The following is a 72,089-nucleotide window of genomic DNA, read 5'->3' as shown; positions in this document are numbered from 1 at the left end:
CCTTTTTTACTTGCTGTTCCTTTTGGAAGACAACTCTGTCACTCCTCAGACCAACACAAGATTCCTACTTGTCCTTTAAGATGCTGACCTAGGTTCAGTTAGTTCAACATCTTCTTCATCCTCTGTGCCTGTGAAATGTTCTGCACAGGGCTCCTTCCATCCATGCTTAGTATGTGAAAATTCATTTTTTTCTATGTAGCCCAGCCTAACCTTGACCCTGTGATCTTGTGTCTCAACATTCTGAGTGCTGGATGCCGGGCAGGTGCCACCAAGCCCAGGTATAATTTGTTTCCTCATGGCAGTCTATCTTCTCCATTTGATTCATCACACGGAGGATATAAACAGTAGCGTACATGATTGTATCACTCCAGTATCTGTCACATGCCAGTGACTTATAAATATGAGAAGAGAAAGGGGTACATACTGTTTAATCAGCCTGTCTTCTCTTTAGAAGCAACAGTATCAGTACCCACCCTTATCTTCCAAGAGTCTTTATGTTTTTGTGAAATTTCCTAGGTGCCCTGGAAAGACAGGAAGGGTTAAGACTCAATCCCCAAATAGTCATGTAAGCAGACTGACTTTCAGACAAGCAAGACACTGCTCAGTGACGAGAAATACACCACCAGGTGTGATTAAATGCTGTGCGCAACCCATTCCCATCATTCTTCTAGAAATGCATCAAATGACCTAGGTTGAAGGAGTTTTTGTTTTTACAATAATTTTTTTACCTTGGCATAATATTTATTCTTCATGAGTCCCCTGAGTAAAATATAGGCTGATGATAACAAGGGAAATCTATGAGTGTCTTATGGCAATTCATTTGCTATTCATAATGGTGCCCTAAAAGATAGACAGGATGAAATCGCAACAATAATTGCCATCTTCTCCCCCTCCCTGACAATAACCCGGCATCTTTATCCTTACTTTGCATACTTCTGTGTTTGACCCATATGTGCTGTGTCTTTATGAGCCAAACATAACAACTGTAATATTCATCGGCCTTATTCTATGTCTCTTTTGTCTCTCGCCCTGCTTCATCTCCCCTGCAAGATCTCCAACAACAATACAGCAATGTGTCGCCACAGCTAAGGACATGCCAAGCGACATTCACAGCTAAATCTGCTTTACTTACAGCCACAGCTTTTGTTCGTCTTTATGAAATGGCTGTGAGGGCCCCCAGTGATTGAGACCCCACTGGCTCTTAATCATGTTGTTTTGTGTCATTCATCCTGTTGTGCATGGACATGTAAGGGACATCTGCTCAAAGCTAACTGTAATATCTTCTTTCGAACCTCTGTGGGAATCCTGCCGCTTCTGCTGGTGGACAAGTGTCAGATTTCCCCCAAATGCCACTTCCTAGGAAGTCTCCCCTTAGGATGACTGGCATTCTGACTGAGTACATTTCATACTGGAATGTTGACGTTTTGTGACTCAAGATGGTGCTCTTTGGTCTTGAAACAGGAGGATTGCTTACCTGGATGCTCACTTCCATTCCCATTCCTCCCTGTCCCCCCCCCTTCCCCAACAGCAGTTTCAAAGGGGAAGCACTAATCATACTAAGCATTTGCTTCTCAATTCTCAAATGTCCTCACTTAATCCCATTCAGTACCAGCAGTACTGTTCTGTCCACAGACAAATGGCCCTTACTACTTATAAATCATCTTTCTTTGATGTAAACATTGTAGGATAGAATGCATTTCACAAAGGACTTTATTTGGACTTAGATGAAAAATTGTGTTGATGTCCAGGCGATCATTAGGCCCTGGTAAATGAGAGAAATGAGAGGAAGTAGTGTATTCCTTTTTTCTTTGGTTCTTGCACAGGGTCTTGAGATTGGACTGGGTATGGCAATAGCTGCTAGCTCTCCCCGAGTAGCACTTTTACCTTTCTCTTGCAAAGATGCCGAACTTCTTAGGTTGCAGTGGACAACCTAAGAAAAGGAAAAACAACTATATTTCCCTTCATCTCATGTGGGGTAAGGCAACAATATGTGTACATTCTGGCCAATGAAAAGGAAGTTGAAATGATGAATGTAGTACAGACTAGCCATTAAAAAGGAGTGTGGCTTTCCCTCTTCCTTCCGGTTAGTGTGAGTTACACACTACAAGGAAAGGCTGCAGTAAGGTAGATGGTCTCTGGGTCCTAGTACCCAGAGACCATCAGGTAGCACAGCACATGAGCCTCCTCCACTAGACACTTCCTAGCTCACCATCAACCTTGCACTGTGGCCCTCCTGATACTATCCTGCTATTAAAGGAAAAATGATGTCTCAATTCCTTCCTCACAGTTTTCTTTTTGAGAACTGAAATTAGTTATCATCATTTTGCAGCTGAGGAAAATCAGATACAGTGCTTCCTGGCAGTTGGTTTTGCCATTTTGAACGGTGTCAAAAATAATCAAAGGGCTGGGCACCAGTAATTTGTGCCTGTAATCCTAGTTACTCAGGAAGCTAAGATTTGAGGATCATGGTTTGAAGCCAGGCTGGGCAGGAAGTTCATGAGACTCTTACCTCTAATTAATCAGGATGTGGTAGAATGGGTAGCCTTGAGCACAAAAGCTCAGGGACAATCCAGGCTCTGAGTTCAAGCTCCAATACTGGCAGGAAAAAAAGAATAATTAAATGATCAAGACCCAGGATCTCAGAAATGAAATGGCTTTTCTTGTAGTCATATGTTCTCAAGACTCTTTATTTGGAAGGAGATTAATAACACTCATGACTGGCTATTTCCTCACTGACCACTCCTGAGGTCCCCCGGGTTCCTCCCAATACCCAGAGCCCTCTAGCTTCCTCTGGCAGGTGATCCAAGCCACTATCCTGACCTCCAGCACTGCCATGAGTCACTGCTGTCAGCCAGGGCAGTGCCCCATGCCAGTCACCACCATGCTTGATAAACAGCAACAGCATTGTTCTGTTCTGTGTTGGATGTGCACTGTCCCACTCAGAACTGAGCAGAAAGTCCTTATGCCAGGTTCCCAAACCAGATACTCTCAGAGAGATACCTTTCCAGAAACAAGGTGTCCATGAGTCACTGGCTTGTGACCACTTCCTTCCATGTCTGCATGGTCAAATAGGCAGAAAGTTGAACTCCTTCATGGGCTGAGAGGCTCTGTGGGTAGGAGGTCACACCTGAAGTTTTGATCTCTACCAGTGGAGCCTCCAGTAGCACCTTTTCCCTCCATTACACTGACTAGCGACTTTTGATGTTCCTGAGGATGAGAAAAGTCAGGCAGAATATAGAGCCTTGCATAGAGTTGCTGTTCAAGAAGTTGGGTAGACTAATTGTGGCTGAAATATTAATTATATATATATGTTTGTCTCTTAAAGCATTTGTAATATATTTTAAAGCAAAAAGTTTTAAGTCTTGCAAAATCATAACTTTCAGAATGGGAAATATATAATAAAATGCATAATAACACCCTCTCCCCACCCCTCCCTAAAAAAAAATCATGAAAGCCAGGTGCTGGTGGCTCAAGCCTGTAATCCTAACTACTCAGGAGGCTGAGATCTGAAGGATTGTGGTTTGAAGACAGTCTAGGCAGGAAAGTCCATGAGACTCATCTCCAATTAATCACAGAAAAATCTGGAAGTAGAGCTGTGGCTCAAGTGGTAGTGGGCTAGCCTTGACCAAAAAGAGCTCAAGGATAGTGCCTAGGCCAGAGTTCAAGCCCCAGGACTGGGGTTAAAAAAGGATATGCTTATTTTTTAAGCATTGGTTTTTTTAATTAAAAAATTTATTATGAAGTAGTTGCACAAAGAGGTTACAATTCCATAATTCAGGTTATGAGTACAATATAACTTGATCAATATCACCCCTTCCATTGTTCTCTCCCAACCTCCCCCTCCCATTCCTCCCCTCAAGGAAGGAATATATTTTTAGAAATTATATGTGACTTGAAACATCTTGACAATTTCAGTGCCCAGTCAATACTTAATGAGTAATTAATAAACAAATGCCGCAAATCTTGACCACTTTAAGTGAGGCCGAGTGGCACAAATTACATCATTTCATACTCCCATCTTCTGTATGGATTTGGAACAAAGAAGTATTGAAAAATGGAAAGACACTGAGAAAGTGCTCTAACTTAGGAAGAGTGAGTTTGGTTGTTTTCATAGGGATGGATTTAGCAAATCTCTATAAAGGTACATGGAAAATTGTATCTAAAATGTGATCCAGCTTCTCTGGTGGAGGTGGTGATACTGATAGAAAGTGTCGATTACACCCCCAAAAAGTAAACCAATAGCAAAGTTTCAACTGTAGTGATACACACTTAATGTGAATTATATCATGAAAATGATATCTGAGAAATAGTCACTAAACTTCATGCCAGCTCCTTTGTCTTTTATTCTATAATTAAACAGGGCTTCTTTTCTTGGATTGGAGCTTACAGGAACTCCATCTTTTGACTAATTCACCTTCAGATAAAGGCTATGTCTTGATGTATTACCCCAATGGGCTGAACCATGCTTGTAATCCATCATCACAGTCAGATGTTGCTGGGTTCCCAGGACAGAGAAACTGAGCCAGCTGTTGTTCTGACATATGAAGCAATGCATCTTCCAGGCCTGGGCTTCTGATGATCCATTAATTCAAGATGACACTGTCCAGAATAGAGATAGCCCTGGGCATGAGGAGTGTGATGAGGCCCTGACAGACGCCTCCTCAGAACTAGAAAATAAAGGCTTTCCTAACCTTGAGTGGTGTGAAATAGAAGTAGGGGAGGGATGGACTCAGAGCCTCACGCTAGTGAGGAAGGTATTCTACTGTGGAGCTATACCTCCCGCTGGATAGATTGGTTTTCTAGACCTGGTTCAGTAGGTTTAATATGGGGGTAAAGAAGCATGCACATATTTCACAGTTATTGATCAAACTCAAGACATCAATTTCTTAGTAATGCATTTCTGAAAAATCAAAGCCTTCCCCAACGGCATTTTATGTATCTTACTTAATCTTTATTGTGGATGATTAGAATTGTTTTTACACAAATCTTTCAAATTATTAAATGATGGAGACCCCTAGTCCAATGTTGGAGTCCCCCAGTCAGACATGTATAAGTAGAAACTGTTTAAGTATTGATGGCTGAGAGTTTGCTGGAATCATGACCTTCCAGTTTGTTGTTTGTTCCTCAAGTGCAACACTTGCCTTAGTATCTGTACTGTCTGGTGCACAAGAATAAAAGAGAAATTACCTGAAACACTGGTACAAATACTTAGAAAAGCGTAACTGCCCCTTATTTTGGTCCCCCACCCAGCTAAATTACCAGTACACACCTTTCTGAAAGGAAGATTGACCCAAGACATGGAAGGGCTTAAAAATGACTTATAAAATGCTCAATAGGAAATGTACTCATGACCTTACTCATGTAACTGCACCCCCTCTGTACAGTATCTTTCTAAAAAATGACTTATAAAAACTGTTGATCAGCTAGTTTTACACTGCATCTACCAAGATCCAAGTATTATAAGTAATTCCTCGGTTTCATCAGCATCTTAAAAGTCAGGGGCTGGGAAGGTGGCTCAGTGGTAGAGCGCTTGCCCTGCATGCTCAAGGCCCTGACTTTTTGCTTATAAGCAAAAAGAAAAAAGCCGGAAGTGGCGCTGTGGCTCAAGTGGTAGAACGCTAGCCTTGAGCTGAAGAGCTGAGGGACAGCGCCCAGGCCCAGAGTTCAGGCCCCACGACCGGAACTAAAAAAAAAAAAAAAGCTACAAGTCAGCTGGGCGCTGGTAGCTCACACCTGTAATCCTAGCTACTCAAGAGGCTGAGATCTGAGGCTCGCAGTTCAAAGCCAGCCTGGGCAGGAAAGCTCATGAGACTCTTATCTCCAATAAACCACCAGAAAACCGGAAGTGGCACTGTGACTCGAGTGGTAGAATACTCACCTTGAGCTAAAGAGATGAGGGACAGTGCCCAGGCCCACGATGACAAAAAAAAAAACAAAAAAAAGATCCAAGTCTAGTTAAATTATGTTTCTGGTTGTGAGTTCAAGAGCATTAAATGTACCCCTAGACATACCCTTCTTTAATAGAAGAAGTTCATATCTGAGATAAAGCAAAGAGATGACTTCCTAAAATAAGGAAGGCAATATAACAATAGAATCTTTTTAGATATACAACAAATCCTACCAATGTTAACAACAGAAGTTTTGTTTTTCACAAAGAAGAAAACTAGGAAAACTTGGACTCAGGAATCATTCATTCTTTGTTATAGTCTATATATGGCAAAAATTAATCATGATGAACATTTCCATGAACAAAATACTTCCAAATAACATTATTGGCATCTCTAAGTAATTATAATGTCCACTAAGCTATGTTGAATGGGGTTCCCTGTCCTATGCTTGAATCTGGGTCTGGTGACCTTTGTTCATGCGGGCATGGAGATCTCACTGTTCATTGTCAGCAGCAATGAGCTTCAGCTTAGGTTAGTGCTGGTATGTAAGCAGGGACGGTGACTAGATCATCATAGTTTTGAGACTTTCCTAGTTTTAATACTACAGCCCTTGTCCTAGAATTTCTCATTCTGGAGCAAACTGGAACAGTTAGTCACCTTAGCAGCAGGAAGTCACACTTGGGGGCAGTGTAACTAAGCCAAAAACCAGGCCATTCTCTTGAATCCTGGATTCCTCCTGTACAAATAAAAGTATAATTGCAGAAAGATGACTTGAAACTAGGTTAAGAAATGGGTTTATATGTAGGCAGGGCTCTTCGCAGAGAGTTTTCGTGTGAACTCTAAGAGGAAGGAGGAAAGTATTCAGTACTTACTGAACAGCTATTTATCTTATGCATCACATTTATAAAAATTTTCTTGTCCCAAGGTCAATCCTAACACTATTTCCTGCAGAGTTGATTACACTCAGAGGCCATGTCACTTTCCTGGGGTCATGAAGGTCATGAGGATTGAGCACATTAGGGATTTGAACTCAAATCTAGGCATAGCCTTAGAAGTGGGTTCTTAGACAGTGAGTAAGAGGAAAAACAATTGCCCCAAATGTCTTCCCTACTCCTGTCATTCTCTCCTTCATTCCAGTCAGTTCCGGGTATAGAACTTTAGTTCTCACTGGGAAAGGCTCAACATGTTTGAAGTTTGGCTTTTTCTCAAGGCCTTGAGATGTGAAGCCAGAGTGCCATGGGGTCCACCTTCTGTGGATGTGGTGTTGATAACTATTTTGTATGTAAAAGGGCACTGAATAGGACCTCAGATTGAGCTTCTCATTATAGTTCATTATAGTTCTGGCCAGCCTGTTTTCTCAACCATGACCTGAAGGGGTCTGGCCAAGCAATGGCTGTGAGCCTTCCCTCCCAGCCAAAGGCTCTGAGAACAATGGGTTAGACTTTAGATTTCTCAGGGGAGAAGAGTATTCTAAACCCCTAGTCATAGGGGGTACACAGTGGTCATCAGCCTCCTTATTAACTCTGGAGGCAGCAGGGTGACTGTGGAATGAATGTGGGGTTTGGAGGTAATTTTGAGTAAATCTTCTGACCTTTTAAATCATATATTCTCTTGTAAAATTGCAATGAAACAACCAACCTATGGTTTGGTAGGGAGTGGTATTGGAGGAGAATATGTGTGGCCCAAATGATGACTGCACAAAATCCTGTAGTAGCTATGAGTTACCCCTCAGAGTTCTTTGGGTATTTCTAGCAGGGCCCTGGCTGTAGCCTCACTGTGCACAGCATTTGGGTTCTGAGGGTCCCCCACCCTAGCCTCTCTGTCTGGGCCCACATGGATGTCTAGGGCCAATGGCTACCACTGCTTCTTTCACACGGAACAAGAAAAGAGGAATAACTTTCTCTTTGACCACTTCACACCAGCTCTTTTATATTCCCTAGAAAGCTGTGCCTTTGTCTAGAGTAAATTTGCCAAAGACTACTGAAAACAATTAAAATGAAGTTCCAGCCCAGAATCACTGAAATGTACCTCAAATCTACCCTGGGGTCTCTTAACAGGCTCCTCGCCGCCTCTTATGATCTCATGCCCCTTGCCCCTCCCCCCAACACACACAGGAAAACTCTAGGCATTTGTCTACCTTCTGTCAAGACCACCATGACCTCTGACCTTGTAGACAGGAAGCACTATGCCCTGCCTTAGCTGCCTGACATTTCTGAGGGGCTCTACTCTCCACAGGAGTAGCTTCTAGTTGTGAGAATGAGGCATCCCTTTTCTTAAAAGGAAATTGCTTCTAGAAGCACAGGGATGAGGCTAGCTTTGGGCTGACCTCTGTTTTTCCCAAATCCAGGTTCGCTGATCCTCAAGAACTTTCTTTAAATCATTAGATGAAATTTTATCCAGTCACCTCGCTACAATGCATAAGCCATGTCTGGAGGCCCAGAGGCCTGCGTACGGAGAACACATTTCTCTTTTTACTTAGCACATTTCTCTCCTAGTGTATAGCAGGGCTAGGTACGGCCCGTGGGGAACGTTAGAGGTCACCAAAGGTGTGCCCTCAAAGGTAATAGTGAGAATCCAGCCCTGCCTCCCACCTTTACTTTCTAGCTACATGAGGTGAGTATTTTCTTCTGCCGACTATGCCCCACCACAGGCCCAAACAAAGAGATCCATGAGCCACTGGCTGAAATCACTGAATCAGTGACTAAAATAAGCTTCTCCTTTTAACGTTTATTTTCTCAGGAATTCTGTTACAGTAGGAGAAAGCTGACTAACACATGGTTGAAGTGGCTAGTTATCAGCACATAGGAAATAATCCATAAATGTCACTGAGAATAAGTAGTATTGAGAATCAGTCTTGACCCATCCTGCCTCTTTCCAAGTTCAGATAAGTTGAACTTGAAGTTGAATGTTACATGTCTGTATTTCTGGGTTTTTTTTTTTCTTGAACAGTCAAATTTTCTCCCTGAGCAGTGGCTTTTCCAACACGTACCAATCAAAAGGCTTTATAGTCTTCATGGTTACTTTGAAATTTTCCTAGAAAAATCTTTGTTTTTCCAGCTGAAGAAATTTTGACATGCAAAGAGTAACATTAATATGCAAATTAGCATACTGTAAAATTCATTTTGGTGCCTCAGAGGCAGTATTTTTATAAATACAGAAACATAATTATGCATCCTCCAGAGGACTAAAAATAATTATACAAATTTACAACAAAGCCCAAGGCTGTGTTTCCTTTTAACTGACTGTTTTTAATATCATTTAAATCTTGTTAGAACTTAATTACCAAATCTCTCTTGTAATAATTCAGGTGGAAGATTTAAAGTCTAAACTTGCCATTCAGAAAACAGAACCTCATCAGAGAAACAAAGACATAGAGGAACTGATTGCCCAAACAGGACAACACAAGAGGCTCTGGGAAGATAGAGCCATATTGAGGACTGAGACAAAGAATCTCACTAGCAGAAAACATTAATATATAAGCTATGTTAATTTTAACCTACTTATTTCTTAGTTTTCTCTACTTTCCTTATCTTTTTCAAATTTAGGCAAGTATAATTTTGGGTAACATTTTTCATAATGGTTTAATTGCCATTTCTAAAGTCTAACCAGAATGTGTGTGCATGTTTCACATCCAGGATTGGTTTATCATGAGCAATGGTTTATACTCTGTTTTAAAGCTGATTGTTTATTACTGTTTTGAGAAAATGGGTCTCTTATTATGAAATCAAAGGCACTAAAACTCAGCACTTGAAGTTCAAACACACTTTCATTCCCACAAGTAATAATAGTTTCCAGGAATTATGGCTCCCTGGAAAATTAATTAGCCACCTTATTCTATAAAGGATAATAATTTGTTTATGTGTGATACCTCTGACATAGGTTGCTATCCATTATAAAAGAATCTGATCAATTAATTTTCCAAGGAATGGTAGCAATTCTGTATAGGATATGTCTACGCACCATTGTCACCATTCATTCTAGTTGCTACAAAGTGTCAGTCAATTTACAGAAAAAAATTTAATCAAAATGATTGTGTGATAGCATTTAAACAAATCAGCCAGTTGATTGAGTTTCTCATTTAGAACCATTTATTTTCTTTGGGATTTATATTGGAATAAAGATATACTTACATGGACTTATGGAATGGTTATTTTTTCCTGTTTCAATGGCTTTGATCTTATGAAGAAGTACCGAACACTAGAAATCTTTATATATAATCTACTCAATGTATGTGTGGGTATAAATGGCTTTGCTCTTGGGTTCAAGGACTCTTTTTAACACCTGCTTTGAATAGATCAAGGGAAAACATCACTTTGACAAATAGTTGGAATAAAGATTCCAATGGAATGGGCAGATTTTTCTATTCTGACTTACCTTCTTTCCCCAAAGTGTGATCTTTTGAAATGTATCTCAATTGTTCAATTTTCTCCTTTTAAAATAAAAATGTGACGCTACCTCAATTCAAGCCATATTTAAGCCATTTATGATTTGGGGAAATTCCAATCGAAGTGCTTAAATCTTCAAGTATGCTCTTGACTGCCATTTGTATCAAGTCCCAGTCCAACTGGGATTTAAACTAAGTAGATGGACTACATAGATTGCATATCTGAAAGAGGGTCTCTCCAGCAATAAGCTGATGCAGAAAGATTATGTCAGTCTTGGAAGAATATCTAAGGTTAAAAGAGAATTGTTCACATTTTAAGAAATTCAAGATCATAGGGTACCTCTCATCTCTTTTGGTTAATGATGACAGAATATTATTCAAAAATGTTGGCCAGGGACTGGTGGCTCATGCCTGTAATCATACCTACTCAGGAGTCTAAAATCTAAGGATGGTTCAAAGACAGCCTGAGCAAGAAAGTCTGTGAGCCTGAACTACAATTAGCCACCAAAAAGCCAGAAGTGGAGCTATGACTCAAGTGGTAGAACTGCACCATCCTTAAACAAAAGAGCCAGGCAAGAGTTCAAGACCTTGAGTTCAAGTCCCAGTATCAACACAAAGCAAGCAAGGAAGGAAGGAAAAGAAAGAGAAGGAAAGAAAAAAAGAAAAAGAGAAAAGAAGGAAGGAAGGAAGGTAGGAAGGAAGGAAAAGGAAAGGAAAGGGAAAAAAAAGAAAAGAAAGAGCTAAAACTGAATATATTGCTTTGGCTGATAGAAAACCCTGTGGTGTCTTTCTGGAGATATTATATACAGACCTCATATCTGTGATGATTTACTATTGGCCATCATGGGAAATGATCCCTGCTATCTGCCCATTGTACGTGCCTGCTGCACTTGCCAGGGAATGTTTAGCAACAAGGGCTGTTTGTTCTTCTCAGCCATTTGAACTTTCTCCTTTTGTGTTTACCTTCACATCCAAACTAGAACAACTCTGCTTGGAGTTAATTCCCCTATTTCATTATGACCACAGTGGGGATGGGGAAAGGATCTGAGTCCAAATCAGCAGACGGGAGACAATGAGAATAGGCAGCAATCCAAGAGCTTTGGCATGATTTACAAGAGGAAACCAGCTCTGATTAATGCTATCAAAATGCTTGTCTTTCCTCCGATTGATATTCCAGACCCTTGTTACAATTATCCATGCTGGTGACAACTGTTATCAGGGTCTCTTTATGGTTTGCTCTTAGGGAAGAAGGCTGCCTGGACTTCCCCAGAATATTTGCACACCTGCCTCAATTTAACCTAAAACCCATTATTTTGCAAGCAAAACATATAAACCCAACATAGCGTTCGTTATCTCCCATATTCTTCTATTTAAAATGTTCCAGTTGATGGAAAGAATGGCTTTGTCCCTGGTCCACCCCAGGAAGAATGCAAAAGAGACAGTATGCAAGGTCAGATGCACTTTTAGAAGGTTCTTTGGGCTCTGAAATGGAGCATACTCAAGGCATCACCTAGGAGATGACATTCCAGCAGGCTAAAAACAGGCAGTATACAGTTTGTTCATTTTCTGCTCTTCATCACAAATGTCTGAAAATGACCTTGCCCAGAAGAGCCCGCCCTGGATGCCACAAATGTAGATAACAACACTCAGGACAGAGCCCATGTGCTAGGTTCTTATACACAGGAAAGTATGAATAGATTCTACTCATGCTCAGCGTATCCATTATTCTGGTTAAAAAACAATTACCAGCCTAATATCTACACAGCGTCTCATTTAAACTTCACTCAATAACTTTCCTGCCTCTGATATCTACCGATTGGAAAGTTTGGTTTTTCTGTCTCCCGGGGACAGCATCTGAAATGATAGGAGCCAGGAAAACAAAGCATATTTCACAAATGATCTTCCTAGGAACTTTTCACTGTATCACACGGGTTTAGTAAGGACTTAATGAATTAGGGGGTTGTATTTAAGAATTGTGTTTTTTTAAGTCACATATTATTTAGATAAATCTATATACATTTCAAAACACTCATTTTCCCTGATGGATATTTTTGTTAAAAATGAGCAGGGAAAAGGGACCACATCTTTATTGTCTTCTCTGCTGTATAGCCAGGACTTAGAATTGTGTCCTACATTCAACAGATACTTGCTACTTAGTTATAAAGTAGTAGAAACAATCCTTGGCATAGTAATTGTCCTATAATGGGTTGTCCGCCAGCTGATCTCTATGGGCAGCTGAATCTTAGAGAAGACAAGTCCAGATATCCATCTGAGCCAATGTCAAGCATATTTCCTTCCTAACTTCCCTTTTTTGGGGGAGAGAGAGGGGGAGAGGCAAGGGATGTTGTGGTGAGGCTTGAACTCAGAGTCTGGCCTCTGTCCTTTAGCTGTTTCACTCAAGTCTAGCACTCAACCATTTAAGCCACAGCTCCACTTCCAGCCTTTTCCTGTTTAATTGAAGATAAGAGTGTCACAGACTTTCCTGCCAGGGTTGGTTTCAAACCATGATCCTCAGATCTTAGCCTCCTGAGTAGCTAGGATTGCAGGCATGAGGCCCCAGCACCTGGCCCTAACATCTTAAAATGACACTTTGGTTTTGTGGTTTTTTTTTTTTTGGGGGGGGGGTCCGGTCGTGGAACCTGAACTCTGGGCCTGGGCATTGTCCTTCAGCTCTTCAGCTCAAGGCTAGCATTCTACCACTTGAGCCACAGCGCCAATTCCGGCTTTTTTCTTTTTGCTTATGTGGTGCAGAGGAATGGAACCCAGGGCCTCAGGCATGCAGGGCAAGCGCTCTACCATTGAGCCACCTTCCCAGCCCGACACTTTTTTTAAGTGAGAAAAAAGGGTAGGACCCAAAAGATCATGATCACATTTGGTTTCTCTCTGAATGTCTATGACTTAACAGTTATCTACAATCATCCAGACATTTCACCTCTAAATTTTCAGCATCCATCTTTTGAGCACAAGGGTATTATCCTTCCTCATCATTTGATAGTTTGTTACCTGAAGAAACAAATATTAATGTTACTGCAACTTGAATTCAGGGCCTCATGCTTGCTGGGCAAGTGCTCTACCACTTGAACCACTCCTCCTGCCCTCACTGAAATTTTTAGAGGAAAGAAAATAAGGAATGGGCTGTTAGGGAATGACTGGTATAATTGCATGAGAATTCTGAGTCATGATGAATACAGCAAGGCTCAGTGGTGGGTTCTGATTATGGCTCCCAGTTCTTCCTTCCCCAGGAACAGTGGCAGCCTTGAACATCTGAGAAATGACCTTGCCTGGTCCTGTCCTTAGGCCTCTAGCCTTTCTACCAGTCAGGCTCTTTGTATCTTGTACTATTTCTGAGCTTTAAAGCTGCCTTGCTAGGACTTAAAGGAGATTCTCAGTCTGATTGTGATGGCTATAAGTTCAGGTAAAGACGAGCTATTTACTACTTGGACTTAAAACATAGGATTTGCTCTACCACTCTGCCATATAAAGCTTCCCATCATTGCTGTCCTGTGAAGGACTTCTCCTATTGCCGTGGGTGTGATTTTCTTGTTCTCCCTGTGGGTGTTCTACATGTTGTCTGGAAGAGGAATTCCTGGACTGAGACCTCAGCTGGAATAGATGCTTTAGAAGTGTAAGTAGCAACATGGTTACTTTCATGAAAGAAGTCCCTCTGTGCTCAAACCCCACATCCATCTTCTCATTAGGACAGCCAGGAACCTGGTAGCTCCCCGTGGTATATGAGCTCCGTCTTATCGATCCACATTCCTAAAACAGCTTGGATGTGACAGTAACAAACATTGTCCTATTTCACTCAGCTGATTTTGTCTCAAATAGAGCTAAGACTTGTATTGTGCCTTCAACAGTGAATAAACTAAAAACCAATTCATCGAAGACCTATGCCCAAGATGGCTTTCTCCTAGGAAAGGAACTGTCAAATGTGTGTTTCATTTGCCTGAATATCTCTTTGTGCCTTGTTTGGGAACTCAGCTTGAATGCAAATCTGGAAATGAGTTGTAGTTGTAGTGTGAGGAAGGAACAAAACTCCATTCCACAAACGTTCATTGAATACCTACAATGTACTAGGCAATGCTCTATCTAAGCACTGAAGATACAAAGAAAAAGGAAAGCCTCTCCCCTAACCCCAAATCCACAGTTAGTGAGAAAGACATTAATTTCTTAAATTGATTCATTCCACCCTCATTGAGTCATTTATTCCATTTGAAGATGCAAGAAAATAGTCATTACAATAAGATTGCAATGGCTTTCTTTGCCTTTGGCCAAGTAATTACATGCATAATCCCACTTGATCCTCAAAAAAAAACAACAACTCTATTGTAGAGCTAACAATACTATGTTATATGTACTAGTTATAAAAAGTAGGTATCTTGCTCAAGATAGCCCTGTGAGCGTTCAAGTTCAGAGACTTCAGACAGGAGAATCTGAACAGCTGCACTAGACTGTTTTATACTCTCTGGCATGATTAAAAAGAGGCAATTTTGCCTGACATAATTCCCATGAATCTGAGGTCTAGAAGCCCTTATTCATACCAATGTCTCTATTTGAAGTTCTCTATGATACAATAAAATCTTCGGGTTTCACTTCTTTGTCAAATGAAGGTTGAGCAGTTAGTTATTTGACCAGATTATACTATGCTTTGTGTATGGCCATGTGTATCTTTTTTTTTTTTTAACAAGAATCGTAATGTTTCCTGTGCTCTTAAAAAAAGAGAAAAGAATAAATGAATGAAACTAGAACATTATTTGTGTGGAGCCTTTAGATCCATGTATTCTAGACTTAAGGCAGACTAGACTTTTCTTTGGACAGGTTTATGGTAATAATCTCACTGCCTTTTCACTCTACACCCTTCTAACTTTCATATTTCCCAGCTGCTCAGAGAGAACACACAATGACTGGAGGAAGACCTCCATGTAAGATACTCATGCCAATGCCAGAAGTTATACTTATTTTTCTGCAGATGTAGTAATAGGATATTAGAGGTGGGAAGGACCTCAGGGGGGAAAATAAGGTATAGAAAGATGTAATAATCTGGTTAAGGTCACATGGAGAATGAAGAAGAGAGTCCGAATAAGGTCTGCCTCCCAGCCACCAGGCAAGGGGCTTTCAGTACATTCCATATTAAATGACCAAGGAGTGTGCCTGGGCCCTTCCTCAGGTACACAGTCCTAAAGCCAGAGGGGAAATGGAAATGAAGGTAGCTATGAAGAAATGACAAAGATGCAACTCTTCCCATGGTTTCCCTTATTTGCAACAACTAGTATATGTCTGAGACAAGCAGAAACAGTCAGATAAGTTGATGTTAGGCAAAATGAACCCCAAGATAAGGACTCAAATGGTTTTTCTTTCTTGTTATTGTTTCTAACATATTTATAAGACGATTTCTTTGTTGCTTTGTATGTCCCTCCCCCACGGTATGACCCCTGTTTTCACTGTATTTGATGTTGGTATAATTTAGTGAGGGGAAGGGAAAAAAACAAATCGTTTAAATAGGGATACAGGTGGACCCATTGCAATAATGAGATGTACAAGATGTTACGTCAAAAAACGAACTTTACAACTTTGGGGGGGGATGGGAGGGCAGGGATGTTAAGGGGCAACAAAAGAGGAGGCAACAATGCTTGATAAGAAATGTACTCATTACCTTGCTCATGTAATTGTAATCACTCTATACAGTATTTTCACAATAAAAAAAACTTATTAATAAAAAAAGAAGCAACTCTTGGCTCTCCTAACTGCTTCTTGTCAGATCAGCCTTTAACTTTCTCTGTTTACCATCTCTTCCCCAGGGAAAGGCACAAGTCTGGGGCAGCTCTGCTCTGCTGGCCAACATTACCATGAAAACCAAGAGTAGAAGTGGCCATTTGTTGAACTTAAAAAGGCTCACATCCTTCTTTTCCCAGGTCTCCATGAATATACCCTTTACATGAGCCAAAGTTTACTGTGTGTTTGTGACCACTTATCAGAATACTGAGTTGTAATGAAGAACAATTCATTAGTCTTTGGCCTAGTTGCAAGTAAATAATTTATCAGTCTTTGGCCTAGCTTCCCTGGGCTCTGATCACTATAGTATTATCATAGTTAGCACCGTTGGTCTCAGGCTGCTTTTCAAACATCTGTCTTCCTGCTGCCCTGACATTGCCAGCCTCAGGGTAGACCAGCTGACTGGAGACAGTATCCCAGGATGCTCTGGACCAATCCTGCCAAGACTCACAGCAGCCATCTCCCTCTCCTTCTCTACCAACCACCTGGGTTGTACTTCCTGAGATAGTTCCATGCAGCTTCTTACCCTTACTCAAATATCATCTTCCTAGCCAGGAGTTCTTTCTGGGCCACTGCAGTGATCTCCCTCAGCACATCCTAGTTTAGCTTCTCTCTACAGTATTTATTATCCTCCAACACATGATGTCTTTTACTTCCTGTTTGTCTCCTGTCATTTCCCCGCAAGTTTCTGTGTCCTGAATGTCTATTTCATTCATTATGCCCAACTGAACAGTGCCTGACATGCAGTAGGATGTCAGGACTTGAAAACTCAAGTCTGATCACAGCACTCTGACCATCTCCGGCACCCTCTAGGACATAGCCAATCCATCGCACCAGCCAACCCAGTCCTCCACTGCTCTCCACAGCCTCAAGTCCCCCCGGCTCTCACCACCCACCCTAAATTCAACAACCCACCGAATGCTCAATGATCTTAACCACCAGCATCATCTTCTTCACTGTAATCTTCCCTACCCTCTTGGTGAAGCTAACTTTTAGCATGGTGAAGAACAGATATTTAAATTTTCAGCATAGTGCATAATTTTTGTCTAGGTACACCTTCTTCCCTGGATGTGAAGTTGGGATTGAACTTCTGTCAATCAATCCACTATGAGTGTAGAGATAATGAAACATAATGGGGGAGAGGATGAGGAAATAGCTAATCCTTGCACAGCAACTGTCTCTGGCCTATGGATTGCATCTCTTCAACCAGGGCATAATCTGTGTCTGAAGAGGTGTTTCCTGGTATGAGTTTACCATATTAATTCATGTATTATTATATTTATTTAATATATTATTGATTAATATGCTAATTAATATATGAATTAATTTTAAGGTATTAATATAAGGCATTGAATGTCCTATTAAATGTTTGAAATGGTCCTATTACTCTTATCATGAGGGTCATTTTCCAGTCAATGTCTAGGTGTCCATAGGAAACCTGACTAAGGATTCGAATTCAAATTCCTTATTAATTCCTCTAGCTCACTCTTGTAATCCTAGCTACCCAGGAGGCTGAGATCTGAGGGTCACAGTTTGAAGCCAGTCCACGCAGAGGCATCCATAAGACTCTTATTTCCTGGGCTGAGAAAGTGGCTCAGTGGTAAGAGTGCTTGTCTTGCATGCGTGAGGCCCTGGGTTCGATTCCTCAGCACCACATAAGCAGAAAAAAAAAAGCCAGAAGTGGTGCTATGGCTCCAGTGGTAGTGTGCTAGCCTTGAGCTGAAGAGCTGAGGGACAGCGCCCAGGCCCAGAGTTCAGGCCCCATGACCGGACCCAAAAAAAAAAAAAGACTCTTATTTCCAATTAACCCCCCAAAAGCCAGATGTGGAACTAAGGCTCAAGTGGTACAGTGCCAGCCTTGTGCAAGAAAAACTGAAGGATGGTACCAGGCTCTGAATTCAAACCCCAGTACACTCCTCCCCACCACCACAAAGCTATTTACCAGCTGAAAAAAAGATCTTTTAGGACTCAACCACTGACTATGATTTGAGCGGAGAATTTTAAGTCCTGGGCCATTTCTTAAGTTCTGCATCAGATAACATTTGCAAGGCAGAATTCCAGCCTGAACATTACCAAGGCAGTCAGTCTGTTTCCAGATTCCTTTCTTTCCTGAAGCAAGTCCTTCCAGGAGGGAAGCTAATTAGAGGGAGAGAGTTCCCTTCCTCCTCCCACAGGAGGGAGCTAATTGTTATGCGATTGCATTCCATGGATTATTAATATCTTACCTTTTATTAGCAATGGAATCATTACTGGCTTGGAGATAAGCAGAAATCCTGAGTCCTCTCAGGTACCCATCCTGATGGTCTGTTGTCTGCAACCGATTAGAGAAGTGTATACTTTCCCAGTCAGGGTTCAGAGCACAAGCAGAAACCCTGTTGGGCAGGGAATTTTTTAAAAAGGAACAATGTAATTAGATGTTCCCACAATTATTGAAGTGGAGGAAAGCACTTGAAAGTATCCACAGAACAATACACAGGAACAAATACACAGGGGAACCACTCCCTTAAGGCCACCATTAACCTTTACTTCAAGGACCCCCAGGCTCCAGGAAGCTTTAACAAGTTCAGAACACTGGAGACTACACACAGGGAAATTGTTGCAGAGTGACCACACACAAATTTTTTGTGATCTTATGGCCATGAGTGGTGGATAGATGGTGGCCATGTCCAGCATGGAGACTTGGAGTAAACCAACCCATAATACATCTTTTATTTCTATTTATTTATTTTTTGCTGGTACTGGAACTTGAACTCAGGGCCTGGGCTCACTCTGTTCCTGAGCACTTTTGTACAAGGCTGGCATTCTACCACATGAGCTGCAGCTTCACTTCCAGTTTTTTGGTGGTGAATTTGAGATGAGAGTTCCACATACTTTGCTGCATAGGCTATCTTTGAACTACAATCCTCAGAGTTCAGCCTGGTGAGTAGCTAGGATTACAGATGTGAGCCACTGACATCAGCTACATTTTTTAAGTAGCTCATAATTTTTCTTTTTTTGGGGGGGGGGTCCAATTGTGGGGCCTGAACTCTGGGCCTGGGCGCTGTCCCTCAGCTCTTCAGCTCAAGGCTAGCGCTCTACCACTTGAGCCACAGTGCCACTTCCGGCTTTTTTTTTCTGCTTATGTGGTGCTGAGGAATCGAACCCAGGGCCTCATGCATGCAAGGCAAGCACTCTACCACTGAGCCACCTTCCCAGCCCAGCTCATAATTTTTCTATCTCAGTGTTTCTCTTCCTCCTATCTTTTCAATATACTGTGATTTCTATCCTACATTTTCTTCTGTTTCCTGATTTATGAAGTCTGTTTACCCAAATTAATTCCTTCTTCTGCTTTCCAAAGCTTGATTTTTCTAATCCATTTATGTATATATTTGCTTTTGTTCTTATTTTAGCATATGTATATATATATATATATATATATATACAGAGCTATGTATTTGTCTATGAAGTTACTCTAAGCTCTGCGTCCAAATCTAATATTATTTGTTATGATATGTATTAGGAAAATGGAGGAGCATGGAAAAGGAATAGGCCGGACTCGATCATCAACAAGCAAGGACTGTTTATTGAGGAACAGAGAGGGACATAGACCTTCCCAAGGGTTTGGAGGTTGTACCCGCAAGTTGGGACAGGAGCTGGGTTTTTATAGGAGGTCCAAGGAAGGAGGCAGAGGTTAATGAAAAAGCCACTAGGTCAAGGAAGGTGGGGGCATTTCAGTTGGGCCCACAATGGGATGTTTACAGCTGGGCTTAGGTGGATTGCCCTGCCTGACTTCAAATGAGTTCAACCATACCTGGGACTTTGCCTGGAGTCTGTAGGGGCCTGGAACAATAGGGTGGGGGGTCAATCCTTCAAGATGGAACCTATCTGATGTCTTTAAAAACAAACAGTATGGTGCTAAGAATACTTAACTGGGAGCTACTCTCCTAACAAATGCTCTTGTGCAATGTAGTGATGTTTACACTAGACATGTTGTGATGCAGTAGAGTCCTAGAACTTAGTATCTTGCATGATACTAAGCAACTCCCCATTTCTCCCTCTGCTCCCCATTTTCCTTCAAAACTCAACTAGCTGCTTCCTATACCCCTCTACCTAAGCAGCTGAATGATGCTGAAGAAAAATCACACAATGATCCTATCAGGACTCATTTCAAATTTATGACCAAAACTCTTCAGTGAGCACTCAACACTATCTGACAACTAAACTTCCCTAGTAAATTCATTAGCTTACTCCCAAGATGATGATTAGGTACTTTCTCCTCAATCCTCAAACCTCCAACATACCCTCCCACCCAACTCTCAGCAGCAGTCCTTGTCATATATTTCATAAAGAAATATAGATGCAATCTGGCGAAAGCCATTTCAGCTCTCCACATGCCATTCCACAAGCTTTTCTCTATGCCTGTCTTTGCCCACAAAGTGTCCATCCTGCTTATGTCTGTCCTATCCTGCTGGCCTCAACAGCCTCATTCTCCAAACAAGATCCTCTCTCCTGAACCATCTACTTTTCCCTAAACAAAATCCCCATGTGATGAGTGCTCCAGAAATCTTTCCTATGGCTACAGTTTCTCCTTTAGTGATTTCAAAAGCCTCATCTTCAAATATGATCCATATATTAATGATGCACAAACTTACTTTTTATGTGTGTAGGTGCTGGGGCTTGAACTCAGGGCCTGGCACTGCCATTTGTCTTTTTTTGCTCAAGGCTGATACTCTCTCACTTGAGCCACACTTCTGGCTCTTTGCTAGTTACTTGAAGAACTTTTCTCTGAGTTCTAACCTTTATATTCTAAGTATACCTTGTATTACAGTTGCTTACATGCTTATGGAACATCTTCAGCTAAGATGGGTAAAACTCAACTATTGATTCCCCTATGAAAAAGGAATACCTAATAAACTTGCCATTCACAAAAACTAGATTACAGTTGCTCAGCTCAAAAAGGGAATCTCACTTTGGAGTTCTTTCTCACAGTCTCACATTTAGTCCCACAACAGGTCCTGCCCACATGACCACTGCAATTTATCTCATTCATGTCCACTAAAAACCAGCACTGTCTCAGCCATGAGAAGAACAATGAAGAATAAATTGCCTATGTAGTATGTTTCATAGTCATAAGCACTGAGGAGACAAATGCAGCAAGTGGGTTTGGAGTGTCAAATTGAAGGAAGTGACATTTTAAGCAAGGTGGCCATAGAAGTCTCAGGCTTGAACAACCAGGAAGGGAAGGGGTAACCACTCTAGTAATAATGTGGTATCCTAGGAAGAGTTCATATGTAACCATCAGACAAATAAAATTAGGGCTTCCATTGCTGATGATTATTTTACTATGCCTCTGTTTGCTCATAGAAAATAGGGGATTAATACTTTATAAGATGTTGCAAAAGGGGCTGGGAAGGTGGCTCAGTGGTAGAGCGCTTGCCTTGCATGCATGAGGCCCTGGGTTCGATTCCTCAGAACCACATAAGCAAAAAGAAAAAAGCCGAAGTGGCACTGTGGCTCAAGTGGTAGAGCTCTAGCCTTGAGCTGAAGAGCTGAGGGACAGCGCCCAGGCCTAGAGTTCAGGCCCCACGACCGGACCTCCCCCAAGAAAAAGATGTTGCAAAAATTAAAAACAATAGTTTATATAAATAGCTAGCATGTGGGCTACCATATGATAGATGTTCAACTAGTGTCAGTTTTCTTCCTGTCCTTACTTAGCGCAGTTAATGCCCAAATTGTTCCTCTCCCTTCCTTCCTTCCTTCCTTCCTTCCTTCCTTCCTTCCTTCCTTCCTTCCTTCCTTCCTTCCTTCCTTCCTTCCTCCCTCCCTTCCTTCCTCCCTTCCTTCTTTTCATTTTTAAGATAGTATTTTGTGTTTTTACCTGGTACCAGCCTAAAACATATATTCCTACTTATTCCTCCCATGTAGTTAGAACCTCAGGCACCTGCCACCATACTTAACTGTTGAACTGAGGCTAACTTTTTGCTAGGGGTGGCCTCAAACTAGATCTTTCTAGTCTCCACCTCCTGAGTAGCTAGGATTGCAGATGTGAGCTATTGTACTTGACCCTCATCAGATCTCTTGTTAGAGGACTTTCATTGCTCTATTAGTAGATTCACATTTCTCCATATGCTCATAATTCATTGTTTTAAGAAGTAGCTGCGGGTATGATTATAAGCAGGGGAAAGCACTGAATGGAGGAGTAGAATGGGATATCCTAACAAGGAGCCTGTATGTGTCCCTTATAAGCATAGTAGCCAGAGAAGAATCAAAGAAGAAAGGAAACCTCTAATCCTTTTGCAAGTTTTTATCCTGAACAAGCAGTGGAGCAGAGAAAAACCCAGCCAGCCATGAGTGTAAATTCATCTACTCAGGAAGGAGAAAGGATAAGTGGGTGAGCAATGTGTTCCTGCCTCTCCCCCGGTGGAGACGAGTTCTGAGTGCTGAGCACAGTCCTGCTTGCACCGCACTGAGTCACCACTCACAGCTCTGGGAAGAGCTTAGGAAGTTCAACTAATCCCTCCCCCTCCCTTCTCTGAAGGGGAGGAGCAGGTGGCTGTCAGTATGCCTTGTATTTAATATTGATCAAGAAGTAGCATGCACACTTCTAAAGTCATTTTTACACCTGCCCAAAAAACCAATGGAGCTATCTGGATAACATGGCATTTTTGTGCACAAAACAACCCGTACTTGTGTGAGATGAGTGATACCATTCAATTCCACAAGGAAGCAGTAGGTGTTGTGTCCTGCACTATTCTCCTTTGAGGGCCCTCTGCTGATGTCCTCTGCCTCCATACAGGCAACCCCATAGCTCCTTGCCTGGAAGGAGCCTCTTCTGACCACTGAAGCTCCAACACTCTCTGCCCTTTCCCCACACTCTCCCCTGACTTCTGCTTTATGACATTCACCACTCTGAAATGAACTTGTAAAGGCATTTATTCACTAGTTCATTGCCTAGCTCTCCTACTAAGTTCTAAGTGGCCACACCAAAGTATCCATCCTCTCTGTTTTTATCATCAACTACAGCAGGCAAAAAGTATCCCCACTCAATAGAATTTGATTATAACAAACATTATCAATATATTGACTATCTTATAGTACTATCGAGTCCTTTTATTTTATCCTCAAAATAACCTAGTAACTCAGCGCTACTATAATTCCAATTTTACAGTTGAGAAAACTGAGTCTCGAAGGAGTTAAGTCACTTGCTCCAAGTCATTGTGCTGTAAAGGATACAAGAGATAGAATCCACACCATCCCACCTATATGGAAGTTGTCTCAGAAAATAATTGCCTTCTTCCTGGCCCAACTTTGGACAATTCACAAGTTCCCACATAGCAGTTACTACCTGTGTGTGTAGGCTTGTGTGTTTACAGGCCTACAGCTTAAGCCTGTAGCTCACATGCTGGTACATCTATCTCCTTACTAGTCCTTTTGCTCCTTGAACACTAGAACCTTGTCCTCTGGATCCATATACCTAGCTGAGCACTGCTTTGTACCTGGCACTGTCAGAAGCTCAGTGATGATGAGGAGATGATGGATGGATGATGATATCTTTCAAAAGACTTTTGAGCTACAACTGTTAAACCATCAGGTAGTTCTAATAGCCAACTCTTAAGTCTCAGGACAACAGTGATTTAAATATGACCTTGGGATTAATTGAAAATACTACACAGCACATATATTTTTAACAGGAATGAATCTGGATCACGAACATACTTTATCCCCATTGTTGTCATATATGCATAATTGCTCTCTTCTAAGAATACTTAATCACAGTAGGTACAGCCTTAAATAATATTACTTGTTATATTAGGAATCCAACATCCATCAAAATAGTGCAGTACTGTCTCATTTATGTGGTAACAGTCTACTGCTACAGACATAAAAGCAGATTATCAATGAAAGTATCTATCTGACCTTACCCCAGTATAGTTTATACTTGAGATTTAATAAATAACATTTCATTGGCCATACATACTACTGTGAATCCAAGCTGAAACATTAGATCTAATGCTGAGTGTTAGTGGTTCATGCCTGTAATTCTAGCTACTCAGGAGGATGAGGATTTCAAAGCCAACCCAGAAAAAAAAAATCTGTGAGAGTCTCCAATTAACTATCAAAAAGCTGGAAGTGGAAGTGTAGCTCAGTGGTAGAGCACCAACCTTGAATAAAAAGGCCAAGCAAGAGTGAAAGTGAAACCATGAGTTGAAGCCCCTAGTACTGGCAGAAAAAAAGAAAAGAAAAGAAAAAGAAGAAAAGAAAAGGAGCCAGGTGCCGGTGGCTCACACCTGTAATCTTAGCTACTCAGGAGGCTGAGATCTGAGGACCTCAGTTCAAAGCCAGCCCGGGCAGGAGAGTCCGGGAGACTCTTATTTCCAATTAACTACCAGAAAACTGGAAGTGGCACTGTAGCTCAAGAGGTAGAGGGCTAACTTTGAGCTGAAGAGCTGAGGGACAGTGCTCAGGCCCAGAGTTCAAGCCCCATGACCGACCAAAAAAAAAAGGAAAGAAAAGAAAGGAAAGGACAGGACAGGAAAGGGAGAGAGAGAGAAAGAAAGAAAGAAGGAGAGAGAGAGAGACAGAGAGAGAGGAAGAAAGGGAGGAAGGAAGGAAGGAAAAGTAAAGAAAGGAAGATTAGATCTAATGTGGTATCTTGAGCAACATATTATTTGGATGTTTTTATTTCATAAATGAGATTGAATCTTTTATTCACAATGTAATAAGAAAACAATTCTTTCTAGGACACTAAACAACATGAACAGTACCCTAAATATAGGATTTAAAGTAGACTCTCATGTTTTCTATACTCACTTGGATGTGATGTAGGCAACATAAAAATTTGCTCTTGGGTGTGGTATAGTTTATATGATTAAATGCTCTATTCATGCTCATATGTCAATCTATTAGTGCGCTGTTAATTCAAATGTTGCTATGATGTATTTTATCCCCGTTAGCACATTCATCACAGGTGGATGTGAAACTTAGACAAAAGTGTGTGTTCTCATTAATGATGAGCAGCCTATTCATCTTCCTAGAACGTAATTAATGTTAGTTACAATCTTTAATTTTTCACCGTTTGTCACCATGCATATTTAGCATTTCTCTTGTGCTCTATCAACTGGCTCTCTCTTATCACAACAACTAATTCCAAAAGGCATATTTTCACCAAATCTCATATTCTTTTTTTAAAATATTTTCTCCACATATGTTTTTAATATGTGACAGTTCCCATACTGAATTGTATACATTGGATGCACAATCACAAAAACCTTATGGGGAATGTTGGGCCTAATTTCTTTTAAATAAATATGTGTGTGTGTGTGTGTGTGTGTGTGTGTGTGTGTGTATGATTCATGTCATTTATTTATTCATTTAAATTAAAAGTCTAAAAACAGATTTTTTTTCTTTTGACAGTAATGGAGCTTGAACTTAGGGCCTGGGTACTATACTTAGATTCTTCACTCAAAGATGGTGCTCTACCATTTGAGCAACACCTCTACTTCTGGCTCTTTTTTGCTGGTTAATTGGAGATAATCTCATGGACACCCCTGCCCTGACTGGCTTTGAACTATATTCCTCAGATCTCAGCCTCCTGAGAAGCTAGGGTTATAGGTATGAGCCACCAGTGCCTGGCTTCTAACACTTTTATTCTGGAAACATTACATAAGCCGTCCTATTTGCACCCCAGAAATGGAAAAGTAAGAAATATGCCCATTTCTCTTTTAAGTAGGAAAAGAGGGCGCTACCTATTGTCTGTGCTCCCTTTCTGAGTTTAGGTCAAGGAGACTGTCAGCACGGATTGCCCTGCTGCCACAGCAGGCCTCTGCATCTATCTCCCTCAAATACAATGTGAACGAATATGCCAGCTCATTTCTGCCAGCCTGGGTACCGGTCCTGAGGTGCCATGCCCCCTGCTCTGGATGGATGGCAGCTCTCTGAAAGGAGGCAGTGGCCCTTCCTCCCATTCCCTGCCATGGCGCTGTACATCATCCACAGGGCCATGGTCCGCTGATGTCCTCTCCAGCAGATTTAGGAGAATCAGTCTCTGCGTGGAGCTTTAAAGCAGTGTTGGGCTACACACCAAACCTTTCTTCCCCCATCCCAGAAGAGGCCTCCCTGTTGGAACAGGGCTCGAAGCTTTGTACAATCAAAAGCCTTTGATTAAATTGAACCCAGTCCTTCTACTTGCCATGGTATTGTGTGACCTGGGGAAAGCAGCAGGGCCACAAAACAGCCCAATCTGTCACCAGGTGGGCTGACAACGCAGCGCTAAACACACGGTTGATTTCAAGCTACGTTACATCTCCACGTTGCAAAGCGAGTGATCAAGCCAGCCAGAAAAGCATGCCCGGAGGGGAAGATTTCTCACAGACAGAGGCACTCTGCCTCTGAGAGGGCTATTGGCCTTCCCACTGAGAGTTTTTAAGCCACTTGGGGACAGTGACCATTTGAACAGAAAATTGTTCCTGTTTCTAAATGATTTTTTTTTAATGGAAAGAAAGAAAGAAAGGCTTCAGGAACGATGTCACTTTCCAGTCATCTAATCCATAGCGTACGCACAGGGCCACAGGAAAAGAGACTGTCAGAATTAACTCAGGTAATTTCTTCTTCACCCTTCTGCCGCTGCTGCTTCATCTTCACACCTTATTTAAGTCTGCCTGTGGCACACATTGTCTCTCCCCCCACCTCTAGTCTTCCAGAAAACCCAGCAAAGCACCACCTACTTAACACACCACTTTGGAACAAGAATGGGATGTGTGGATAACCATTCGGTCCACTCCCAATCAGAGCCCTTTAAAGAACCATCCAACATCATCTAGTAAAAAGCAGTTGTATACAGTATAGCCAAAAAGCACATAAGGATACAGTGACAGTCCTGCTGCCTAACACCAAAGCCAGCCTTGAATTGAGCTGAATTGAGCCAACCCTCCACATTCCCAGGTGACACTTGCTGGAGACCAAACTCGAGGACCCCCCAGGCCTCTCTCCCACCAAAGGGCACATCAAAGATTCCTTCCAACTGAACACATTCCCCCTCCACACCACCACCATTACATGTACCCTAAGAAGCCAAGTCCTCATCCCTTACATTTCTGTTCTGATGCTGTTGTTATTTATGAAGTGATTTTTTTTCATTTTATATAATTTCCATGTGATAGGGCTGGAAAGTCCAACATCTGTAGAGGAGGGCCTCAGTTTAGGATATGAGGAAAATTGATGCCTTTGTGAGTTTGCAATCTACAGGGCAGGTCAGTAGCTTGGAAATTCAAACAGGATCTCTGTGTTCCAGTCCTGAAGCAAATTGCTGCCTCTCTTGGAAACCCATTTTTGCTCTTAAAGCCTTTGGTTGATTGGATGAGGTCCAGAGATACTATTTACAGTAATCTCCCTTACTTAAAGCTAATTGATTCTAAAGGTTAATCACATCTACAAAATGCCTTCACAACAATATCTAGATTAGTGTTTGACAAAAAAAAAAAAGGAAGGAAGAAAGCCAGCTAGGCACTAGTGGTTCACATCTGTTAATTGTAGCTACTCAGGAGGCTGAGTCCTGAGGATCATAATTCAAAGCCAGCGTAGGCCAAAAAAAGTCCATAAGTCTCTCATCTTAAACAGCAAATGCTGGAAGTAAAGTTGTGGATCAAGTGGTAGTGCACTACCCTTAAGCAAAAAAGCCTAGCAAGAGTGTGAGGCCCTGAGTACAAGTCCTAGTACCAGGACACACACGTTGCAAAAACAAAACCCAAACCCAAACCACCTGGGCATCATATAAATCCAAGCTCACACATACCATTCACCACCACAGGCCTTTTCAAGGTGACAGATAGAAATGACATTTTCTTAAATCTCTCAAACATTGGAGATCCTTAAAAACAGTCCAACTATGGATCCACAATAGAAATTAAACAACAGGAAAACTTGTCTGTGGGTGCCAAATCTAGAGATGTGAATGTCTTTGCAGCACCCAAGCTGATGAAAAAAAAAATCCAGTAATTACAGACATTTGGAGGACCTCAGAAACAACCCTGGCACATCTAAAAGTTCTCATGTGATGAGTCTCTACTGGGAAAAACGTGATCAAAAGAGCCACGGGGATCACGTAGCTTAGTAAAAGGGAATGGACATGAACACAGGAATCTGGAAATTCTGCCTAGAGATTGATTGAAAAGGAAATGAAAATATCTCATCCTGAATCATGGCAGAAAAAATGCTTCCACCATCTAAGATGTTTTCCTGAGCTATGTTACCACTGAATTCTGCAATGGGCTTTCTGGATGCAGAAGGATGCAGACAGGCATACAAGGACAGCAGAGTGATGATGTTTGGAGAAGGTAGGACCAGGTCTTGGATGTGTTTGAAGTCAGGTAGCTTCAGAGATCTTTCATATGGTCTGGACTTGTAAAAACCACTATATTGAATGAGAAACCTAAGCAACTCCATTTTACTTAAGACCCCATCTCAGTTCTGCGACTTAACTCGTGGCCCGCTTTAGCCCCAATGCCAGGATTTTATGACAGAAAGCCATGCACAAACAATTTTTGGAGCTATAGATGGCGTCTGCTTAAGGCAGGTGTTTGCCCCCGAGTGACTTTGCCCCTGAGTGACCTAGGGCTAAGAGTTTCAGTTAAAACTATATAATGTTCTGACCAACCGGTTCTTCAGAGCCCAGGGCGAAACATGCCATGCATACTGTTGGTCCAGGTGTGACTCATAACCGTTTGTGGTCAAGCTATGGACCAAGGATATTTTTCTGTAAAGGTCAATCAATCATATTTGCCCAGCTTAGCTTGCTTTAAATGTTAACCAATCATGTAATTTCTTACGTAAAAGTTCCTTAAAGTTGTTTGTTTAATACTATAAAAACTGTGCTGATTCTATGCTCGGGGCCTCTTAGCATCACCAGTTACCGAGTGCACGGAGGACCAAGTTTGAGCTTGCAATAAACGACTCTTTGCTGTTTGCATTGATCGTGGTCTCTGGTGGTCTGTGAGGGGGCATCTGAAAACGGGGTACTTCATTGAGCAGAACTGGTCATTCCTGTAACCCTCAGTTATTGAGAATAATGAATGACACTGTCCTAATGATTCTCTTCCCTGGTAAACATTTATTTTAGCAGGAATCTTAAGATTATTCTTTTTCTTTTCTTTTTCTTTTTTTTGTCCATCATGGGGCCTGAACTCTGGGCCTGGGCACTGTCCCTCAGCTCTTCAACTCAAGGCTAGCACTCTACCACTTGAACCACAGCACCACTTCTGGCTTTTTTTGCTTATGTGGTGCTGAGGAATCAAACCCAGGGCCTCGTGCATGCAAGACAAGCACTCTACCACTGAGCCACCTTCCCAGCCCCAGGATCATTTCTTACATGATCTCACCTGCACATTGACACATGTCTCAATGAGTCTTCCATGTGGCAAATCTCTCACAGCATTCTCTCTGTCTCTCTGTCTCTGTCTCTGTCTCTCTCTGTCTCTCTCTCTTTCTCTGTCTCTCTCTGTCTCTCTCTCTTTCTCTCTCCTCTCCTTATTTCCCAGCATACTTTAAGGTCACTTTAGGCAATGTTGGAGATTGTCTCCACAGTGGTCAGTGCAGGTGAATGGCACCAGGGCAAAATTCTGTTTATGTTTCTTCCTCCCTGTGATGCATTTTCCTGTAAACCATTAGTAAACTGTTCAGTCTACATGGATCTCCAATGAACTTTCCCACAGCAGATTTTACAGGAAACATCTGAATCACTGCTGTCAGTAGGTTTTTGTGTAATAAGAAAAAACAATACTTGTATTTTTGCTTCAAAATTCAGCAACTTCTTGCTTTCCTTTTCAAGTGGTAAGGAAGGAAATCTTCATTGGTTTGAACACCACAGTTTCTTACACAGTACTTACGTCGTATGCTTGGGCAGAACACATTGTGGCTGGAGCATATGGCAGCGAGCTTCTTCACCTCTTTGTAGATCAGATGTCTCTCTTCTGTTCTAAAAGCCTTTATATGTAGGTGTCTACAATATCACAGGCCTGCCTCATCCCTAACTCCAATCCATGTTCCATCCCACTTTTTTCTGAACACAGCTGAGATTTGACTTTGGGTAGAGTTAGGAGGGCAGGACTAAGGGATTGGAGCAGCTGTTGTTAAGGAGACAGTGAGGAGAGGGAGCTAGGATTCCAATCAAAGGGCATAACTGTGTAGGAAGACATCATTTAACTTTATACCTCTCTGAGGGATAGGTAAGTGTCATAGACTCTTCAAAGGCATGAGATTTGCACCCTGAAGCTTCTAGAACCACCTCTGTGGCAAACAGTGCCTCACTCTCCATCCCCAAGACTACACTCTCTACCCTTACCCATGTGAGTCTGGTCTTTGCAACAAATGGAAAGGCCTATACTTGGTGAGTTCAAGTTTCATCATTTCTTCAACCTACTCATGTGAGAGTTCCTAGCTTTTTCAAAAGTAAGTTGACATTTGAGTGTTGGTATATATGAAGGCTATAACATTAAGAAGGAAAGCAGGGCATCTTTGTTGACATGGGCTGGGTCTAAGGGCACCTATTGTGGTGAAAATGAATTTCTAACATATTCCCACATAGTTGACTGCTCTCTGTCACCAACCATGAGCTGATTCATTGAGATTATTCCATGAATTTTTTTTCCATTTCATTTGTTAATAAATCTTTTTCCATTTTTATGGAAATCAAGTTCATTTAAGGGGAATATTTTATAACTTTCTAATGTGGGAAGTATTTTTACTGAAATAGTTGCAACAACTAAATTGAGAAGCTAAACCTTTAATCTTAAGAGATACTTTCCTTGGAGTTCCTGAATGCTTTGTGGTTATAAAAGACTCTGTGTGTGTGTGTGTGTGCGCGCGCGCACAAGCGTGTGAAGCCATAAAATATAAATGACACAGAGAATTCAAGAGGATGGAAATTTGTTTCAATAACATTAGTTCTGTAGGTATTATTTATTCCAAATCAGTTCAATAGTAGGAATTTATTTTTGAAGTTTAAAATTTATTTTATCTTATTTTATTTTTGGTTGATTGTGGGGCTTGAACTCTGGGCTTGGGTGCTGTCCCTGCGCTCTTCAGCTCAAGGCAAGCACTCTACCACTTGAGCTTCAGCACCACTTCCAGTTTTCTGGTGGTTTATTGGAGACAAGTGTTTCATGGACTTTCATGCCCCGGCTGGCTTTGAACCACGATCCTCAGATCTCAGCCTCCTGAGTAGCTAGGATTACAGGTGTGAACCACCGGCACCCAAGTGAAGTTTAAATTTTTATACAGTTATCACCTACCTTCTAAGGAAAGAAATGACTGTCTGAAATAACTTTGGTAGGGAAATGTTGAATGCATTTTTTAAAATTCTACAGAAGTGTTGAGTTTTTCTTAGCAAAACAATGGTAAGAAAAGGTTGATTCTGTAGTATGAGGTGCTTCTAGAGAAGAATTTGCTGGAGTTTTTGTGGCATCATACCTCTCTCACAGTACCAAATTTGCTCACCATGAATGTGGTATTCTGTTTTGTACTTCTTAATCACTTTTGTCTCCCCTAGTATTAGAGCTTGAACTCATGCCCTCATCCTCTCATTTGGCTTTTTCTGCTCAAAGCTGGTGCTCTACCACTTGAGCCATACTTCCATTTCTGACATTTTTCTAGTTAATTGAAGATAAGAATTTCACAGATTTGTCTGCCTGAGCTGGCTTTGAACTGCAATCCTCCGATTTCAGCCTTGGTTTCTCGATCATTTTAAAATCCAACTCATGAGGTGACACTGGTGTATGACTGAGACCTGACATACCTGTCTTTGTCTTATTTTGTTATTTTTACCCATCTATTTTTCCCCCTGCATTCTTGATGGGCAGTAGGAAATCACTTCATTCATGCATTTGTACTCATTTTGTATTTACCCAAGGTAAGCAGGAAGGAAAAAGAAACAATACCTTACCATCAGCAAGAATCATTGCACATGGAGAGCCTGCAGTGATTGAAATAATGGGACACGCAGGAAGCTGAAACAGGTTGAAAACAAGCCTTGGTCCAAGCTGAGCAGGAAATGGCTTCCAAAATGCATTAGTTAACCTGGCTTGGAGAAATGCTGTACATAATAATGAGAAATGTTAATGGTGATTATTTTCAGCCAAGCCCTCTAAAAGAGGAAGTTTTCATTGGTAAGGCATTTCATTTAAACATTGAAATGTGGTGTAATGTGAAGTATGAAATAAGTTTTGAAAGGAAGCTTGTGATTAAGAAGAAATGCAGTGGGCATTTAATAAGTGGAGGAACCGCAGATAATTAACTGGCATGCATAAAGATTCATGCTTTATACCAAAATTTTAATTTTGCACATAAATGTGCCTGATGTAGGCAGCATTTAATCACCTAGCTGACAGGAGTAACTACTTTCATTTAACCTTGACTGAAGATCATGAATTCTAACAGGTTTAATTGGATACATCATTTAACAGAATGAACAGAGCAAATTTTTCTCAATTCATAGGTTGTGATTGACATGCACCAGCAATAAGGCGTTGCACAATTACAGCTGCTCTGCATTCCTGCCCTGGGCAGGAATTGCCATAGTGATGTGACACTACTGGATCACTGTGGCACAGGAACTGCACTGAATCTCCCCTTGTTTTGAAAAGGGCACTGCTTAAAAAAAAAAAAAAGGAAAAAGAAAGATGGAAAGAAGGAGAAAGAAAGAAAGAAAGAAAGAAAAAAAGAAAGAAAGAAAGGCTGAGACTGGATGGTGTTAGACATTTAATTTTTCTCATATCAATCACACTCATATGTACATCCTTTAAGGGAAAAGGTATATCTTGATATCAGTCCCGTGGAGAATGGGAAAATAAGGACACTATTTCTTTTATTCTTTCTTTCTTTCTCTCTTTCTTTCTATCTATCTATCTATCTTTAGTTATACAAAGGAGTTGCTATTTGGCAAAGCAGTTAATGATATATAATATCATATATATATATAATATAATAAGAATATATCTTCATCAATGCCATCACTTTAAACATTCTTACCCATCCCTCCCCTACTCAACCCCTTCCCTCACTTTTCTTGTATTTTATAGGATATACACTGGGTTCTTGACTGTATTCTCTCCTCTTCTCCTCTTCATTTATCTACCCTTTTCCCCTCGGCCCCACCCCAACCCTTTTGAGGTCTATTTTTTTTTTTTTTTGTCAGTCATGAGGCTTGAACTCTGGGTCTGGGCGCTTTCCCTCAGCTCTTCAGCTCAAGGCTAGTGTTCTACCTCTTTTTTTTTTTTTTTTGGTCTGGTCGTGGGGCCTGAACTCTGGGCCTGGACACTGTCCTTCAAGGCTAGCGCTCTACCACTTGAGCCACAGTGCCACTTCCAGCTTTATTTTTCTTTTTGCTTATGTGGTGCTGAGGAATCAAACTCAGGGCCTCATGCATGCAAGGCAAGCACTCTACCACCGAGCCACATTCCCAACCCCCTAGTGCTCTACCTCTTGAGCCATGGTGCCACTTCCAATTTTCTAGTGGTTAATTGGAGATAAGAGTCTCACAGATTTTCTTGCCCTGGCTGGCTTTGAACTGCGATCCTCAGATCTTGGCCTCCTGAATAGCTAGGATTATAGGCGTGAGCCACTGGTGCCTGGTGAGGTCATTATATTTTATATATCTGTTTGGTACATTTCTTCTCAGAGTGTCAGAAAAAATTATAGACAAGCAAAACAGACTCCGAAAAGAGAACCCTTCAAAACCCATGGAGCCTCCAGTCCTTCTAGAGGAAATGCCTTGTGGTATGAGCTCTTGGGGTGCCACCTCTCCAGGAAGAACTGGGGCCTTTATTGTAGAGTAGGAGACTGTTTCCAGAGTCTCTGAAACACTGGGGATATAGTACCTAGGTTGGAATAAGAACAGAAGACTGGATTGGAAATCTTTGTCTTTCTCCCTCCTTTGCTTCATTGATAAAAACCTGAATGAGCCAGACATGGTGGTTCACACTTATAATCCCAGTTCTTCAGAGGTGGTGGTAGAAAGATCATAATCTGATACTGACCTCAGGCACAAAGCCTAAAATAGCCTAAAATAGCCAGTGGCTCAGACCTATAATCCTAGTTACTCAGGAGGCTGAGATGTAAGAATTGAGATTCAAAGCCAGCATGGGCAAAAAGTCTGTAAGACTCCTATCTTCAATTAACTATCCAAAAAAGCCAGAAATGGAGCTGTGGTTCAAGTGGTAGAATACCACTGGCCTTGAGTAAAACACTTCAGAGAAAGTGCCCCACAGTTCAAGCCTAGACTGGCCATAAAAACAAAAACAAAAAAACAAGAGCCAGACGTGTAGCTGAAAAGTGGTAGAGCACCAACTTAGTAACCACAGAACCCTGAGTTGAAACCCTGGGTCTACCAAATGAATAAATAAATGTTTGGGGGTTTTTTGTTTTAAAAAAAGGAATTCCAGGGTTGGTAGGTATAGAAGAAGCAAATTTCCCTAATGAAGTTATGAACTTTCTCCTCATAAAATGATAAATTGATCAGTGTTTTGAAAGATTTTTCTCTACAAATCAAACAGCACTGGTTTCCTTTCAGATTGTTTCTCCATGAGCCTTTCATCACCCTTGCTCAGCAAGGTGACCTTGTTCATTACCAGTTCATTAACCTGATGCTCAAGGTCCCTCCAGTCCTGCGGGCCCAGGATAGGGGTGGGGGTATGGGGTGATGGCCCCTCCTCCCACACTGCTGTTTGCAAAGATTCGATGTCCTTACACTTGTCACTGCCCACTTACATCACCGCCAATACCACCCAAATTAAGGGCTCCTTGAGGACAGACTATAGCCTTCCTTCCCACATCCCCAGTTCTTGGGCTGGTGCCTATTGGCTAACCCTATTCCTCCACCATTATTCAACTCTAGGAGTTAAGAACAGAGATGCTCTGCTTTCCTCTGCCTCCTCTTGTCTTGGTTGTTCACCTAGCAAAAGTCTAGCAGCAAGGTCATGTAGAAGCTAGGTGCTGGGCTGTAGGCCTCTGAGATGAAGAATACAGAGCACTGGGGTCTAGCAGGTCCCAGTGTCATGGGGGAGATAGAGGAAAAATATGTAATGATCGTGTAGTATGAGGAGAAGCAACAAGACTGGGCAGATGAAGTGGAGGGGGAGGCGTGACTATCACCTTTTGTTGTTGTTGTTAGTCTTGGAGCTTGAACTCTGGGCCTCTGTGCTGTTCCTTGGCCTCCTTGTGCTCAAAGCTAGCACTCTCACTTGAGTCACAGTGCTACTTCCAGTTTTTTCTGAGTAGTTTATTGGAGATGAGTCACATGGATTTTACTGCCCAGGCTAGCCTTGAACCCTGATCCTTAGATCTCAGCCCAGGATTTTCAGGTGTGAGTCACCTATGCCCCACTTTTTTTTAATTTATTTTTAATTTTCGGTCTAGGACTCTGTACCTGCCACTTTCACTCATAGGCTAGAGCTCTATCAACTGAGCCATGCCTCCAACCCCAGGACTACTAGAAAAGCTTTTGTGAAGATATGACAGATTTGCATGAGAAGCTGGTTTGGAAGCCTGGAAGGTGAAGTAGAGAAAAGAACATTTACATGATTCTGGTGTGGAACAGTACAGCTTATTTTCAGAACAAAAAATAGTTCTCTGAAGTAGAGTGCCAGCCAAGTTTGAAAGGTGGATGGAGCCAGGCCAGAGGTTCTTCTGTGATATGCCAACATCTGCATTCTCTCCCAGAAGTGGGGAACAGGGAAGGGGTTTACTGAAGGTCAGCTTGTACCTCTGACAATGGATGTGAGGCAGGGGTTGAGGGAGAAGAGTTACAGCCAACAGAGAATTGCTGCTTCTCCTCCTTTCCCCCTAGAGATTCCTCTATTCTTCTCCCCTCCCTTCCCTCCTTCTTCCCTCTTTCCCCCTTCTTTCTTTCCCTTCCTTCCTCCCTGTCCCCTTCTCTTCCTTCTTTTCCTCCATCTCTTTTTCCTTTAATCCTTCTTACCTGTCCCTTTCTTCCTTCCTGTCTTCCTTCCTTCTTTCCTTCCTTATCTCCTTCCCTTCCTCCCTCTCTCCCCTTCCTGCCTTCCTTATTTCATTCCTTTCTTTCTCTTCTTTCTACTTCTCACTCCTTTTCTTCCCTTCCAGGATGGACTTAAATGGTCTTTCCCATGTTATTGGACTCTGTAGAGGTATGATCTCAATCAAGAATGTGCTGTTCTTCCATAGGAGTTTCTCCACTAGTGCAGGGGGCAGGACAGAAAGGGGTCATCTCAAGCAGAAAAGATTGAGGTTAGAAACTAGAAGAGCAGTAGAAGAAGTATCCCTGGGACTGTAGGACTGTGGGGGTTACTTTGGAAACTTACTCCATGGTCCCTGGCCCCATGGATTCCTGAGGAAGTACCTGTCCTGAAGCTAGAGACGCCCCCCCCCTTCCCCTTGGAAGTACTAAAGCTCCTCCCCTCTGCTGAGCACTCACTGGGACAGCTTCCAAGAGGACCAGGGACAGCACTTCCCTTGGGTCTGCTAATACAGTGAGTTTCCCAAAAAGCCTAGGCCATTGCAGCTTCTCCTCAGAATACACTGTTTTGAGCTGCTCAATCCCTCAGTCTCATTGAGGCCTCAGTTGACCAATAAGTTCTCTTCCTTCATTTGCCTTCATTTACATAATGATCCACCTCCCTCACTAAGGTATGAAGCTGTAAGGTCAGGGGCCATAGCACATCTACCTCTGTCCTGCCCTTCTCCTTCTAGTTTTCAGAAGTGCCTAGACTTCTTATGGGTTGAATTAGATCAAGCCCAAGTTCTATATTGAAATCCTAACCCCCATCTCAAGATGGAACTATGTTGGAAGCGGGATGATAGACTTTTTTAGCATTGAAATTAAGTCACTAGAATAGGCTCTAACCCAATATGACCTGTCTCTAAGAAAAGGGGAAATCTGCTATATACACAGGGCCCTGTAAAGAAGATAGAGTGCTTTTTCTAGCCAAAGAAAGAAGAGCAGAAATTTCCAGCACCCATCAGAAACTTGGAGAGAGACAAGAGAATGCTCCTCTCATACTCCTCAGAAGCAATGAACCCTGCTGACATCTTGCTATTGGGTCTAGAGGAAAACCACCTTGCTTGTGGCACCTTGCAAGACACTAGTCCAATAGGTTATTTAATCAGAAAGTTCTAGAAAGAAAAAAAGATAAAGTTCTTCTTGGGGAAAGGTTGGTTTGCCAACTGTGCCACCATCCATGCCATTTAATACACTTTAAGTAGAGCTGGAAGGAAGGAAGGAATGGAGAAAACCCAGAGGGTGTTCTTAATTGCTTAACTGGCTTAAAGACATTTAAACTGTGACTTAAGACCAGTCTCAGAGATAATTTCCATGCTGGGGGAAGTGGTATATGTCTGTGGTCCCAGCTATGGAGGTAGGAGAGCTATATCCAAGAAACCCCAAGGAAAATTAGCACAAGACTCTATCTCAAAAACAAACTAGTCCCTTCCTCTTCCTCGGCGCTGCCTCCGGACGCTGCCCTCTCCTCCTGCTCGCGGCATCGTGGCGCCCTCAGACCGCTGGTGAAGCCCAAGAGCGTCAAAAAGAGCACCAAGAAGTTCATCCGCCAGCAGTCCAACCGATATGTCAAGATTCCACATGGCTGGCAGAACCCCAGGGGCATTGACAAGAGGGTGTGGAGAGATTCGAGGGCCAGATCTTGATGTCCAACATTGGTATAGGAGCAATAAGAAAACAAAGCACCTGCTGCCCAGCGGATTCCGGAGGTTCCTGATCCACAACATCAAGGAGCTGGAAGCGCTGCTCATGTGCAACAAGTCTTACTGCGCTGAGATCGCCCACGTTTCCTGCAAGAACCGAAAGGCCATCGTGGAAAGCGCTGCCCCGCTGGCCATCAGAATCACCAGTCCCAAGGCCAGGCTGCGCAGTGAAGAAAATGAATAGATGGCTCACATGCACCTTTTATTTGTGCTTAAATGAACCACAGAAACTGCTATTAAAAAAAAACTAACATAAGGAGGGGGGTGGGGGGGGCTCACATAGGAGAGCAGTGAGGCCCTGCCTTCAATCCTCAATTAAAAATAAATAAATAAACAAAATAGAGTCGTGTACAGGGCAGCTCATTTCTGTGGTTCTAGCTGTTCAGGAGGCTGAGATCTGAGGATGGTGGTTCAAAGCCGGCCTAGGCAGGAAAATCCATGAGACTCTTATTTCCACTAAAATATTTTTTTTAAAAATGTTGAAAGTGGAGCTGTGGCTCAAGTGGTAAAGTTCTAGCTTTCAGCACAAAACTTCAGGGACAGCACTCAGACCCAGAGTTCAACCCACAGGCCTGATGGGAGAAAGGAAAGAAAGAAAAAGAAAAAGAAAGAAAGAAAGAAAGAAAGAAAGAAAGAAAGAAAGAAAGAAAGAAAGAAAGAAAGAAAGAAGGAAGGAAGGAAGGAAGGAAGGAAGGAAGGAAGAGGGAGGGAGGGAGGGAGGGAGGGAGAAAAAACTAAAGAAAAGAAAAACAATTTCACCAGCTCAAGAAGGACTTCACTAAGGTTCTATAGTTACATCTTGTTTCTTGCCAGATGCCCAGCCTCAGTTTCCCTAGATACATAATAGACTAATACAGGTTTAGGAATCCTCAGAGGGACTTAGAAATTCTCATATAAGTTATGTATCTAATTATTCCAGTGTTAATGTTTTCCCCTAAGCAAATCATAGCAAAATTTTACATAATGAGTTATCTGCCAGCAACCATCCCAATGTGCCATGAGCACCTAGTTTCCTTTCTTCTTGAAGTTCTTTATGAACAACAGTAAATGTGCAGATGATTTATTGAATAAAGAACAACACATCACACACACACACACACACACTCACACAGAATTAAAAAATGTTCTTTTACTGCTTGAACAATGACTCTTGAGCATAGCTTTTCTCTTCCAAATTACTCTCTTCTCACCCTCTTCCTCCTCCAAAGAAGCTGCCAGGGCTCTACCACACATCCACACACAGCCTTCATTTTCCTACCCATTTCCTCGGAGCCTCCTCTGTCATTGCATCTAGCTCAGTGGAACCCTCCCCACCCCAATCCCCTTGGCCTTCTTTCTCCATTACATCCCCAGCTGGAAATGTTGGTGCTGCCCCAGCTCCAGGCCCTGGCTCCCTCCGAGTTCTTGATTCATCCCAGCTCTTCAAATCTCACCTTAAAAGCTTCCCCTAGGTTTTATCTTGCCTTCAGCGCTCAATGCAAAATGTTTGGTGACACTTTATTAAGTGTGTCATTGGCACTAATGGTGCACAAACCAATTGTATTAAATCTTCACAGCTCTAAGTAATTTGTCTGGGAAAATGGCATTCTCCATTTCCTCACCAGGATTTTGAATTTATCTATATGTTCTTTTTTCCATCTTTTTTTTTTCCTTCCCCCTTGGAGCTGTTTTGAACAAACAACAAAAATTACATAAACTGTCGAGGATCCTTTTCCTTCATTTTCCCGCCTGTACCTTCTCATTGTGAGAATTGACACAGTCCCCCCACGAGGGTATGTTTACTTCTGGGCACACTGTATAATTTAACTTTCTGCTATATAAAATAAGTCACCAGTGATTTTTTTGTTTGTGACTTGTTCAGACAATGTCCAAAGTTGTTTCTCACTGTTTTTATTTAAAGGCACTAGACACAAACCTGGCTGCTTTAGCGTCAGCCTGCATGAGGGCTGCAGCTGAGAAAATCCGCTGTCAGGAAGAGTGAATAGAACTAACAAGACTATTGAGCTGGCCAACAGATTAGTGAAAAGGTCTGGAGGTGAGGTCTTACAGGGCAGGCTAATGAAGCAGACTGAAGAAAGCATTTCTTTGTTAGACACTACTGATCTGGCAATAACAGCAGCACTTAGCAAAGAGCCTGATGAGCTGAAAAAATTATGTCATTATCATTCATTTTTTTCATAATAGAAACATGTTTTTGACCTTTACATTTTCTTACATTTTACCATGCTGTGGCCTGTATTAACTGTAAGATTACCTAGTGACTAGCATATTCAAGAAGCCCTCCAGGAACTGGTATGTTCAATCATGCCTTAGTATTGACAAATAAAGTTAGTGCAATAGAAAAAAAAAAGCAAAGACTTTATTTGGAACAATTAGACAATGCTAATGAGCAAACCCTACGTTGGTTTGCCACCAAGCGCAATGCAATTTGTCCAACTTAGTTAAGGGATGGAGTAATAATGCCCTAATTATCTGTCTAAGATGTGCCCTGGATATTTCAGAGGGGACAAAGAATAAAGGCTGACAAACCATGAATTATCCGAAATAATCCATATTGTTAAAGGTTGGCTCCTGACAAAGTCTGGTCACCGGCAGCTTTCTCATTTGCCATTCATCTATTGTTAATTTAATCTTTTGTGTATATTCAAATTTTTTTCCTCTGGGTTAACATTTGTTGGGCGAATGTCTCTTCTGTTCCCCACAGTTTTAGGAAGACTGGTTTTTGAGTTCGTTGTTGTTGTTGTTGTTGGGGGTGTTTTGGGGCTGTTGGGTGTTTTTTTTTTTTTTTTTGGCTTTCCATGCCTTCTTTTATTTTGCTAACTGGACTTGTGGGCCAAGAAAGCATCAACCCACTGCCAATTAAACAGATTAATCCAACTGGATATTGTTAAAAAATAAATTGATGAGTGCTTGTTTAGTGCCATTTGAAGTAAAAGCTGAAAGGATTTAATGGCTGAGACGAAAAAGTCTCAGTGTCTTGGATGAAAGCCGGAAAATCTAATGAATTTAAATGTGTCCCTTCAGGGTAGCCATATTTCTTCTCACTGTGAGACATCGGTGTCTCTCAGATTAATAGAAGTCAATTACTATATTAATCTGACAAATCTATCACTGTTTTACCAAATCAGTTTGCCAACTCCAAAACAGAACAGGGAAATAGTAGAGGAGTAGCACTGGGTTTCCTCCCTTTCAAAAGAAAAAGTTAGAACTCAAGAGTCTAAAAGTTTGCCTGTGCCCAAGCTTTGTTTTCCTGTCAGACTTCCAGTCTACTAGGTACTTGTGACTGTCTAAGACCAGAAAGTGTGGGTTCTTCAACATTCTCCATGGCTTCTGCTATTCCCTTTCTGACAGAATGAATCTTTGGCCTCCAGAGAACATTCTACCAAAACTGTGAACGTGGAATGTCATTGGAGAAACTGGCCTTCCCTCAGCATCTTAGCTTCCTTCCTTCCTTTCCTTCCTTCCTTCCTTCCCTTCCCTCCTTCCTTCCCTTCCTTCCTCCCTCCCTCCCTCCCTCCCTCCCTTCCTTCCTTGTTTCCTTCCTTCCTTCCCTCCTTTCCTTCCTTCCTTCCTTCCCTGCTTCCCTTCCTTCCTTCCTTCCCTGCTTCCCTTCCTTCCTTCCTTCCCTTCCTTCCTTCCCTGCTTCCCTTCCTTCCTTCCTTCCTTCCTTCCTTACTTTGTTCCTTATTTTCTTTCTTTGGTTTGCTTTCCTTGAAATTTGAATTCAAGGCCTTATGCTAAGGTCTCATGCTTTTTGCCTAGGACCAGCCTCAGACTACCATCCTCCTACCTGTGTCTCCTTTGTAGCCTGGGGTTGCCCTGGATTGATTCTTCTAACTCGACCCTCTGAGTAACTGGAATAACAAGCATGTACCACCACACCCAGCCAGTAGTTTGACTTTTACATGCTGGCTCCATAGCTACCCAGACTTACATGTGGCCAGCCAAGATTTCATATTGTCATTACTAAGCTACCAACATGTAAACTCCACCTCCCTATGGTAGAAATGCTCAGTGTGTCTACTCCAAATCTCTGAGGAAATATTTGTGCCATTTATTCTGAGGCATTGTAGCAAAAGAAAGCACTGGAGACACCGTGACAATGCAGAAAGGCATGCACTGTGTACTGAGTTGGGATGACAGGAGCCAATCACAAGCTTCTCTGGCAAAATGGGAAGTGAAGATATTCCTTTCTTAAACTGTGCTTAATAATGTTTTTATTGAGCACTGGTGGCTCATGACTGTAATCCTAGCTACTCAGAAGGCAAAGCTTAGGAGAGGCAAAGGTCAAGACACTGAAAGTACAAGGCCAGCCCTAACAGAATTCAAGAGTCCATCTCAAACAATAGCTAGACAGAATAGCATGTGCCTGTCATCCAAGCTACATAAGAAGCAAAGAAAGGAGGATTGTGCCAGGCGCCAGTGGCTCACACCTATAATCCCAGTTACTCAGGTGGCTGGGATCACAGTTCGAAGAATACAGCCCAGACAGGAAAACACATGAGACTCTTATTTACAATTACACACACACACACACACACACACACACACAAGTGGACCTGTAGCTCAAGTGGCAGAGCTAGACTAGTCTTGAGCAATAGAGCACAGGCAAAGAGCCCAGGCCCTAAGTTCATATTCCAGGATCAGCATTTAAAAAAAAATTATATTGCTGGGCACCAGTGGCTCACGCCTGTAATCCTAGCTATATGGAGGCTGAGATCTGAGAACTTCAGTTCAAAGCGAGCCCGGGCAGGAAAGTCCGTGAGACTCCAATATCTCCAATAAACCACTAGAAAACAGAAAGTGGCGCTGTGGCTCAAGAGGTAGAGCACTCGCTTTGAGCTGAAGAGCTGAGGAACAGCGCCCAAGCCCAGAGTTCAAGCCCCTCAACCCAAAAAAAAAAAAATTATTATAGTCCAGGCCAGGCTAGTCAGAGTGTACATATGCTACACTATTCAAACAATAATGAAAGCAGAAATGGCTGTGGGTGTGGCTCAGGTAATACAGCACCTGACAACCAAGCAGAAGCCCTGAGCTCTAATCCAGGCACTTACAAAGAAAAAAAAGTTTTAATATTGAGCCCATTAAAATATTACCAGCCTGGAAATGTAGCTCACTTTAAAGTATTTCTTTTCTCCTCTTTGTCTTCTTTCAGATTTATTTTCCTTTTAGTTTTCCTTTTCAGTTCTTCCTGTTCATCTTTCTCAGTCTTCCTGCCTTCGTCTTCCTCTTTCATCTTTCTTCCTTTCCTTGTTTCAAACTATTTTTCTTTCTAGGTCTTTTTTTCCCCCTACTGTGTTTTTTTTTCCCAGTGATGAGTAAATCTAATTATTACTAATTTTTTTAAGATAATCCTTTTGAAGTAGATGATTAAATTTTTGTCTCTTTCTTTGTAAAATACAAAAATGATCTATTACAATAAGTTCAGTGTTTACAGCTTGGGGTTTATGTTTGGAGTAATCAAGGTCTTCATTTGTAAGTTCTGAGCGTTTCTCTCCCTTCGGTACTGTACTAATAGCCACTTCATTATCATTTTCAACAATTCCTTGCTATCACTCATTATGAAATGTTGTTACAAGAATTGTTTTCCTCCAAGACCATTTCATTACCATCGTAAAATTCCTTTAATTAGCATATTTTGAAAATTAGTACACATTAAAATAATGAAATGCAGAGATTTCACTAAGACTTGTTGCTTCAGATTTGCTGTTATCTGTTTAAGAAGAGAATTTCAGAGCAGGCAATTTAAAAAAAAATCTGAATAGAAATTGACCCAGGGATCCATCACTAAGTCTTTATCCTGAAGAAATAAGATTGGGGCAAAGATTCCCTTCTGCAATAGTCATAAGTGCTATTTGTCATAGCTATAAATAAGATATGACCTCAATGCCCTAAGACTAGATATTGCTTAATAAAAAATAAGTTTTGAGACACCTACAATACAGAGTCTCAGACACCATTAAATGATGCTGTAGAAGCATTTGACCAATAGGGAAGTGTTCCAGTATATCTTGAAGTAACCACACTTACAACTGAAGTCCATGCTGTAATCTCAGAGCCTCCCATGGCCTTTGCACAGTGGGACTTTCATGCATTTGCTCTTTTCAGGGAACAGAATTTTGTAGCAAGAACGGAAGCTATGAAGGCTTGACTTTTTGTTAGCATAATGGTGAAATAGAAACTAAAGCAGGGCAATATAATTCAGATTCAAAACACCTTATTAGGGTGTCTTTTTAGTCAGTAGGATGAATAGAGTATGTCTGATACTGGGGTCCTAAAAGCCCTAAAATTCCTACCAGAAACTATCTCCAACTCCTCAAACCTTGGAAATCCATTGCATCTCTGCTTTGCTTTGGGTGAGGAGAGTTGGAGGGATAGTCTGTTTTTGAGGTCCTAAGGTTTGAATTCAGGGCCTTGTACTTGCTAGGCAGCTGCTCAACCACTGAGCCACGCCTCCAGCACATTTTTACACTGGCTATTTGTTTGTGATAGGGTCTCTCTTTCTTCCTGGGCATATGCCTGAACCATGATCATTCTATTTCTTGCTTCCTGGGTAGCTGAGATGACAGGCATATATCACCACACCCAGCTTCTTTGGTTAAGATGTAGTTTGGTGGACTTTTCTGCCTAGGCTGCCTTAGAACCAAGACCCTCCTTCTCTCCACCTCCCACATAGCTAGAATGACAGCAAAAAACAATTGGTTGGGGGGGTAATCTCATGAACTATTCTTCCCAGGCTTGTCTCAAACCTCAGTCTTCAACATTTCAACCCACCCAGAAGCTAGGATTACAGTTGTAAACCACTGGCATCCAACTTGTTTTTGTTTTGTTTTCATTTGTTTTGTTTTGAAATAGGGTCTTGGTATGTAGCACAAGCAACCTCACACTTTCAACTCTCTTGCTTCAGCCTCCTGAGGCTGGGATTATAGGTGTGCACCACCACATGTGGCCAACTCTGGATTTAAAGTCACTCTTTTAATGCAAAGGTATGAAGAACTATTTTTGTAAATAGTGAGATGATTCTTTAAAATACTGAAACAATCTTGTGAAATACACCATGCAATTTTACTGTAGCCTTTTGCTATTCCGAGAGATCTGTTGATAGAAATAACAAGTTGACTTGCTTACAGAAATATCTCAAATACAAAAAGGCCACTGGGATGCACCCCAAAGATTCCAACTACTTGCTGTATTACATACCTTCCCTCAGTTGTTTCATTAAAAAACTACCCTGAAAGCATTTTGCAGATGTAATTAAGGCCCCAAACCAGGTGTGCTTAAAATAGAAAGGTGTCCTAGTGAGCCTGACCTAATTAGTTCTTCAAAAGTGAAGGATTTGGCCTGATGGTTGCAGAAGAGGGGAAAATCATGAGACTGGGAGCACAGGTGCATTGGTTGTGAAGAATTCCTCTCCTACTGATGTCAAAGATGAAGAACATCAAGTTACAAGAAATATGGGCAGCTCAATAGGAAATGTACTCATTACCTTACTCATGTAACTGTAATCCCTCTATACAATAGCTTTACAATAAAATATTTTAAAAAAAGAAACATGAGCAGTGTCCAAGAGGTGATGGGAGTGCCCTTCCTGGCTGACAGCACAAAAGAATCTGGGCTTTAGTTCACAGCCACAAAGAACTGAATTGTAGCAGGGCCTTGGTGTCTCAGGCCTATAATCCTCACTATTCAGGAAGCTAAGCTCTGAGGAAGACTGGGCTGAGCAAACAAGTCCACAGACACTTTTCTCCATTTAACCAACAAAAAGCTGGAAGTGGAGCTGTGGCTTAAGTGGTCGAGCACCAGCCTTGCCTTAAGAGAAAAAAAAATGTGAGGTCCTGAGTTCGAGCCCTGATATCCAGTAGGAAAGGAGAGGAGAAGGGAGGGGAAGAGACTGCATTCTGCCAACAGCCTGAATGATTGTGGATCCCAGGGCTTCCAGCTGAGACTAGAGAAGGTAGACAGCAAACAGATCCAGTCTTGCTGGTCATCTCTCATTTATAAAGATTTAACAACACAGACTAAAAGTTCCTCGGAGGGGCATCAGGTTCCATGGAATGATGACTTAACTCACACATCAGTGTGGGTTCCTGATCAAACAATCTTCCTGAACTCCAGACATGCACAGAGCATTTGGGCTAGAGATTATCTTTCTGCATTACAGAATCAATGGCTTCATTTACTACCCATACTGGCTTGCGATCTGTACCGATGGAGGATTTGATCACATAGACTGACTTCAGGGAGGACAAGTACTTGGGCAATGATACCACTTTGCATGTGGGGTTAGAGTTTTGAAATGAAATAAGCTCTTGCTCAGTAGAACAGTAGTGGGTCTCTGTGTTCTAATACTTTTACTTCTTAACTACATTATCCGTCTACCACCACCTTCCATCTCTTTCTTACCTGTCTTCCTACTATAACATCTCTAATTCAATTTTTCTCTTTCTTTCTTTCTTTCTTTCTTTCTTTCTTTCTTTCTTTCTTTCTTTCTTTCTTTCTTTCTTTCTTTCTTTCTTTCTTTCTTTCATCCTGGTCCTTGAACTCAGCACCTGGGTGTTGTCCCTAAGATTCTTTTGCTCAAGGCTAGCAATCTACATGAGCCACAGCACTACTTCTAGCTTTTTCTGAGTAGTTCATTGGAGATAAAAGTCTCATGGCCCAGGCTGGCTTCTAATTGTGATTCTCAGATCCTCCTGAGTACCTAGGATTTACAGATGTGTGTCACCCTGTGAAGCCGGTACCCGGCTTCAATTGCTTTTCTTCTTATAATTGTGCGTAGTCATTTTTCTCAATCTCACTCTTATTTTTTTTTTATCAATGGCACAAGGGTAGAAAATAAAAAGTAAACATTTGTCCAGCACCATTTGTTCCTGCCTGTAATCCTAGCTGCTGAGGAGGCTGAGACCTGAGGATCACAATTCAAAGGCAGTGTAGGAAGGAAAGTCCATGAGACTCTTATTTCCAGTTAACCACTAAAAATGGAAGCAGAAATGTGGTTTGAGTGGTAGAGAGCCAGCCTTGAGTGAAGAAGCTAAGCAGGAGCATCCAGCATTGAGAGAGAGAGAGAGAGAGAGAGAGATTATAAATTATTTTACCTATTAATTTTCAAAACCTCATGAGAATTTCAAATCTGATTCCAAATATTTTTTATGATTTTTCACTCGTTATCATGATGAAGAGGAAACACTAAGCTCTTAGTAGAGGATGATGAACTGTAAAGCCCCAAAGAAACGTCTGTCATTACAAACTTAAATGATGTGAGCAGAGGGAGAAGGAAGAAATCACTCCCCTCACACAGGGGCTCCCAGGGCCTTCTCTGCCCTCCAAGTTGCTTTTATTGGCTTCCTGATAAGCATTACTCCTGGACCACTAATTCTGAATGCCTTCAAAAGTAGTTTGTGGAGTTCCCTATGACAACTTCAAGAAGAAGGCAAAAGGACATTTCATTTCCCCTTTGACTGTCCACTGAGAAATGAACCACAGAAGCCACAAAAATCCAGCCAAGCTTGTGAGGGAATAGCTGCAAGGGAGCCATGCATGTTTCATCTTCTGATAGGACCGACATCAGATGTCTGAAAAGCCTTATGCACTCAGCAGAAAGGAAACAATTCAAAATCCAAGTTGGAACTTCAGCAGGAGACACAGGAGATAGGTTCCTCGCCTGCTTTCCCTCTTGTTAAATAACAGAGACCCATTGCTGAGTGAGACTATTCCATTTCAAAATCATAGCACGCATGTGTGAAGTGGTGTCATCTCCCTGGGGCACTGTTCCCAGTGAAGCTAAGAGACACCAGGCATTGAAAGTCAGTGCAAACGGAAGGTAGGCCTTTGGAATATCTGCTTGCTAAGTGTTAGGTGTGGAATTGTATCCTCAAAAACACAAATGTTGAAGTCCTAACCACCAGTATTTCAGTACAGAGCCATTGTGGCTGTCATACGACAAGACTTGACTCACACAGGAGGAAGAAGGCTCTCATCCCACATGGCTTGACAAATGGGAAGGAAGTTTGAGCACAGACATATGCAGGGGAGGTCATGTGAACATGGGGGCTATGTTGTCACAACCACAGAACTACAGCAGTGGGGAGTGAGGTCCAGCAGAGCCTTCCGTGAGCCTTCAGAGGGACGTGGCTGAGGAGCCCTCAAGATCAGATTTCTGCCTCTGGAATCCCTGTCCATCCAACTCAGCTGGCTTGTGATGCTTTTCTACAGATTTAGTGGGGGTATTTTTAGGATTCTAGTAAATACAATAAGCATCATGATGTTTTCTTCATTGCTTTTGTTGTTTGGTCTGGTTTGGCTTTTTGAGACAAAGTCTCTCTATGTAGCTCAGGCTGGCCTTGAACTTGCACTCTTCCTCCTTACTCTTCTGAGATGGGGACTAGAGGTAGTCACTACTACACTTGTCTTTCATGACTTTAAACTTAGTTACCTGGGCAAGCAGTACCTCCTCTCAGGCTTCTAATTACAAGAGCTCTGAGGCAGGAGAGACTGGCAGGGTTGCCCAAGGCCAAGAGCAAACCAGAGATCTGTGGGAGATACTGCCCCAACTCACTGCTACCAACTGCAAATGAAGCCCCTCACCACCACCACCACCATCTCACTGTGGTGACTGAGCCAGAGAGCTTCCCTGTCCTTACAACCTGAAGTCTATTCTGTGGAACTTGAGTGGGACCACAGAGAACATGGCAGCATTTGTCTGGAGTTGTTAGTTTCTTCCAGTGCTTATTGCTGCTGTTGTTTTTCATGGGGTACTGAGGAATTCAACCTAGGGCTTCATGCATACTAGGCATGTACTTTGCCACTAAGCTACATTTCTTTAAACAATAAAATTTGCTTAGTTAAGCCGGGTGCCGGTGGTTCATGCCTGTAATCCTAGCTACTCAGGGGGCTGAGATCTAAGGATCATGGTTCAAAGCCAGCAGGGCAGAAAAGTCCATGAGACTCTTATCTCCAATAAACCACTAGAAAACAGGAAGTGGCACTGTGGCTTAATCGGTAGAGCACTCAGAGCACAGGGACAGCACCCAAGCCCAGAGTCCAAGCCCCACGACCAATCCCCCCCAAAATTTTTGCTTAGTTAAAAAGGAGAATTTAACATTTTTCCACCATGATACAAAAGAACAAATACATGAACATGACTTTTCTAATGATACATTTCTCACAGGTGTCTGATATGCTTTTTGAACACTTGTCTGTTCTTACTCAGTTTGGGGAAATTTGTGTTCTTTTTAGCCTTGCACCATTTTGTATCATAAATGTCAAATTTGCAAGAATTTTTTTCTATACAAAGGTCTTTTTTGGTGATAAAATCAAATTAACTTATTAAAACTGTATATATTTTCCTGCTGTTAAATCATGTGTGCATTGTACTGGCTGCACTGCTCATTTGTTTAATTTTATTCTATAAGTGTAGAATTAAAACTGATCTTATGCAAATTTAGTCAAATGTGCACAAATGTATATGCAAATTGTGCCTCTTGTTAACTACTCTAGCTCAACATTTTAGATACTACAGGTTCAGTATTTCAAAAGAAGTCTGGCCTTTGAGAAGACAGAGAAAAGTATAGCTTTTCTCATTATTTTCTTTGTCATTATCATTATTATCTCATAATTATCCAATATCAGATTTGAAGATGGTTACAAATCAGCTTGTATTATTATTCTGCCCTTAAGTTCACCCAGCATGTTCTTCATTGTGCAGATTCTCCACAGGGAAGTAGTTGGTTGGGAGTGGAATGGGTCTTGTGCTATGTGGAGATCCCAGGTTTGCCAGACTCTCACCCTGCCCCCATGCATTCTGCCTCCTCCTCTAGCTTTCAGTAAAAAGGAGTAACAGATGTTTGAGGTAAGATTGGGGGTTCCTTTAGCAAAATGCAACAAGGGAAGAGAACAGACTTATGATGTATGATAACTTGCAACCTTTGAATGAGGAAAGAAGTTAAAAATAATTTTTAAACGTGACTGGCCAACTCCTTCCGAATTTCAGTTTCTTCTGGATTTTTTTCTTCTTTGCACATTCTCTCATTTCTCAGGCACCAGCCAGCCCTCTGTCTCAGGAGCCTCTTCAAGGAGCCACAGTAGGCCCCAGACTTCCCTCAGAGCCTCCTGTGTGGCTCAGGGAAAAGAGGAGAGAGGTGTGGACCAATTAGAGAAACTCCCCCATTGCAGCAGGGGCCATGCCAAGATGGTAGTGCCCTTCCACAGCCTGGCTCTCCAGAGGGCATGGATTTCACAGGCACCTCTGGCTAGAGCACCTGATTTTGTTAAACAAACTTTTTTTAAAAAAAAATCTGTGGGATATGGGGTAAAACATGAGAGTAGACATTCTGGTGTGACCACGACACACTTCTCTTGATTCAGACCTTGGCTGCACATATTTAATTGGGAAGTTTTGTTTCCAACTGCATATGGTTGATTGTCTGGGGCCATTGGCTACTCACCTACATATGTTTTCCCCTTGTCAATGGGGAATTGCTGAGTATATAAAGGCCTCTAGAGACTCAAGCAGTGGACATTAGTGTGAATGTAAAAAACAGTGGTGTGTGTTTCTCCTTGGTTTATGATTCATCAGGGAAGATTGAAATAAGTAATGTTCCCCAAAAAGAGAGCACTTTACTTGTGTCATAAGTAAGATGGGGGCCAATAAACTATTAGAAATTGTAATATTCAGGACATACATATAACTCTACTCAAGGATAATGCTGGGCACATAACTCGTGCAGTTACCAGCAATCAGTCCCCCTCCTAGGACCCACAGAGCTAATAGGTCTACTGTGGCCTTTAAATTTCTACCCATACTTTGATGCATGTGTTCTCTGGAAAGCACAAATTATTAATCAGAGAGGCCTCTTTATGCCTCTGTTATGTATACCCAGAACCATCTGGAATACAAAATAAGAGGAATAAGATTCAGAGGTCAAATGATAACCAAATTTTCTATATAAGATTGATAGCAGGGGGTGGAAGCAACAGAAAACTTTTCTCTGACTTTGGAGACTCTGTTCAGATTTTAGCTTTATAACTGCCTGTTGTTAGCCTGTCATGTGAAATTATCTAGCAGACATGTGAAGGTGAAGAGCTGATTTTACAGCTCATTGAAGTTCTAAGGGATGCATTGCGTTGAATTAAGGTTCTTCTTTACATGGGATTTTAATATATTTAGTTGTAATACTCCCCAAGCTACCAACAGGTGAACTTAACTAAATAAGAGGAGAAGAGTTACCTATAAATAATAATGGGGCAGATGAGATTTTACATATGTAGTCACACATAAAATTCTTCTGTTTAAAGAAGAAGTGATAGGGTAGAAACGAAAATTACGTAGATAAGGAAGAGCAGTATTTTTTAAACACAGAGAGTGTCCAATTAAAGCTGATTTAAAATGCACCATTAAATGGATTTAATCACAGAGAAGAAATTACCAACAAGGAAAGAAGTCTGTGGATCTAGGAATCAGGCAGTGGGCATAGGAGTTGGATGATTTGGTTCTGTGGGTATCTATCATGGGGCACCCCCTTTGCATGTGTCCTGAGCCCTAGCTCACCCCTCTAACAATCCAGAATCTTCTCACCTTCTGGCTTGGGCTCAGAGGAAATTGTATTGTACCCTCAGTGAAAATGTGAAGAGGGGTGTGATATGATTCTGTCTATAATGTAAGGGGAAGAGTGAATGGTTGTGTTTTTTTCCAGGATTGAGAGAAGCTCTAGAAATGGCAAGGGAAATAATAAAGAGATCTAAAAATAAAGATCCACATATCTTATCTGAGTTCCTTTGTACCACGTGTTTCAGAATTCAGAAATGTTAGAAACGGTAGAAGACACTATGTTGAAAACAAACTTTACATCTTGGGGGGGCAGCGGGGGTAGCAATACTTGATAGGAAATGTACTCATTACCTTACTCATGTAACTGTAACCTCTTTGTACAGTATCTTTACAATAAAAAAGCATTAAAAAAAGAAGAAATGTTAGAAACTGAGAGTTATAATTCAGTACATGTGTGACATATGTATCATATAATCGTCCCATTGGAGTTCAGACAGTGGCCATAATCAAACATTCTCCAACTAAGTATATAAATGATTGCACTAAAATGCATAAATAAAACTAATCAGTTGCCTTGTATCTGATCATTATATATAAATGTATATACACATGCATATATATGTATGCTTTGGAATAAATTATTTTATAGCTTATATTTTAAGGTACAATAACTTTAAATCAAAATAAAATTTGGCAGAGGCAGTCTCTTCCTACCTTCTTAGAAACACAGTAAGACAAGTGGTAGCATGCTCACCTTGAGCTGAAAAGCTGAGGGATAGCACCCAGGCCTAGAGTTCAAGCCCCATGACAGACAAAAAAAGAAAGAAAGAAAGAAACACATTAAGACAATAGATCCTGGGGCTGGGAAGGTGGCTCAGTGGTAGAGCGCTTGCCTTGCATGCATGAGGCCCTGGGTTCCATTCCTCAGCACCACATAAGCAAAAAGAAAAAAGCCGGAAGTGGTGCTGTAGCTCAAGTGGTAGAGCGCTAGCCTTGAGCTGAAGAGCTGAGGGACAGCGCCCAGGCCCAGAGTTCTGGCCCCACGACCAGACCCCCCCCCCAAAAAAAAGACAATAGCTCCTTCTTCTATAATAGAGAATTTTGATTAGTTGAACTCAAAATAGAGTTGTGTAGAATTATATCACTTGGTTTCTCTAAGGTCAGATGTTACAGTTAATGCTGTGTGTGTGTGTGTGTGTGTGCGTGTGTGTGTGTGTGTCTGGTCATGCAGTTTAAACTCAGGGCCTTGTACTTGCTAGTGTGGTGCTTGACTACCTGAACCACACCTGTAGCCCTGATGGAGTCTAGCATACTTTTTTTTCCCTTTGCTATGGCTGACCTCAAAGTCTTCCAGATCTTGACCTCTTAAGTAGCTCAAGTTTACAGACATGAGCCATAGGCTCTAAGCAACAATCACATGCTTTCTAAGGGGTTCCCTATATCCTAGCTTATTGATTCATCCAGAAAAGAGCTCGGGCTGGGACTGTGTCTCAGGTAGACCTGTCATTTGTGAGGCTCTGAGTTCAATGCCCAGCATGGAAACATACCAAAGAAATAGAGAAGCTCATAGGTCCCAGGGCTGCAGAGGTAGGGTGTGCTCAGACCCAGGATGAGGCTTACAAAAGCTAGCCAGATCTTTTGTTGGGGGTCCATGGTAAGTCTTTCCTATAGCTCACTGTTTGGGTTCTCTGAAATGCAGACAGAGCTAGGCTCCCCTCATCTGCACAATAGGCCTTCCCCTTTTGGGAGGATGTGGGGGACAGTAGGACTTGCAGCTGGAAAGAAATCTGTGTGGACAGACTGTACTCCTTGTGTACCTGGTCATACTAATAAGGTCATCAAAGTGAGGTGAACAGTTAGAAACATATTAGGAGTAATAATGCCTCATGTAGAGAAGAATAGCTCTCCCATCTCTTAGTAAGACAAGGGGGAAAAGGGAAAGATGAGGACTTTAACAGAAGACGTTTTTGGTCCAGAGAGAAAAGTCTAGAATAGAACCAGCCTTCCTTCCTCTTGAGTCTCTGTTCTTTGTTACCTTAAACCATTTCAGGGCCTCTGGGTCTCTCACTTTTCTCTTCCGTGTTCTGACCTGTCCTGTCTGGGGAATCCCATGTATCCTGAAAGGCCTGCTGTACTGTTTCCTCCTCCAGGAAGTCTTCATTCCTTAATCCATCTTATGTTCTCTGCTTAAAGGACTCATAACTCCTCTGGGCTTCTTCCCCACTCCCAAAGTCACCTTAAACCCACTTCTCACATTGATTGTGATTACTTGTGTGTACTTTTATTTTACAGAGGACAGGACTCCTTGTCTTCCACATCTTTCCATTCCCAGAATGTGGCTTACCTGACTCTCTATGAGGTGCTCAGTCAAAAAAGACAAATGAGCTGGGCACTGATGCTCAAGCCTGTAATCCCAGCTACCCAGGATGAAGTCTGAGGATCACAGTTTGAGTTTGACAACAAACCAGGCAGGAAAGTCCATGAGACTCTTATCTCCAGTTAACCACCAGAAAACCACAAGTGGCACTGGGGCTTAAAGTGGTAGAGCACTAGTTTTGAGCAAAAAAGCTTAGGGACAGTACCAGGCCTTGAGTTTAAGCCCTATGACCAGAAAAAAATAAAAATAAAAAGACGAATGTGTGAGTTTGGGAAGCAGAGATTTCAGGTACCCAGAACGACTGTTGGATGTTCTTGGAGAGGGTGTATCATTGCAAGCCCAGAAAATGAGCTTTCATTGGTCCAAGGAAGAAATCCCCTAGTTAAAGGGGTACATGCCCATTGTTTGGCTCACAGAATATTATGGAAAATTCTAGAAGATTCTGAGCCAGATTTTTGTTTTCTAAAAAAGAATGGGAGGATCTGGAGACATGGCTCAACTGGTACAGTGCTAGCCATGAGTATACACACACACACACACACACACACGAATGTATGAAGTATAAAAGATGTGTGATTGTGTGAATTTTATTTTATTTTTTTGTCGGTTGTGAGGCCTGAACTCTGGGCCTGGGCGCTGTCCCTCAGCTCTTCAGCTCCAGGCTAGTGCTTTCCCACTTGAGCCACAGTGCCACATCTGGCCTTTTCTGCTTATGTGGTGCTGAGGAATCGGACCCAGGGCCTCATGCATGCAAGGCAAGCATGCTACCACTGAGCCACCTTCCCAGCCCTGAATGTGTGAATTTTAAAAGATTATGTGTGTGTGCGTGTGTGTGTGTGTGTGTGTGTGTGTGTCTGTCTGTCTGTCTGTCTGTGAATTCTTCAAAATGTTCATGCAAATGGTTAATCTACTCCTGGTCTTTCCTACAGCTTTTCTTCCTCTTCTCCCTTTTTCTCTTTCCCCTTCCTTTCTTTCCATCATAGCTCTTCCTCCTTGTCTCACCCCAAGCAAGGTTGTGGATGAGACTTTCCAACAATGCAATAGAGATGCTCAATAAGCAAATCACTGAGTTATGGTTTTATTCTGTCCTGGTCCCTTGAGACACATCATCTCACAGACTTACAGAGGATGTCCTATTTTCTCCCATCTTGAAATAATGGTATATTTGGGGAGCATATGCTGTAGAGTAAATGGGGATGCTATACACCATCTTTTTTACTAGCACAGATAGCATCTCCAGTATTGCTCCTTCTTACATACATCTTGAAGATGGGTCATCCCCAGGTCTCCAAGAGGTTAAAATAAGGCATCTGAGATCAGAAATAGAACTTGGAGCAGCACAGAGGACAAATGGAGCTATGTGGCAAGCCATGTTTGAACCTCGATTCAGGATGCAGAAGGAGAACAAGGCAGGGGAGAGGGAGCAGGAGGCTCCCTCAGACCTGCTGTGCCACATAGACTCACTGCACACAGACCATCTGCAGGATGACAGATTGGTCTAGGCTGTGAACACTGTGCCAGGTCACAGGATATCTGGCATTTTTTTTCCCTTTCTTCCCTTGGTCAAGCAAGCCAGACTATGATTTTAAATGTAGTCCTAGCAATTTGGTTTTTCCCCCTCATTTGCTTTTGTTTTTGAGAAAGGATCTTGTTATGTAGCCCAAACTAGCTTCAAACTTACAACCTTCCTGCCTCAGCCTCTCAAGTGTTAGGATTACAGATGTATATCACCATGCTCAGCTCTACCGATTATTTTTATTTTGGAGATATAAACTGTATATAAACTGTATATAAACTGCCAAGGAAGACAAAAGGGCTTCATTCTTATGCAGCCAACCTTCATTAACAATCTAGTACAATACTTTGGGAGGGGGCCACTAATGTTCCTCTAGTTCCTCCCCAGGAGATGCAAAGCCTTAAGACAAATTTGATTTAAAAAAAAATCTTGACCAACCCGTTTTCCTCGTATTTATTTGACTCAGTAAAGCCTTTTTAAACTTGTATCTAAGGGATTGTCATTGAGTGATGGCAGATCAAGCTTGTATTCTAGCTCTGCCTCTACATACTTCTAGACTCATTGTCAGAGACATGTACATAAAAAGCAAGTGTCCTCCTGGGTTCTTGGAGAAGACCAGAATGAAAATGATTCTGACCAGTTAACTGTCTTTAAGTAGAGATTTGGTGTGGTAGTGGATTGTCCTGGGGCTCGAACTCAGAGCCAGGGTGCTGTTTGCTCAAGACTAGCACTCTACCACTTGAGCCACAGCTCCTTTTCTGGCTTTTTGGTAGTTAGTTGAACATAAGAGCTCATGGACTTTCCTTCCCAGACTGGCTTCAAATCATGATCCTTGGATCTCAGCCTCCTGAGTAGCTAGGTTCTATATGTGAATCACCAGCACCTAGCTTAAGGTATGGATTTCAGTGGGACCAGTGTTTCTACAGATTAGGTTCCCTTAGGCTTAGACAACATAGAACAACATAGACAACTGTCTTCCAACTGTGCTCATGCTGGAAGACTGATATTGTCAAGCCAACCTTGACCCCTCTATGAGAAAACCAATACCTGAGCATCTACCCAGGCACTCTATTAAGGACTTTATTAAACTCTCAAACTCATTTGGTACATAATGTGAGAAATACATAGACTTCTCTTTGGCTGCTTGCATCTGTCTTCCTATATTGATAATTTTATATGGCCTGTAATAATATTAGGAATAACCAAATGGTTCTTGACAGAGAAAGGATTCTTCACCTTTGACTCAAACTTGGAAATATTTGACATCAAATAACTGAATTGCAAAGCCATTGTATGGTATAGGGTAAGATGATAGGGATGGAGCTTTTCCTAAAAGAAATGAATGTACTACTGTAACCACAGTCTTAGAAAGAGTGACTGCATACTTCATACAAACCTATTTGCAGGTACCATCCTTAGTGGTACCTGCCTGTGTTACATCAGTGTGGGTAAGAAAAAAACGATCTCAATTCTAAAATCATTTGAAGACATGTTGCACACTTTTTGATCCTTTCTTTCCACTTCAGCTGGCTGTCCCCTAGATCATCTCATTACTAGGTACTAAGTGAAAAAGCATTTTAAGCTGGGTGCCGATGACTCATACCTATAATCCTAGATACTCAGGAGGCTGAGATCTGAGGATCACAGTTCCAAACCAGCCCAGGCAGAAAAGTCCTTGTAAGTTTCTTATCTACAATAAACTACTCAAAAAGGCCAGAAGTAGCACTGTGGCTCAAGTGGTAGAGTGCTAGCCTTGAACCCAAAAAGGCTCAAGGACAGCGACCAAGCCCTGAGTTCAAGCCCCAGGACTGGCAGAGAGAGAGAAAGAGAGACAGACAGACAGACAGACAAAGAGAAAGAGAGAGACAGACAGACAGACAGAGACAGAGACACAGAGACAGAGACAGAGAGCATTTTAAAAACAAAAACAACCCTGTTCTCTAGTAGTTACAGAGATTTATTTGTTCTTCTTTGCTGAAGAAAGCCTTCTAGAATACAAAGCCTGAAGGTCCTCAATTGTTTCAGAAAACTATCCTCCTAAATTGCATTTTAAAATAAGCATTATAATTTAACTTGTTTGTGTAGAGAGTAGTAACGATCATAAGACTAATATAAATAACCAAGCTAGAATCCCAGGTATGTGGGAGGTGTATGTAGCAAGATCATAGTCCGAGGCAGGTTTGGGCAAAAGCATGAGATCCTACATTAAAAATAAATGAAAGCAAGGCTAGGGACATAGCTCAAGTAGTAGAGTACTTGACTACCAAGGTTAAGGTCCTGTGTTCAATCCCCAGTACCACAAATTTATATCACACACACACACACACACACACACACACACACACACACACACACACACAATCCAACTGAATTGGATATTGACTAATTAAATAAAAATGTAAGTGATTCTGTGAATACAATTTAAGATTACCATGAGCCAGGTAAAACAGCAAGGCAAACCTGAGCAGTGCTAACACTGAGGGGATCATCAAGGATTAACTCCAAGGTACAGCTCAATGGGGAGTTCTAGAGACCAATTTTCTTAACTTCAGAGGCCAAAACATCTTTTTAAATGTCAAATGTGAGCAGTCTATAAAGAAAAAGCACAAGGTAAATGCAATTAGTGAAAATAGAAAAATTAGGAAAAGTAAATTCTTGGCACTTGTATTTCAACCTCATGTAGAGGTAAGTAGGGCGAGTCACCTGAGCACCAGGACTTTGTGTCCATGGCTAGCCTGCCACGGTCAGGTCTTGGACGTGTTGGTGGGAGGCACTCATATGCTCAGCTTCTATTGGTTCTGGCCATTCTAGACATATCAACAAGAAAGCTAGAGTGTATTGCAATGTCATGTACTTCAAAAGACGACCAGAGGACATGATGTTCAAAGCCAGTATCCAGGCAGTTTTTGACCTTGAATGAGTTATTTACATCTCAAGTCATAGCAAGTAGCATTTAAAGACGCATGATGAACATATTAAACATAGTAGTCAGCTATATTGATATCATAGCATTCCTGAGATGCTCTTTATAAGTTTTTCTACTTTTCCAGACTTAAAAATTTTCTCCACCTTTTTATGTATTATTTTAAGGTGGCCTTTAAACCATAAAACACATAACACAGAGGAAGAATCGGGATAAAGAATTAAATTTCATCTATCAAAGTCTTTATGCCAAAGTGGCATATCTGATTATGACAGTCTGATTACCTTCACTCTTCTGATATTGTTGAAATGCCACATGACCAGAGAGGCTGTTAGAATTTGGATGGAGGGTGACTACGTTGGGCCATCCACACAGGAACAATTGGCCTTCTGATGGGTATTTTCAATGGATATCTCTCTACATGGTGGTGCATATGCACTAATGAGCCACAGCTCTACTTGTGGCCTCCCTTCCCTGCACCAGTCTGCACACAAAGCCAACCAGGCTCTAACTCCAGGTGCCTCAACTTCACTTCCACCAGCTGTTTCCCCAGAAATAATCTGTTCCACTCAAGCTGCTGTCCTCCTGGGTTACACAGTACACCATAGAATGATTCTGTATAATAATGTTTGTTATCATAATGCCTAGTAATGCCGTTACATTGGAATTTTGTTTTTTGTCATGTGAAATCCCTATAGAAAAAAATTGCAGCAGTGACCTTACTTGAAGAAATTAGAGAATCTAAAATGTGGGAACACAGTTTATTCAAAAATACCTAACTTCACTGAGGTTCAGTTGATAGAACCCTTGCCCAGCAAGCACAAAGCCATGGGTTAAAAAAAAAAAAGTCTAACTCCATTCAGACACTGTACTTTCTGATCTATACAGAAGAGAGAAACATGCAGAAATACTGACTTCACTGTCTAAATGAGTGAGTTTGTGTGTGAGAGAGAGACAGAGACAGAGAGACAGAGGTCAAGGAAGCAAATTGAAGAAAACACATTTATAACAATATGAGTTAACGCCACTAAGAGCACCTGGCCATGAAGACCCAGGGAAACCAAGATTGATTTCCTTCCTAGAAGCAGAAGGAGGGACATGAGAACACAGGAGCTGATCAGCTAACTCACCACGGCAGAGCTGGGTAGATCAGGTGGGGGAGGAGCTCTCCAAAGCTGGCCTCCTAATTTTAGAGAACACATTGCTCCCATCACGTAAGTAAAACCAGGTGATCTGGGTAGACTTCAACCACTGCTGATCACCTCTGGTGACTCCAGAGGACTCACAGGGGAACTAATTTTTCCCAAACCTTCTCAAAAATTTTCCCTCACCCTCATTTTATGCAAGTGAAGGGGGGTTCTCTATGATCCCTCATTCCTTTCACCTATGCTAATATTGATGCCATTAAGAGGTGATAGGACCATGAGAGGCTAAAAACCTAAAACTCAGAGGAGTGATCTGCTTTCCATATCTGATAAAACCCAGAAATGAGAAGGGACAGAGTCTGAGAGAGTAAGAAGTAGGGGAAGCGATGAATTTGTTTCTAGATTTGCTGATTTAACATGATTGCAGGTGACACAAAATGACCTTGCATAGTAGGGCATCAAGGTCAAAGCTGAGTACCAGCCTGTCCACCTACATGGTTTCCTGTGACTGTCAATTGGCATCTTGAAAGTGTTTCCCTGGGAAACCCTTCAGCCTCCCGAAAATAGGGAACATTGATCATTTGAGATGAGTGAAACTTGGGGTATAAAGACTACCCAGGATTTGGAGCATGAGCCAAAGGAGCACATGGTTCTTCGAGGAAGGGAAGAAGAGTAAAACTCCTTAACAACCACAAAGCCCAAATAGAAAAGATGCTCAAGGATTTAGGAAGAAACTCCAAGTCTCAGAAGGACATGTTAGAAAGATACCAAATACAGCAGAGGTGGAAGAGGGAAATCGAAACTAAAAGCTACTTTCCCTTCGTCCCTATGAGAACACTGTGGAACTCTAAAAAGACCAGAAAGTATATAATATTCATGTAAGGAAATATAATAAAAACCCATTAAACAACATTAGTTCAAACCAAGAATGAGAAGGTAGGCCTGTAGTCCCGGCACTCTGGAGACAGAGATGGGAAGATCATTGAGTTCAAAGTCGGCCTCCACTATACAGGAAGATCTTACATCTAAAAAACAAAGGGAGACAGGTGCTGGTGACTCACACCTGTAATCCTAGCTACTCAAGAGGCTGAGATCTGAGGATGGGAGTTCAAAGCCAGCCTGGGCAGCAGCGTCTGTGAGACTCTTATCTCCCCTAAACTACTCAGAAAAATCTGGAAGCAGTGCTGTGGCTCAAGTGGTAGAGCCACAAAGAACACAAAGAGACTTTGAGACAGCACCCAGGCCCTGAGTTCAAGCCCCAGGACTGGAAAAACAAAAAGGGAAAAAATGTATCTCAAAAATACAATATAAAGAGAGTCCACAAATACTACATGATCTGATGCTCTCATTCAATTATTATTGTATCTCTTTTTCTAGGGTTCTTAAGGCAAAGAAGGAAACCAGGATTAAAAGGCTAAGTGAGGTTGTTCAGGCTCAGCCAGGGACCACACTAGGAATCACAAAGACAAGGGTGAGAATATAGAAGCCAGTAGTGGAGTGACTTGGAAGTATCCAGGGTTAAGAGGAAGGAACTGTAGGAAGAGATTATTGAAGAAGCCAAACAGAAGGAGTTGAGGAAAGAAATGGCTCCTAGAGGTGAAGAAGAGATAATGAGGAGGAGGGAGACTGTGTGAGGTACCATCACCTTCATATGAACAGAACTGAGGGCTGATCTGAGAGCAAGACCCCCTCCTCCCTAGCCTGAGACAGAGTTTTGTGGGAACTGCTGGATGCTCTTAATGTCAGGGTCAGGAAGAAGGTGAAGTGTGCTGAGGTGAAAGCTACTAGTTTTAAGATGAAGCCCTTTACAAGACAGCAGCCTAAGGACCAGAGATGTCGATCCTCCAAGAACCACAGAAACACTCATGTTCCCAATGGAACTCATACTCTCCAGCCCAGATGGAAGCAGAAAATGCTGGGGCCTGATTTTCAAACTTCCAGAAAAGCAAGTCTTTGGTGTGGTGAAGGGCCTAGAGAGGTGATCATACTCTGAAGCTCTTAGACTGAGATCCAAACCAGCTGACAACTCACAGGAGTTGATCGAACATCCAACTCTTTCCAGCATTGTGTCAGTGACATTACATTGGTTGCTGAAAATCAGCAAGAGCCAAAATACTTAGACCATGGAAAGTGACAAATGCTGCCTATCAGGGCTCCTTTTATCAGAAGAGATCATTGTTTAAGTTACTAGCACACCACTGGAAAATACCCAGATTCTATACAGGTAGAACTGTGGACATAGTGATTTGCAGATCTGTAATCCCAGAACTTGGGAGACTGGAGCAGGAGGCTAACCAAAGTTACACAGTGAATCCCTGTCTCCAATTAATACTTAATTAGTTAATATTAAGACTTTTCAAAAAAGAGTGCTTATACTCAATTTAATATGAGAGAAATGAGTATTCAAGAAGTATATACTATTCAAACAAGGCAAGTAAGGACATTAACCAAAGGAAAAGTTTGACTGCAACAAGTACATGAACTTACAATAACTTAAAAGCTACATGACAACTTCAATTTAAAATAGACATTCCCAGACCTTCTTCTCTCCTACTTTAATTTAAAATTTTAAATACAGTAATAATTTCTAAGAAAAGTATGAAATTGAATTTTTAAAATTACGTCAGAGTTAAATTTGGCTATTTCAAAAGAATTAAGCCAGACTTAGTGGTGCAGTCCTGTAATCATTATACTGGGGAAACTGAGGCAGGAGGCTCATAATTTCAAGACCAGCTTGGAATACATAGTGAGACTTTGTCTCAAAAAATACCTAATAAATAAAATATTTAAAATCAATGTATAATATTAATCCCAGATATTTAGAGATTAAATTTTGATTCTTCTATAAGGACAGAATTATCTTGGTATGGTGTATAAAGAATGTATTACAATGCCAGAATAGTACATTCAAATTTTTAGTTCAAGTATCTAATCTAGTTACTCACATTACTTACTAGTGCATTTGAATGCTCGTTGAGTCCCTAAGGAAATGAAAACATTTAATAGTAATTTACCTTCCTAGATCTTAAAGATATTTTAGATATTTACATTTTCCATTTTGGTGGTCAGTGGCTTGGTGGTAGAATATTTGCCTAGCATGCTGGAGTTCTAGGTTCAATCCCCAACAAGAATGAATATATTTTTATTTTTTCTTCCTTTTTTTTTTTTTTTGGTCAGTCATGCTTGAACTCAGGCCCTGGGTGCTGTCCCTGAGCTTTTTTTTTTTTGCCCAAGGCTACTGCTCTACCACTTTGAACCACAGTGCCACTTCTAGTTTTCTGTTGGTTAATTGGAGATAAGAATCTGGGCTGGCTTTGAACCAAGATTCTCAGATCTCAGCTGATGCCTAGCTTATAATTTTTTTTGATAGATAAAAAAACTCAAGTGACAGGCTATTGAATAAAGTTCACTTGAGAAATGTATTCATTTAATGATGAATTAATAGTCTTGCCTTTTATATGCTACTCAAAACAGTGAAGTTATTTAAACAATAACATTTGAAGATTAAATTTAAAATGTCTCTAAGTTTATTTCATTATTCCACACCCTACAATATAGTTCAAGGAAATAATTCTGGAAATAGAAAACATTCATTCTCAAAGAAGTTGACCTCTGCATTTATTTACCACTGAAAATTTCAGAGTAACCCATGTGGAATATAATCAGCTCCATAGAATGCCATGTGAGGGTCAGAGCATCTGGATCTTACCTTCAAGGATGTATAAAAAAAATCAAAGACTAGTATAGTATCTTTACAATAAAGCAATATTTAAAACAAGAATACAGGTTGACCCATTGTAACAATGAGACATACAAGACACTACATTGAAAATGAACTTCACAACTTTGGGAGGAGAGGGAGGGAGGAGTTGGGGAGGGAGGGAAGGGATAGTAGGAGAAAAACAAAGAAGGGGGTAACAATGCTCAATAGGGAATGTACTCATTACCTTACTCATGTAACTGTAACCCCTCTGTACAGTATATTTACAACAACAACAAAAATTTTTCTAGTCAAAGCCTATCTCCCTCCCCCTTCTGTCTCTGTCTCTCTCTTTCTCTCTGCCTTTCTGTTTTTCTTCCTGTGTCTCTGTCTCTCTTCATTTCTCTGGCTTTCTTTGTTGCTTTCTCTCTCTCTGTCTCTCTGTCTCTGTCTCTTTCTCTGTCCCTCTCTCTCAATAGCAAAAGTGATATTTTGAAGTTTATAACTCAATCCTGTTTCACTCAGTCTTGGAAATTTTTGAAAGTATGATCAAGTCAGTCTACATATTTAAGAGAATGCCTGAAAATTCTGCCCACCCATCGGCACATTACAGGGCTGATTTGTGAGCTTGCCCAGAGAGAAGGGAATATGGAAAGAAACGGACAGTACATTCCCAGTTGTCCATTTATGTGTGCTCTGGTTAGCTTCCATAGTGGAGAAGATTTGTTAACATAATATGAGTTCATTGTAATACAGCACAAATGAGGAACACCAACTAAGCGAGATGCTCCTCAGAGCTACCCACAGGGCGTGAGGAACTGGTCCTAATCCTGGAGAGCTGGCTTCCATGTCTCCATAAAGTTCTCAGGGCAGTGGACAGTGTCATTGCTGATCCAGTGGTCTGCATAGCTGCCCACTTCATAATCGACTTCCTACATAAGCTGTTGCTGAATGGAAAACAAATGCAAGTGCATCCAGTCTGAGCACAGATGGCGCCTCTAGATGATAAGACAGAATGCGGGTGAGAGGGACAGCAAGTTTAGAAAAGATCAGCTCTCTGCCCCTGCCCCCCTCATCTGCCTGGCTTCCTCTCAAGCTGCCTCCTGAGAGCCCCATCCTCCCCCCAGCTCCTCCCACCTTTGTGAGGCTGAAAGATGATGTAGGTTAGAGAGGTGCACGACAAATGCTTAATCCTAAATCCCCTTTGTGGGGGTTTGGAGAGCGCTTGTCTCCCAAAGTCAAATAAAGAGACAAGGGCAGCTGTAAAATAGCAACGAGGCCCAACACAAAGAGCTCAGGGCATATGGTGACCTTCCTTTCTCCAATGGGTTGAGCCTCAGTTGTCATGCTGGGGGTTGTTCTTCAGTATCATTTGGATGCTATTGTTTGTCAGAGGCTTGGAAAAATGTGACTGTCTTGCTGAGCTGGAGAGAAAAAGAATCTGAAAAGGATTTATGGAAATGCCTGGAAATTCTGCCAAGATGTCAGTGTTCTAATTGCGGAGTTAAATCTTAGGCGTCTCCATCTCCAGGCATCTCCAGACATGGGTTTGAGAGTGTGTGTACTTTACTACTGTCCCCTGGTCATTTCTCCCTTGTTTTTGGTTCAGGATTCTGTGGACTTACACTACAAGTGGTGTGTTACACGTGACAATGGAGGTGGCATGCCAGGGTGACAAAAAACACACAGATTCTACTTTCCTAGGTAGTTTGCATTTCAAACGTTTTGTGTGTCTGTTGGAACACTCCCACTTGTCAGACCAAATGTCACCCAGGGTTTTGATGCCAAAAATGAATCAGCCAAAGCCCCTTCTTTATAATGAAACACGTACATAATAGACATGAATAAATATTGAAGAAAGGAAAAAATATATTTGTAATTTCTAAGTCTATGGTGTATCTCTTGCTAAAATCCTAGCTGGGGCCAAGAGTACAAATGGCTATTGCTAACCGGAAATAATTCTGCAACCATCAGTACCTCTTCAAGTTCCTCGGATAACATTAGGGGTGAAGACAAAACCATTGAATTTTTGAAGGCACCAAAGTATATCATGAAATAGTGATTCTACCACTCTTCACTCATTGCCTCACAAGTCCTCTTCATTGCTTAGAAAATCTAAGTTAAAAAAAAAAAGGGAATCTTTAAAAAAAAATGAGAGGCTATCCCCAGACACATATTTGTTCTAGCTTAGTCACTTACCTAAATGTCTTTTCCATCTAGAATAAGAATGTAGCTGGTAATCCTAGCTACATAAGAGATTGATAGCTGAGCATCACTGTTTGAAGCCAGACTAGGCAGGGAAGTCCATGAAACTCTTATTTCCAAATAATCACCAAAAAGCAAGAAGTAGAGCTATGGCTCAAGTAGTAGGATGCTAGTCTTGCACAAAAATGCTCAAGGATAGTACCCAGGCCCTGGGTTCAGGTACTAGTACTGGCACCAAAAGAGAGAGAGAGACAGTAAAGAAAAAGCTATTATATACTGAGCTCTACCATGTGGTTGTCTATACATTTTCCATGTATTGATTATCTAATTATTAATTACTTAATTCTCGCAACAGTTCTACCATTTGCAGATAGAAAAAACTTAGGGGCTGGGAAGGTGGCTCAGTGGTAGAGCACTTGCCTTGCATGCTCGGGGCCCTGGGTTCGATTCCTCAGCACCACATAAGCAAAAAGAAAAAAGCCGGAAGTGGCACTGTGGCTCAAGTGGTAGAGCGCTAGCCTTGAGCTGAAGAGCTGAGGAACAGCACCCAGGCCCAGAGTTCAGGCCCCATGACCGGACCCAAAAAAAAAAAAAAAAGAAAAAACTTAGGCTGTGAAGTTACTATATAACATACATAATATTATATATATATATATACATATATATATATAAAACATATATATGTGTGTGTGTGTGTGAGAGAGAGAGAGAGAGAGACTAGTTCAAAGAAATCCAAGTCTCAGAAGCTCGGAAACATATTTGTTCATTTTAGAGGCATTTTTCCAGCAAAAATGCTAGTGTTTTTAATCTCTACTCCCATATGTTTAAAATAAAAAGCTTTTATTGAACTAAGATGCAAGTGGTTTGAAAATAAGAAAAAAAGGATCCTGAAAATGACCTGGCACCATTTTCTTTTTTTTTTCTTTTTTTTTTTTTCTCGGTCATGGGGCCTGAACTCTGGGCCTGGGCACTGTCCCTCAGCTTTTCAGCTCAAGGCTAGCGCTCTACCACTTGAGCCACAGCACCACTTCCAGCTTTTTCTTCTTATGTGGTGCTGAGGAATCGAACCCAGGGCCTCATTCATGTGAGGCAAGCACTCTACCACTGAGCCACCTTCCCAGCCCCATGGCACCATTTTCTTAGGGGAGAAAGTGAGTTAGACTCAGATAGAAGCACTTTCTAAAATCCAAAAAATGTTTTGAGTTTTATTTTGAATATTGATTGTGTGTCTATACAGAGATAATCACCATTAGCATTTTGAAACATTTCCTCCAATAGACATTCATATTTCTAGCTGCAACTATACATAGTTTAACTTCCTTTTAGTTCCTTTCTTTTCTTTAATTATTTTTTATTTTTCATCTTGCAAATAGCCCTCATTGAACTGGAGTTACAGTTTAGTGCAGAACCCTTGTCTAGTGTACATAACCTTGGGAGAAAGTGATTGCACTAGTATGTCAAGAGAAAAAAAATGGTGCCTGACTTGATATGTCAAATAGAATACACAAGAAACCTAAGCCACAGAGAAACCTAAACCATGCCAAAATTGACTCTAATTTAATGAAGTTCACATTTGGTATCTCACTCTTAGCTTTCACCATTCTGCCTACACAGAGAGCTCAATTCTAGTTATTGAAATAAACAGAACTCTGATGGAAAAGTTCTGAAATCTTGAAAAGATAGAGAAAAAAAGATAGAGAAAATTAACCACTGGAAATATCTAAGTTTAAAACTTTCAACCCCAAGTTTTGACACTGTAGAGATATGGCTTCATTTTATCATTTTCTCTCCTGAATTTTTATTAATGTGCTTATAATGATATAAAATCATTGCCAATATTTAGCTCAATGAATGTGTTTAAAACATCCCAAGTGACTTTTAACATTAATTGGAGGGAGAAAACAAAAGAGTACGCTAAAGACTGCAAAGTTCATAGACAGGGTTAATAATGGTATTCGATAATACCCAATTTTTCTTGTAAGCTCTGCAGTGCACATGTCAGGTTATTTGTCAACTATGAATTCTGTGCTTCAGCTAGGTATATGTGACTCACACCCAATATCCTGGTAACTTGGAAATTATCTTAAGCAAAAAAAGCATTCAATATACCTAAGCTATGAAATACCCTAACTAACCAATACAGCACACAATGGAGCAGGGATTATCTTCCCCCTGAAGCTGACTGAGCTGCAGCCCACACCACTGCCCAGCACCATGAGAAAATACCTATTGCATATTACTAGCCCAGGGCAAATCAGAAGCACAACCAAGTAGGGCAGTGTATACATGTAACCCCAGCACCTAGAAGGAAAGCTGAGGCAGAAGGATGACAAGTTTGAGACCAGCCTAGGCTGGTCTCAAAACAGAAAAACCAAACAAGAGAGGAGAGGGAAAATAAGGAGATTGGAAGGAGGAGAGTAACAGAGGGGAGAAGAGGGGGAACCAGAGAGAGGAAAGTGGAAGAGAAAGAAGGAGGGAAGAAGGGTGAGAGGGGAGGAAAGGAAATGAGAGGGGAGGGGAAAGGAGAGAGGAAGGGGAGGGGAAAGGAGAGTAGGGAAAGGGAAAATTAGAGGAAGAGAGGGGAAGATGGTTGATTCAAACACAGTTTCTACTGAACATGTCTTGTGTATATTTGTAGCACCTTCAAGTCTGAAAGTTCTAAGTCAAGCCAGTATGAGGACAGGTTTGTTTCTTTGTGAGTGTGTGACAGTTAATCCAAGGGCTCTTAGCTAGACTGAGCAGGTGTTCCCCACATGATAGCACTGTGCAGTTTGTGACACACTGGGACAGACAAACAGTCCACCAGTGCTGGATTCAAACCATACTTCTGTGTCCCACCCTCACCATTAATTGTACAAATTCTGGTCTTGTTTTCTCTCTTTGAAAAGGGAGATGATGAGAAAATATGTGGGAAATGCTTGGTAAACATAGATACTAAGGTTTCTTTCTCTTTTTAAAATTTTTCATTATAGAGCTTGAACTCAGGACTGGGGTGCTGTTGGAGTGTTTTGGGTATTTTGTGGGGGGGGGAGGTTGCTCAAGGCTATAGCTCTCTGCCACTTGAGCCCTAGCTCACTCTACTTCTAGATTTTTGCTGGTTAACTAAATTTTTGATGGAGATAAGAGTGTCACAGACTTTCTTGCCCTGGCTGGCTTCAAACCACAATCCTTAATCACAGCCTCCTGAGTATCTAGGATTACAGATATGAGCCACTGTCACCCAGCCTTTTCTTGTATTCTTTAAAGGTTTTTATATACTGAGACAACCTTTTTGGCAAGATTATTGCATGAAAATTGTTCAAATATCCCATGTCTTTTCATTCTGTCCAAGGAAATGACTTTCAAAAAACTGTAGAGTCTCTCGCTAAACAGTCTTCGGAGCAACAAATCTACTTTGATACTGTCAAAATTACATGGTGAGAGGACCATGGAAGGTCCCACCTTTATTTTTTTATTTTTTGGGGGTCAGTCGTGGGCCCTGAACTCTGGACCTGGGCGCTGTCCCTCAGCTCTTCAGCTCAAGGCTAGCGTGCTACCACTTGAGCCATAGCACCACTTCCGGCTTTTTTATTTTCTGCTTATGTGATGCTGAGGAATCGAACCCAGGGCCTCGTGCATGCAAGGCAAGCGCTCTACCACTGAGCCACCATTCCAGCCCCGTGGTCCCACCTTTAATACTTGATAGGCAGCCCAGCATGCCTGCACATCTTTGTTTCTCACTACACAATAAGAATTCTGACTTTTATTTACCATAATGCCCCATACACACATATGGTGTACAATGAAACTCTGACATAGGAATCTTCTTTAAGATAATGTGCATAATATGGGCCTTAAAACCACAGCAGATCTCATCTTGGTGACCTTGAGGAGCCCTAGGAGGTTTGCCAAGAGGCAGAGGAGGTGGGTGCTCTGTGAGCAGGCATTGCTGGCTGGTATGCAGGATGGGCCAGCACACAGCGGGTGCACTGTCCCTGGCCTGGCCCCCATTCAGAGTGAAGAGTTCAGAAGGCTAAACGTTGGCTTCAGCTGTTCTTCTGTCTTCACCTCTAGTTTGAAGCCCTAAGGTTTTTCTGATGAGTGTTTGGAATGGCCTAGGCATGCTGTTGGCTTCTAGCCAATATGTCTTCATATTCACCTCAGCTAAACACGACATTATCTATGTTATGTTTGCTATTTTTGCCATGAAAGAATATGTGGGTTTGGAGGCTTCCAGTTTAGACTCAAGTTTTTACCAGTCAGAAAATGCCGAGTAAAAAACAAGAAATCTTGACTGGGGGTTCAGCTCAATGGGAGAGTGTTTGTCTAGCATGCATGAGGCCCTGAGTTCAATCCCCAGCGCTGCAAAAAAAGAACAAAAAAGGAAACTTTATCCCCCAAAGCCATTGCAGCTGCATTAACGAAGGCCAGCGGGGTTCATTTCAAAGAAGTCCACACTTCTTGCTACATCTGTGGTGTGCTTGCTACAGAACTGAAGTCTAGCTTTTCAACATAATATGTGTCTAGATCAAACAGGATTAAATAGTCATTAAAATCTGATTTTTTTTCCTTTTTGAGGGACTGCTTGTGGCTTCACATTGTGTTGTGTATATTAACAGTGCATTAGATATTGTAGGAACTGTGAATTGCAACTGTCTTCTGTGGTAGACAGTTTGCTAAAGTATTATCCAGAACACATGCTATCTGATGTACTAACATATTATCCATTAAAAAAAACTCCCTGGGTAAATAAATGTGTAACTAAAAGAATTGTTACTCTGTATAATCAGATGAATAGATACAAACAGGGAAGATTGCTGTCATTATGTTGTATAGTGTGCTAAACAGATGCACATGGTTTTTCTTGGTTTTTATTTTCTTTTTTTCCCAAATAGAGTGCTATATCAAACTGCTTCCTTCCGTCTGGGCTTTGCTTTTATCAATAAAGTATTTTATATTTCAAATCAATCATTCTGAGAAGACTATTCTCCCCACCTCTTCTCCCTGTTCGAGTCTCCTGCCTCCCCTGCCCCCCCCACACCACATCTTTTAGCCAAAAATAGGTTTCGCACAGATGAGAACAAATCAGCAATACCAGGTCTATAAAGTATTGTATAAAGATGTATTGTACTATAAACTGACACATTGAGTAGAAACCCCCTTTGTACAACTACCTAAGGATAATAAAAAAAATAAATTACATATACGTGTGTATATATAATGTATATATGAATGTATTAGTGAATCTGTGCCTTTATCCTAAGGAGCATATCTTGTCACAGGACACAGTTGTAGCAAATGGAATGACGGGAGGCAGAAGCTGAGGCCTTGGCAGTCTTAGCTGTCCCCGTAACTGCCCCAGCCCAGGATGGGCCTGTATTTGTTGTTCTCCAGTGGATAATGGTGATGGAACTGTAGAGCCCCCTAGTCCCTATTTGCTGTACCCTGGGCACACTTTTGTAGGACTTCTAAAAGCAGGGATTTCGAAAAATACCAGCCCTTCCTTCCATCCACACCACACTCAATCCCATCCATCCATCCCTCTCAGCCATGACTCAAACATGCTCTGGTCCTTACAGTGGCAGGCAGAATGCAAGGGAGGTGCAGGGAAAAGGTTTCCAGATGCTTTAGAAATGTGCAGCAGAGACCCGTCAGCAAGGCACCTGTCAGATGCTGCTGGAGCAGAGAGGAGAGGAAGCGGACTCCAACTGAAGCCCAACCTGCGCCCTAATCTTTGGACTAGAGGAAGGAGGTGCCTGTTAAGCTGAAAATGGAGGGGCCATCGGAATGGATTCTAAGAATTTCGTTTGGAAAGATGCACTGGAAAGTGAAGGTGTGTATCAGGATAAAAAACTAAGAAGGATATGGCCTTGGTCCCTCCTAAGGAAAGAGATCCTAGCAATACTTATGTCTTTCTTCTCTTTCTCTTTCTCTCTCTCTCTTTTCTTTCTTCTCTTTCTCACTCTTTTTCTTTCTTTTTTTGACAGGGTCTTAGTACTTAGCCCGGGCTGGCCTGGAACTCAAGATCCTTCTGCCTCAGCCTCCTGTATGCTGAGATTATAGGCATGAATCACCATACCCAGCCAAATACTCATTTTCTTTTTTAATGTATATTTTTATTGTAAAGATATTGTACAGAGGGGTTAGAGTTACATGAGAAAGGTAATGAGTACATTTCCTATCAAGCATTATTACCCTCTCCTTTGTTTTTCCCCTGCCATCCCTTCTATCCCTACCTCCCCAACTCCCCCCCCCTCCTCATTTTCTTAAGACAGCATTGCTGAGATACAATTTTTAGGGAATGGGCTTGGGACTTGAACTCAGAGCCTGGGCACTGACCTTGAGGATTTTGCTCAAGGCTGGCATTGTACTACTTGAGCCACAGTTTCATTTCTGGCATGGGTTTTTTGTTGTTGTTGTTGTTGTTTTGTGTTTTTAGTGCTTAATTAGAGATGAGAGTCTCTTGGGCTTTTCTGCCTGGACTGATTTTCAAACTGTGATCCTCAGATCTCAGCCTCCAGAGTAGGATTACAGGTGTGAGCCACTGGTGTCCAATATGAGATATAATTTACACACCAAACAAGTGAACAAACAAATGCATTTAATATATTTACAGAGTCACGGTCATTACCCCAGTTTTAGACATTTTCATCTCCCAAAATGAAGGCCTGTCATCAAAACACTCCAATTTCCCACCCTGCCCCTGAGACAACCACAAATCAATTTCTTCTCTATACAGATTTGCCTATTCGGAGCATTTCATGCAAACAGAATTATAAAATTTGACTGGTTTATTCCACTTCAGCATCAGACAGTAAGGTCATTGACACACTCTCGACTAAGGCAGCCACAGGCTCTCTCTTTGGTCACTACAGATAGATTGGGTCAATGTGAGGTTGAGCAAGGCTAAAGTTCAGTGGGGAGAGACGTGCCAGGTGATCAGAACTGT

The 72,089-nt window shown here is 41.6% G+C and overlaps 1 pseudogene; it reads left to right on the top strand.

Moving 5' to 3' along the window:
- The first annotated feature begins 28,285 nt into the window (after positions 1 to 28,285).
- Positions 28,286 to 37,933, top strand: LOC105994026 (annotated as a pseudogene).
- Positions 37,934 to 72,089: the final 34,156 nt, after the last annotated feature.

The sequence above is a fragment of the Dipodomys ordii genome, unplaced genomic scaffold, assembly GCF_000151885.1.
Source record: "Dipodomys ordii isolate 6190 unplaced genomic scaffold, Dord_2.0 Scaffold5, whole genome shotgun sequence".
NCBI lineage: Eukaryota > Metazoa > Chordata > Mammalia > Rodentia > Heteromyidae > Dipodomys > Dipodomys ordii.
This window is presented reverse-complemented; position numbering and strand designations above follow the sequence as displayed.